This window comes from Lathyrus oleraceus, chromosome 2 (genome assembly GCF_024323335.1).
Source record: "Lathyrus oleraceus cultivar Zhongwan6 chromosome 2, CAAS_Psat_ZW6_1.0, whole genome shotgun sequence".
NCBI classification, from domain to species: Eukaryota; Viridiplantae; Streptophyta; class Magnoliopsida; order Fabales; family Fabaceae; genus Lathyrus; species Lathyrus oleraceus.
Window position 1 is genome coordinate 348,287,619 of NC_066580.1, and position 72,089 is coordinate 348,359,707.

Below are 72,089 nucleotides of genomic sequence, written 5' to 3' on the forward strand. Positions count from 1 at the left end.
AAAAATGTAGAAGTGTCTTTGTGGGAGTTTTTGCACAACGAACTATAGAGATAGGCTAGACATGCGGATCCCCAACTATAACTACCTATTCTATCTATATGTCTAAGTAAAGGTAAGTACATAATATGCATGCTAGAACCACTACCTTCGGGAAATAAAAAGGATCCTAGTAACAACATAATGTAACACCTAGTTTTGATGATTCGAGCATCTTCGGTAGAATGCTCATCTAAATAAAAACTATTATAATATGACTTAAGGCGTGAGAGTAGTATACCTTGACCTCTAGCATTATCATCTAACAAATCAGTGTTTAAAAGCTCCATGCAAATTGAATTTGCATAGTTGGTCTTACCATTAACAGCTTTGCCTTCAATTCGTAGTCCTAAAAGCATGTAGACGTCTTCTAACGTCACGGTACACTCACCGGTTGGAAACCAAAATGTGTGTGTCTCTGGCCTCCATCTTTCGCATAAGGCTAGAATGAACTTGTTATCTATAGACCAAGACATAATCTTGCTAATGTGACCAAAACCGGCGAGTTCAACATAAGGTTGAATCATCGGGTCCATTGGGACAAATTCGTGGACTCGAGTTCGAAACCTTGATACATCCTATAATAGAAATAATGTAACACTTATTTCAAAATAAAATAGGGTTGGTGGAGATGAAACATAAAAAATTAGTATAAGAAAAAACTTATGTATGTTGCGATGTTTGCAACTGTTCCTCTGTGTGCTTCGCCCATTGTGAGTAAAGACATATTGTTGGGGAATTGGTGTAGATGAAATTGGAAGATTTTGTTGAAGATGAAATTGTAAAAGAAGTAATGTAGATGAAGTAGTGAGAATGTTGGTGTGGAAGAATTGTTGAAGGAGTGGATGAATTTATAGGCAAATGGAGGAGAGCATAAAAAATTGTGTTTGCATGGTGTCTCCACCTCATTTGGCGACCATGTACAATAATAAAGAGGGGGCGCCATTCAAATTGGCGACACCATAGGGTACATGCATGCAAGGCTAGTTCTGAATGCTTGGTTTCGAGGACTGACTCCATGGGGGCGCCATTCAATTTGGCGACCATGTGCAAGCCTTAAGTGTAGGCGCCAAACCAATTGGCGCCACCTTCTGCATGTATGACACGTGGCACTGTTGTCTCCTGCATGCTGAACAACTCACTTATGGATGGCTTGCATGATTGACACATCATCTCTGACCATCTTAGGTGTCCGACACGTGTCTGTCTTGTCTCCTGCATGCTGATGACTAACTTCTTGATAGCTTGCCTGGTTGACACATCATGTCTGACCATCTTAGGTGTCCGACACGTGGTTGTCTTGTCTCCTGCATGCTGATGACTAACTTCTTGATAGCTTGCCTGTCTGACACATCAACTCACACTGTCTTGCCTGACTGACACATCATCTCAGACACGTGGCTCTCTAGTATCCTGCATGCTGAAGACTCACTTCTTGATAGGTTGCCTGTCTGACACATCAACTCACACTGTCTTGCATGACAGACACATCAACTCATGACTAGCTAGCATGCTTGACACATCAACTCACACTGTATTGCATGACAAACACCTCATCTCAGAATTGACTTGCATGCTTGACACATTATCTCAGAGTAGCTTCAATGTCCGACACATCATCTCAGAACTAGCTAGCATGTGAGAGACTGATACCATCTATTTAAGTGTCTTACTATCAACATCCAAGACACTTCACTCACATTCATCTGCACTTGCAAAATAGTTTTCATCTCCAAAATGTCATCTTCATCATTATACAGTGTCAACGTTCACTGCAACGGTGAAACTTTTGAGTCTGAGCTTCATGGTTTTTGTTTTAGAAACACTGATACCATTAGAGTCACGATGAAGAGAAATGCAACCTTTTTGCATTTGAAAAAAAGAATACAATCCTTTATAGGATCAGGTATTGTGTCAAAGATGACATATCAAAATCCTATATTTTTTTAGAATGGTCAATGCAAGTTTTTCCCCTTAAGATACGAGACGATGAAGATGTTCAAAACATGTTTCTTAGTCATGAACATTCAGGCATGGATTGTATCGAGTTGTACATTACTCTACAACCATGTATACCGTCTCAACAGTCTCAACTAACCGATCAGGATGCAGCTGGTGAAGATGCTGCAGATGATGCACAATGGTCAGATGAACTCAACCCAGAAGCAGAAGTAGAAGTCGACGTTGTTGATGAAGAAGAAGAGGAGACTGAGATACAGGTTGATCACATCCTGAACAACGACGATGAAGATGAGGCTCAACCACCACCAATACCTCCTAGTCATGCCTACAATCCTCCTCAACATATGACAAATATGGATCTTCACGACGATGAAACGTCCGACAGTGTCTTCTATAATCCGTATCCGAGACCAGTAGGCGAATTAAAGGTGGGAGACATGTTTCGTACCAAAGAAGAATGTGTCTTGGCAATCAAAACATTCCACATGAACAACTTTGCCGACTTTACAGTGAAACGTACTGATTCTAGAAGGTATGTTATCGAATGTCGTAACATGCTTTGTAAGTTTCGTTTGACTGCATCTTACAAGAAGAAAAATGACTCTTGGGAGATCGCTTCAATAGACCCACCACACAGTTGCGTTGCAACTAATGTTGAACAAGATCACCGTAAATTGAGCACAACTTTGATATGTCAAGACATTCTGCCATTGGTAAATAAAGACCCATCAGTGAAGGTGAGTATAATTATATCCCATATCCGAACAACATATAATTATACTCCATCTTACAAGAAAGCATGGATTGCGAGGACAAAGGCTGTTGAACAGGTTTTCGGCAACTGGGAGGATTCATTCAAGGAATTACCACGGTTTTTATGGGCACTAAAAACTTATGTCCCAGGAACTGTGGCAATTCTGGAGACAGTGCCAGCAATGATGCCAGACGGAACCTGTGCTACAGGTAATAGAATATTTCACCGTCTCTTTTGGGCATTTGACCCGTGCATCAAAGGTTTCGCTTTCTGCAAACCTCTCCTGCAAATTGATGGCACCTGGTTATACGGAAAATACAAGGGTACTTTGCTAATGGCAGTTGCACAAGACGGTAACAACAATGTATTTCCCATTGCCTTTGCTCTTGTTGAAGGTGAAACGGCTGGTGGATGGGGTTTCTTTCTTCGACATCTTAGAACGCATGTCACTCCACAAGCCAATCTATGTTTGATTTCAGATAGACATGCTGCCATTGAAAGTGCCTACAAAAACCATGACAACGGATGGCATGATCCTCCTTCTACACATGTCTACTGTATCAGACACATTGCACAAAACTTCATGCGTGCTATAAAAGATAAGAATCTTCGCAAGAAGGTGGTGAATGCTGGGTATGCTTTAACTCAACCGTCATTTCAATATTATCGTGATGAGATTCGACTGTCTAATGAAGACGCGGGGAGATGGATAAATAACATCCCAGTAGAGCAGTGGACAAGAGCATTTGACGGTGGTTGTCGATGGGGCCACATGACAACAAACATTGTGGAATGCATGAACGAGGTTTTCAAAGGGATTCGAAATCTGCCAATAACCGCCTTGGTAAGATCAACCTATTATAGGTTGGCTTCTATGTTCGCAACCAGAGGTGAAAGATGGAGTGCAGTGTTAATGTCCGGACAAGTATTCAGTGAGTGTTGCATGAAGGTCATGAAAGAGGAGAGCATCAACGCTACGACACACGCTGTAACAGTGTTTGACCGTCATAGACAAAATTTCAGCGTCCAGGAAACAATGGGCAACAACGAGGGGAGACCAAATTTAGCCTACGCTGTTAGACTACACAGAAGTTGGTGCGATTGTGGAAAATTTCAGGCCTTCCGCATACCTTGCTCCCATGTCATTGCAGCATGCGCTTATACTCGTCAAGACGCTTACACCCATTTATCTGATGTGTACAAGGCCAGCACCATCATGAATGTATATAGTCAGAGCTTTTCAGTACTACCAATGGAGGATTACTGGCCTCCATATGAAGGAGATATTGTTTGGCACAATGAACAGATGCGTAGAAAGAAGAAAGGAAGGCCAAACAGCACACGTATCAGAACAGAGATGGATTCCACAGATAAAATGACAAGATTATGTAGTATCTGTCGTCAACCAGGACACAACAAAAACAACTGTCCCAATCAAGGAGCATCATCTAGATCTTAAGATTTTTGTAACATTTTATTTAGATCTTAAGCTTTTTGTAACATTTTATCTAGATCTTAAGCTTTTGGTAACATTGTATTTCTGTAACAATCAATCATTATATATCATTAAGTTCTTGTTACAACGAGTTTCATAACCAACATCAGTACAAAACATCTGAAAACATAAATAATTCTAACTGATTACAACAATCAAATTAATGTCGTCTCGACCGAACATCATTTCCCTAGCATCCTTATCAGTCTTCATTCGCACCCAACCAAAGATACTGTCAAGTCTCTCAATACTTCTGATTTTTCCCCTTCTGGTATTTTCCCGTCTAACCATCGAACCAGCTCCCTCTTCAGTTGATCTAACGTGGTGATGTTCCAGAACAGCATCACCAATTGAGGTTTGTCTCTCGCATAAATCACCTTACCGTATCGACGACAAACACCAAACATGATAGCCAAATGATTATATGAGTTGTGGAACAATAGGTCACACAACGCATCTATTTATAAGACAAAAAAGGCATTTTATGAGGGACTCGCCAATTGAGTTGGCGACTCCTCTTAAAACCTACACATAGGCGCCAATTGGATTGGCTAGGGCATCTGCCCTAGCAAATCCAATTGGCGCCTCCATTCAAGTTTTAAGAAGAGTCGCCATATGAACAACTTTCATGTTCATCAAAAATCCATTTGAAACTTGGAAGCTCATCATTCATTTCAAAACATTATAGGTCATTTTGACAGAAACCCTAATTTTGGGTCAAAAAGTGGGGTATTTTGGGAATTTTTTCGAAAATGTGGGTTATCTTGGTAAAAAAACCCAATTTTAATATACCTTAGGAAGAGTCCAATTGTCTTGGAAGGTAGAAAGGAAAATACTAATATTAAGAAGTCTAGAGTGTCCATTCATCACAAGGATTTAAAATGCCATCCCCAGCTTATACCTAACACCTCCATATATTTCATTAATTCTAAAAGAGCTCCTGAACAAAATTAGATCAAAATGTGCGAACCAAATTTTGGATAGATCATTGAGAATTTCCTAGTAACATTTCAAAGTTCCAGCAGTGTCTTTTTAAAAGCTCGATATCAATTTTTTACGGATTTTTTTGAAAAATAAATTTAACATTTCAGATTTGTTTGATAAATCTAGTATCTTTGATAATTTATGGATTTTTTTTAAAATTCAATAGTTCATATTCAATAAGCAAAAAAAAAAACTATCGGATTTTTCAAAAAGTATTGTAATTTATCGAATTTTTCAAAAAATCAGATAGTGTTAAAATTTTTTTTTTGTAGAATATGAACGAACTATCGGCAGTTTTCAAAAATCTAGAAAACTACAACGGATTTTTTTTGAAAATTTTGGTATTTCTTCAAATATTTATTAAAAATCGATGATTCTTTTATCAAAATTTTCAGAAAATTTTGGTATTTTTTCAAAAAAAATCGATAAACGCAATAAAAATTCAGAAAATATTTAGTAAAGGTATAAAGGTAATAGCAGCCTCCATGGGGTACCAAATATAATTTTGGGGGTAACATGTTAAATCCTCATGCATCACGACGTGCATCTGTATTGTGATAGGATGATCAAATGTGAATTACTTGTACGCATTCTTATGCAAACGATAATGAAAAGAATGTCTAAATGTGATACGTGCTCAATATATTGATATGTATTAAATTTAAAAATTTCTTAATGCACCATATGGATTACTAGCACACATCGTGAAAATATAATAATACCCCTAGATTTTGGAGATGCATCTCTAGACGCACTCTTGACACAAATAATCAATGTTGATTTATAGTCATGCCCCAAGTTTGTTTCTATTTTTATTTCAGAAATGCATCTCATTAAACCATACGAAATTGTAGGTTGACAAAATAAAATTAGCATTGATAACATAAAATCAATATTACATAGGCGATGTTAACATTATATTTCAATATTCATGTGGTCGTTTCATCATCTTCATAATATCTTCGACCGATCTCAAAATCGTCGCATCCACCTCGATCAAAACTTTTTTTTCTAAATAGAAAAAAGTATTCCGCGCAGCTCTTACATCTGCACATGTCTTCATCTCATAGTTGTTGAACTCAATCTTCCTTTCCTTGTCAATCGACGGTGAACGATACTCAAGCTTCATAATTTTTCGATTGTCTCGTAAGGTAGGAGATCCTGTAATATGTATTTCAGATCTTCTAGATGGATGTACTCATTGAACTTAAATTCAATTAAGGGCTTCACGCCGTTGAAGTAGACATATGCGACATGTCAATTGATGTTCATTTTGGTGTAATGTGTTTTGGTATGAAACATGACACAAGAGACCATACTTATAGTAGTTGTAGACAAATATGGACCTCTAAAGTTCTATCTTGTACTAGGGGATGTTCCCAAAATACATCTCGAATACCATCCTATTATCTTAATTCGGAGATGTATTTCTGAAGCCTCTCAAAATATAATGAAATATTGTTTTAGACAAAAACTGAATATATATATATATATATATATATATATATATATATATATATATATATATATATATATATATATATATATATATATATATATATATATATATATATATATATATTTAAAATGTATATATTATACATCATTAATATTAATACAAGATTACATATAATACATTGATGACGAAAAACTAAAACAAAGCAATAGATTTATCGCCAGTTAAATCTATAATATGTTGATACCCCCTTTGACTCTTGTTCATTTGATTCTCTTTTAATGTCGCTTAATTTAGTGAATGCTTGCATCCTTTCCATAAAATAGTTCGGCCAAATCTCGACTTTTGTTGTTGAATGAGTTGCTCACTCCAGTGATGTAAGTCATATAGTGCATCTCATTTTCAAATAAACTTGAAGAAAGTGCCCCATATTTGAAATCCACCCAACACACATAATACAATCATTTGAATTTTGAGGTGGGACAGTGTGCAGTAGAAAAAACGTTCTCGAAAAGCCGTTTTTTGTAAGATCAATACACACTTTATCATATGCACTTGCTATGAGATGACTCGTTTCAGGGAAGCACATCCATTTATCCTCCGGCGTCGGTCCACTAATGAAGGAACAAGAGATTCATAAATTGCATCAAAATTTTCTTTTTTCCCGTTTAACCATGTGTATGATTCTTTATGGCTCCTTAAATCTTGGATAAGTTAATGGAAGACAAGTGTGTGATCCTCTTCTCCTTTGCCGAGCAAAGTAGAAATAACTCGAAAACTGCAATTACCTCACCTTAACATTAATGATCCATTCAATGTATTTGTGCATAAAAACTAGCATCTTGTCAATGAATGCAATTTTTCCTAGTGTTTTACGTTTCAAAGTTGCAAGTATGCTTTTCGTTTGCACCAAATTCAATGTCATGTCTGAAACACACTTCTTCTCTTCCGGCATAAGGCAACATGCAATTGAATGACCGACTAACTTTTCATATAAGTCATGGTTATGTAAACCACATATCACATTAAATCTCCATTTGTCATTTGCCAACAGATAACCACGCAACTTGAAGGGACACTAACATTTTTGTGAACCAATGTCACCTCGTTTGAAATTTCAGATAGGAGGTATATACTTCCTACTTCTTTCGCATAACATTGTCACTAATGCAACTCTTCAATCTGAACCATTATCGAATCTTTTGATTGCAACACAAAACCCTAATTTGGATACCTCCGTATGATTTCATTGAAACATGTGATCACGAAATTCAAACTCTTATTCATTTTTAAAATGATTGCCAACATCTACCTCTTTCACAACAACACGTTTGACATCTGGAGACACAATAGATTTGGGAAAAACATCAGGGTGCACCATATCTAATAAAAATAATAATATAAAATACTCAAAAACAACAAAAAAACAAAAAACAGACAATTGAAAATGAAAACAGACAGTCTCCGAAAACGCATTTCCGAATGAACTCATACAATCCGAATTAAACTTAAGTTTTTTCAACTTCAAAACAAGATTAATGTGATCAATGAAACTTGAAATAAACGTTTTTTTACCTTTAATTTCAACTTCTTTTACTCCTTTTGATGTGATGAAACAGTAGAATTAAAGTTTGAAGTGAAAATTTTGATTAAAAATAAAATGATTTTTAAAAAGAATTTTTATAAAAAATGACTAAGTGACTGTTTTATTAAAATCATGATTTATATTTTTAAAAATGCATCTCAAAAAATGACTGACATGCAAAGGTGTCAAATTTTTAAATTTCTACTTCAAAATCCAGATATATATTCTCAAAAACTCCACCGAGATGCTCAAGTAACCAATAAATTGAACTGATATGTCCAAAGATACATCTCTGTAATAAAAATTTACTTTTAAATGGGATGACACTCATTTGACGCGTCATTAAGTGATGCAAATGACGTGTTCAAAAATACATCTCTAAAATCATAAAATCATTTTCAAATATATGTTTTTCCATCTCATAGGATGGAATTAAAATTTCCATTAAATTTCATATATTTGTTAACATTAATGTTATATGAACATGCTTGAATGTTCTTATTATATGCTAATGCATTGTATTTCATGATTTTTCGACCATGCGCATTTGCGAAAATGCAGTTTTCAAGTTATTAAAATTCCATTGATTTGAAGCTAAAGTGTCTTCATCACACGGGTTGTATGCTGCATCTGACTTCTGCGGTCTGTCTGTATGTATCGAAAACTTATTAAGTTATACCAAAAACAAGTGTACTGAAAGTGACTGAAACAAATTCACAAAACCTTTAAATATAAAAATTGGCCAACTTTGTAAAACTAGTGGAGTATACATCTGTGATAATCCTTGAAACCGCGTAACAACCCCTATAAAATAAACTAACTAACTGTCACGGAAGAAAGACAAAATATGCCTAAATGAACAATATTTACCTAAATAAAAAATTACCAACATTTGAAATGGCACATTCTATTTTCACAAACTTAAAAGACTAACATGAAAGTAAACGTACATACATCCTATACTAACTTACTATTTTTTCTCAATCTTCGTCTTGGATCTCATGCTAGCGCGCCTTGCGACATCCCATGCCTTTTGAGGGGCTTGTACACCAAGCTGTGAAGCAAAAAATGACTCATAACCAGGTGAATCAAACGCAAAACCGGTATGCTTTGATATCGAGCGCGGGAGTTGAGATATGTTATCGCTTCTTTCTTCATCTGGAGTATGCTGGCTCCCTATCTCTACCAATTGTTTCCTTCCGGAGTCATCATTCTCGTGTCTATGCAGTTCTTGAATAATTTGATAATCATAAGGGAAGAACCATCTCTGAACCCTGCAACCAGATGAACAAAACTGAATAAACAGAGAAATATTGCAACATAGTTAGCAGTAAATTTTATTTATTGTTTGACCCTCCCGAGCTGTGTTGCTACCATATATGCAATTGATATAAGTTTTTCGTTTAATAGGCACACGTGTCACCTCAAAGGGCACAACATATCACCATTACCATAAAAGGTCGTAATTCAACAATATTATCATGTAATCATCCATAGAAATATTGACTTGTTCTTGAGAGTCAAAACTAGGACCCTTTTGCATCTGAAACAGGTTGGCTTCCAAAAGGTGACTCAACTTGGATATTTTAAATAGAAGGCTTCATGTAAATGTGAATTCAAAATGTCTATGCAAAAGTGATTTATCCTTGTGCATCATGATGAAGTGTTCCAGAACAAGATTGATGTAACCCAACAGCATAGTGATATCTCCATAAAAACAAGCACAGACAAATATGAGCCAAGAGTTCTTCAATTTTGAACCTTACCCATGGTAAAGAAAATCACAAAAAAGTGCCGCAACAGGGAGAAGAATTAGCATAATGTAGAAATACGCTGTACTCATCAAGACATATATGACAAAGTACACATTCTCCTGCAGGTAAATGTGATAGAACTCGAGTTAATTGTGCCAAAGGATGATAAGGAAATGCCAAAGTATATTCTCTTATAGACATAGAATTCACCTGTCGATCATAACGAGTTCTGATCCCTGAATATAAGAAAACAAAAATAAACCATCCTAATATACTTCCACCAACACTAATGTAGTGCCACCTTGTGATTGAATTACAAAATAGAATAAGTCGCAAGTTAACAGTTACTACAACACATGTGAAGGCCACAGTACTAACATCCCAGAGTCCAAATATCTTGCCTGCTGAATCTTTAGCACTTAGACTCGAAGAACTCACAAAATAGAACAATATTAGAGACTGGTAAACGGATAGAAAGGCCCTTATAGCAACAACTCTCCATTTGAAAAAGACATTTCTTATTCCCTCCATGTATAGTTCAGGATACTTCATGGATAGAGATGCACTGACATCCTTCAAAAGGTACAAGTAAAATAATCAGAGAGATGTAAATTGCAATCATCCGAGATAAAGCATCTAATATAGCTAGTGAGCACAAAAGGAAATGGGTGCAAGTAAATGTATGTGTTTCTACAGGAGGAAAACCCCCTCTATCCCCCTACAGATCCAGATGGTCGGAGAGAATGTGATACCTTATCAAATAGGCCAACAATGATCACAGGCAGCGCAGTGAAGATAACATTATACAATGACTGAAACCAATCATCGTAGAATCTTTGGCCAGAAAACCCAGTTTGAAAGTTAAACCAAAACTGAGTGAGAGTGAAAGTGAGATTCTTGTAAAAGAAGTACATCACCACCTGCGATAACTAAGTTTCAAGGATGCCACAACCAAAAAAAAGAAGATACACAAATAATTATATAGATCAAAGAGACAAGACACCTGGCATATTCGAAGATATGACCACCGGCCATGAATAAGAAGTAAATCTGCAAGATAATGAAACTGTGCAATTGCAAAATCACTAGCCATTACAGCTTGCATCCCCTCCATCCCACTTATGCCAACACCAACATGAGCAGCTTGAATCATGCTAACATCATTGGCTCCATCACCAATACCAAGTGTTATTTTCCGTGCACCGTTCTTGACCAAAGTTGTAACCTGTAAGCACGTGGAATTATAAGCCAAACAACCCCAAAATCAACAAGACAAGAAGTAACTCAACAATTAGATTTCTTGATAAACTTAAACTCTCTACACATCAACAAAAATAATAAGGTTAGCAGAAATAATATTTACATTGATGCATGAGTTTACCTGTGCTTTCTGTAAGGGAGAAACTCTGCAGCAAACAACAGCATGGCAATTCAAACTTAAATTCAGCAGCATGACTCTCAAACTTGGTTCCAGTGCATACATTAAACATTTTCCATCAATTACAAGTGCTAATTTTGGTCGAGATAGAGAGCTAAAATAGCTCTGTACTTCCTCAAAGCACTTCTTCAGCTCTTTCATAACTTCTTCTTTAATAAATCGTGCAATTTCTACTTGGACCCCCTAACGATATTAACAATAAAAAATATAAAGAACTATGATTACATCGGCAAAACATGAAAGTTAAAATATAAAGCTTACCCTGTCTTCAACTTCTCTAATTGCATCAGTTTCTGAACTGATAATGAACTGCTTCATCTCATTGTTTATTAAATTGCAAGCTGTAGGCAAGGGGTGGGCTCACAAATATAAAGTAAGTGACAGTTACATTTTAATCATGCACAAAACAATCATTTGTTAGTATGCAAAAAAACTGCCTCCACTCGAAGCAGACTCACCATAGGCAATATTGATTGCTGTTTCAATTTTGTCCCCCGTGAGCACCCAAATTTTTATGCCAGCTCTTTGAAGAATATCTATGCAGGCCGGTACTCCATCTTGAAGCTTGTCTTCTATGGCAGTGCTACCAATCAAAATGAGATCTTTTTCTATAAGTTCTGCAACCTATATTATCTCCATAGGCATCAGTATGAACAAACTATCTCATTTAGTGAGATATGTGAAAACAATCATGCATTCCTGCACCAAATTATGATTGGGTGCATAGGACAAAAATAATAAGATTATCACTAGCTAGTTTTTTGTATGCAGTTAACTAGTGCCCTTACAGAACTTGTTAGCATAACCTTTTATTTATTTTTGATGTACTGAAAACCATAGCCATCTTTGTTGCTGACACCTAGAAATAGCTTCATTGAAGCATCTAGCACCTTCATTGTGTTGTATATCGGAACTCCGGAGGTGTCTTGAGATTGTAGTCCTTATAAAGTTGGATAATCCTCACTCCTTGAGCTAACTTTTTGGGGTAGAGTTAAGCGTAGCACAAATTTTTATAATGTAACAAAGTCTATTCTAGATTTGATATTGGGCCAACCACATTTTCTCATGCTTCAGATGCCTAACTCTAGACATGATAGGCATGTTGAAAACCTAATCGCCTTCATTGCAGCCACCTTGGCCGACCTCTATTGCAGAGCCTCCGTATCCTTGATTGTGCCAGGCATAAGAGAGGGTGTTGAGATCCCACGGTGACAATAGGTAGGGCAATTACCCGCTTAGTGCATATGGGTATTATTAGTAATGAACAAAAAGGACCCTAGTACTGACCCACCCATACCGTGCATTCGTTTATAATATAATCATAATTATAATAATATATCTAAAATATTCAATGCAAGTTTAAGAATTTGTTGTTCTACAAATTTATTGTATTTAATAACCTTATTATGTTGTATTTTAACTTGGTAAATAGTTTTATATGTAATGCATTATAATTTGGTTCGAAAAATCTTTAAATAGTTTTTCTGATGGATTTATAAGCAATGTTATTTTTTATAGTTAATTAAATTTCACATAACGAGTACATGTATTAAATTTGATGCCCACGAGAGAATGTGTATGAGTAATCTAGTATCCTATCCAGATTCTATCCATTGTCATCGCAATCAATTTAGGTTCATACAATCTTGCCAAGAAACAAAACTTAAAATTGAGGTAAATATGCACATGAAAGCTGATAAATATAGTATAGATAGGGACTTATTAGTTTAATATCTAAGTGTGCTGAGCTGTATGTTCTGTTAGTTTGTTACAGCTGTCCAGCTGTATTTTCTGTTAGTATGTTACAGCTGTCCACAACACTATATATAGAGTGGTCACTGCATAACTAAATTCGAGAGACATTAACAGAATTATAACTGTAATCTCATAACTGCATTATGAGTTCCTATCATGGTATCTAGAGCTTCTTTTTACGATCCATGGATCCTCTGTTTCCGTCTTCGCAAGTGAAGCTTTCACACTTGATTTCAGTCAAGCTTGATGACAAGAACTTCAAGCAATGGAAGCAATAGATCGACGGAGTTGTGCGTGGTCATCGCCTGCAACGGTTTGTCACCGTGCCGGTGATTCCTCAAAGGTCACTGTTCGATCCTGATTCAGCACCTCACGGTACGAATTCTGCGTATCTTGATTGGGAACAACAAGACGCACTCATCTGCACGTGGCTTCTATCCACCATCTTCGATTCGCTTCTACCAAAGCTCGTGGATTGCAAGCATTCATGGCAAGTTTGGACGGAAGTTCATCGTTATTTCAACACGCTTCTCTCCACCAAAGCACGGCAGTTAAGATCGGAATTGCGTCGTCTCACAAAAGGATCACTTACAATTTCAGAACTCATGGTTCGAGTTCGTGAAATCAGTGAGTCACTGATTTCGATTGGAGATCCTGTTCCCCTTCGTAACCTAATTGAAATCGTCCTTGATGCACTTCCAGAAGAATACGACTCCATTGTTGCAGCTGTTAACAGCAAAGAAGAACTCGGTTCGCTTGATGAGTTGGAGTCGTCGCTTCTTGCGCATGAGTCGCGACCGGAGAAGCATCGTAAAGCTGTCACCACTGAGCCAGCAACTGTGAATCTCACGCAAGTAGCGCCACCGTCTACGACGGTTGCCATTTATCCTTCTGTCCCTGACGCGTTTCCTCAAGGTACGAGTCACGTGACGGCCAATGCTGAGAATCATGGTTACAACGCGCGTGGAGGACGATCTGGTCTTGGAGGTGGCCGGTATGGCCGTGGCAGTGGTCGTTTTGGTAGAACGCAATGTCAAATTTGTCACAAATCTGGACACGATGCTTCCATCTGCTATCACCGTTATTCCAACTCCGCTGGCGCTATGTATCCACCTCAGAGAGCTTCCTACCTTTTCTAATGCCTGCACGCCCTATGTATCAATCTTCTTTTGGCTATAGCGCTCCCAGAGCTACTCCTCCTAGGGTTTCTGCACCACAAGCTTTCTTTGCAAGTTCTGAAGCTACTTTCAACAATCAATGGTGGTATCCTGATTCAGGTGCTTCTCACCATGTCACTCCTGATGCCTCAAATTTGTCTGACTCCATTTCATTGCCTGGATCTGACCAGGTCTTTATGGGAAATGGCCAAGGTTTGTCTATTAACTCTGTTGGTTCCATGTGCTTCCCCTCACCAAACTATCCTAACTTGTCTCTCATCCTTCAAAATCTATTACTTGTGCCTAACATCACCAAAAACCTAATTAGTGTAAGCAAATTTGCTCAAGATAACAATGTTTTCTTTGAGTTTCACCCTAAATTCTGTGTTGTCAAATCATAGGCTTCTTCTGAAGTTCTTCTTCGTGGTTTAGTGGGAGAGGATGGCCTCTACAAGTTTCCAAATCCTGCCACTCAAGTATCCAAGTCTACTCCAAGTCTTATTACATGCCTAGCCCAATCTTCTGCTATGAATAATTGTAGTTATACTCCTTTAGCACACAGTGATAATACTTTAAGTTGTATGCTTATTTGTAATCCTTCATGTAACACTGCCTTATTAAATAATAATACAATGAGCAATTTTTCCAATTCTTCCCATATCATTGCTGCCACTCACAATACTGAGTTATCTTCTCAGCATGTCAACAACCCTTCCTCAATAGCTACCAATAAATATGTTCTGTGGCATACCAGATTAGGGCACCCACATCACCATGCTCTTACTGAAATTTTAAAACTATGTCACATACCTATCCCCCCAAAACCTCCTGCTGAACTGTGCACTGCCTGCTGCTTAGGCAAATCTCATAGGCTGCCAACTACCCTATCCACCACAGTGTACAACCAACCCTTTGAATTAGTGGTTTGTGACCTATGGAGACCAGCTCCCATGAAGTCTTCAGGTGGCTACACCTATTTTCTGACCTGTGTAGATGCCTTCTCTAGGTTTGTTTGGGTGTTTCCCCTTAGACTCAAACCTGACACCCTAACTCAATTCACCTAGTTTAAGAAAATGGTTGAACTTCAATTCAACTGTCAAATAAAATGTGTTCAAAGTGATGGGGGGAGGTGAGTTCAGGCCCTTTACTAAGTATCTCACTGAGTTGGGTATTATTCACAGGTTTACATGTCCACACACACACCATCAAAATGGTATAGTTGAACGCAAACATCGCCACATTGTTGAAACTGGCCTAACCTTACTTGCTCAGTCTACCCTCCCATTAAAATTCTGGGATCATGCCTTTGTCACAGCTGCTTACCTTATCAACAGACTCCTTAACCTCACACTTGAGAATCACTCCCCTTACTCCAAGCTACTTAACAAACCACCTGACTACTCCAATCCTAGATTGTTTGGGTGCTCCTGTTATCCTTTTCTTAGGCCCTATAACTCCCATAAATTGGACTATAGATCACAAGAGTGTATATTCCTTGGATATTCCACAGCTCACAAGGGATACAAGTGTCTTGCATCCAATGGTCACATTTACATCTCCAAAGATGTTTTGTTCCATGAATCCAAATTCCCTTATTCCACCATGTTCCCTACCACTTCTCAATCTATTCCAGCCTCCTCTTCCACTCCTACTGCATCTTCTTGGTCTGTGCCATTTCTTTCCTCTGTTCCTGTCCCTCTACAGACTGGTGGTCTCTCATCCTCCTCAACCAACTCTCATCAATCAATTCCATCCAATACTGATCATGTGGCCTCACCCAGCTCTTTGCCACCTTTTAGTATGTCTACCACTCCTAACACACCAATTCATCCTCCCAAGCTATTTTGTTCCATAACACACCCAATTCATCCTCTCAGTCCTCCCCTGCTCTTATTACTCCTGATCCAGCAGAAGCCAGCACCATCTCTCCATCTTCACCCCAAAGTTTGTCTCCTAGTTCTAGCTCTATTTCTCCCGATACAAATCAACCTTACATCAATCCCCTTAATGTTCATCCTATGCATACTAGGGCCAAAAGAGGCATTACACTACCTAGACTTAACCCTACCCTGAACCTTTACTCATATGGAACCAACTTCTGTTGGCCAAGCCTTGGCTGCTCCCCACTGGTTTCAGGCAATGAAAGAAGAGTATCAGGCACTAATGAGAAACCAGACCTGGACATTGGTGGCTTCATCTGATGCCAGAAAGCCCATACGCTGCAAGTGGATTTTCAGGACAAAAGAAAATCCTGATGGCTCTATAAACAAGTACAAGGCCAGGCTTGTGGCCAAAGGTTTTCATCAAAAGGCTGGATCTGATTTCACTGAAACATTTTCACCTGTTGTTAAGCCTGTTACAGTCCGGATTGTCTTAACTCTTGCAGTCACCAATAACTGGACCATTCAACAAATTGATGTTAACAATGCCTTTCTTAATGGCACTCTTGAGGAGGAAGTATTCATGCAGCAACCCCCTGGGTTTGAGTCTGCTGATAAGTCTCTAGTATGCAAGCTAAATAAGGCCATCTATGGGTTAAAACAGGCTCCCGGGGCCTGGTTTGACAAACTCAAGAGTGCTCTTCTTCAGCATGGGTTTCCGGCCAGCAGGTGTGATCCTAGCTTGTTTTTGCTTAATCATGGCAGCCTTCACATCATGATTCTTGTCTATGTGGATGATATCATCATCACAGGCAACTCTGCATCCTTTATAGACTCCTTGATCAAGCATCTTAATGCTAAATTCTCTCTCCAGTAGTTGGGCAAACTAGATTATTTTCTAGACATTGAAGTTACACACTTGCCTAATGGATCCTTACTTCTCTCTCAAACAAAGTATCTCACTGACTTATTGGCCAAAGTAAATATGTTAAAGGCAAATGGCATGCCCACTCCTATGATTTCCAGCAGTAAACTATCAAAAGTGGGCTCTACTGCAGTTAATGATCCTACTCAGTTCAGGTCTATTGTTGGTGCTCTGCAGTATGCAACATTAACTAGGCCTGAAATTTCTTTCTCTGTCAATAAGGTTTGCCAGTTTTTGTCAAATCCCTTGGAGGAACATTGGAAGGCTGTCAAGAGAATTTTAAGGTACTTAAGTGGCACACTTCATCATAGTCTCCTTATTCAGCCAGCATCCACCAAGCAGCCTCTGAAGTTACTAGGGTTCTGTGATGCTGACTGGGCATCAGACCCTAATGACAGAAGATCTACTTCAGGTGCATGTGTGTTTCTTGGTCCTAATGTGGTGTCATGGTGGTCAAAGAAGCAGCAACTTGTGGCCAGATCCAGTGCAGAAGCAGAGTATCGCAGTATGGCTCAGTTGGCTGCAGAATTGATTTGGGTTCAATCACTACTTCAGGAACTTCATTGTCCTTTCCAAGTGCCTAAAATCTTGTGTGACAATTTGAGCACAGTCACTCTTGCTCACAATCCAGTTCTACACAACAGAACCAAGCATATGGAGCTAGATATCTTTTTTGTGCGTGAGAAAGTTCTCAGCAAAAGCCTGGTTGTGGCTCATGTTCCAGCTCAGGATTAGTGGGCTGATGCCCTAACCAAACCCCTATCTGCAGCAAAGTTCATTCCCTTGCGTGCAAAGCTAAGAGTGTTCAACAAGAATGACTTGACAAGATCACAACTAGCTTCTAAGGGGGAATGATAGATATAGTATAGATAGGGACTTATTAGTTTAATATCTAAGTGTGCTGAGTTGTAATGCTGAGCTGTATTTTCTGTTAGTTTGTTACAGCTGCCCAGCTGTATTTTCTGTTAGTATGTTACAGCTGTCCACAACACTCTATATATAGAGTGGTCACTGCATGACTAAATACGAGAGACATTAACAGAATTATAACTGTAATCTCATAACAGAATTATGAGTTTCTATCAAAAGCTACCAAAGTTGAGGATCAAATGCACCTCATCTAACTTCTTTTCCCGATCAATTAGAGAGGATTTGGCGTGGATGAACTTCTCATTCCAGCTTTCATAAACTTCTTGATGTAATTCTTTGTACGCCAAGCATAATGTGCGTAGTCCAGCAGATCCAAATTGTTCCAAATGCTCCCTAGTCACTTTTTTAATATCATTAGAACCATCAGCTAATCTCTCAAAGATTACATTATCAGCACCCTGGGAAAAGCAAGATCTGGAAGATATTATTTTCTTAGTCAATGTCATGCATGTTCAACCTAGCAAGTCTCAAGAAATTATTACCTTACTGTACAATACAAGCCTCCCATCTGGATAACGACAAACAACAGATTGGCGCTTCCTTGTACTATCAAAGGAACAATGATTACAATTGCTACCTATAATCTTGAAACCATGTACCAAAAAAGGGGACAAATGGTTACCTGTTAAACTCAAGCACATTCAAAATCTCATATGACTGGTCTTGAATTTTGTCCATCTTCTCAGCATGAGATTCACGAATATATATCTTTGTAGGTGTGCGTCTGGAAAGGAGTAACACTGATTTAGTTTCTCTATCAATAAACTGGTAGCAGAACCAAGAATTGATGTGCATATTTAGGGTGGCTTATAAGGAATCAGATCGCTACTTGAGCTTTTAAAATGAAGGCTCAACTCCGACTAAGCTTTCAGAGGATCAGACAGATTCAAACATCATATCCTTTTAATGATTTAGAAAAAAATTCAATTTTACTATAAAGAAAAACTATGGACCAACTTAGAATTTGAGCCAAACTCATGTTCACAAAACCGTCTTATAAGGTGACGACTATCAAGCCTTACAAAGACCACATCTCTAGGTGATTTAGGACTAAACCCGCTCCCTCAACCCAACACACTTAAGACCACTGTAATGAAAGAAGATGATATGGCCCAACCTAATAACACTGCAGCGGAAGTATCCTACTTAGTTACAAAACTATAATAAGGCTTGTAAGATATCCTGAAATACTGAGTTCACTAGTACGATAACAACCCCAATATTTAGAAAAGAAAATATCACTTCCAAGCAAGCAGGCTTTTAAATTATTCTAAGTTATTTTAAGATAATATATTTACAAGACCTGTGGAGATTAGTGACCCTCCTAAGTTATTAAAAAATACAACAACAAAAAAATAACAGAGAAAAACAACAATGAAACAAAGTATTTTATAAATTGAGTTTTGTCTGACTCAACCCTACAAAATCAACTTATTGGTTGAGGGATGCCCGCCACTTATAACTACGGGTGCAAAACGGGCTGTGGCCCGTGCACCCGCTAAAAAATGGCGGGTTGGGTTAGAATTTTGTGCCCGCCTACCCATTCAGTCCACCCCGTCTTAAGCCCGCCAAAAAATCTACGGGTTGGCCCGCCAACCTAGTTATCAAGCACTCAAAATATATATTTTGGTTGGTTTAAGGTTAATACTTGAACTATAGTTTTGGAACTCTTGTTAATGGTTCTATTTTAGGTGAACTTTCTTAATGGTTTTAGACTTTTAATTGCCATTTTATGTTTTCTAATTGTTGGTTTGATGTTTTCTAATTGAAATGTAAAAAAAAAAAACCTTTTAATCTATTAAAAAAATGAAAAATAAAATCTAAAAAAAATAGGCGGGCAAGCCCGCCGCCGGACAACCCATAACCTTGGAGGGACGGACTAGATTTTTAAACCCAATTTCACTTGTCGGGCTTGCTCACCCCGCTCTTTTTTTGACGGCCTTAATGCGAGACGAGGCGGGTGGCCCGTTTTTCCACCCTTACTTATAACCGTTGTTCAAGTCATAACATTATTCAAAGTTAGAATCTCAATACACCCCTCACACCTAGAAGTGTGACTCGAGCGACTCAATATCTAGGACAGACTTATGATGTAATCTTAGAGTTTCAATGTAGATGTAAAATAAACTCTAATATCATCTTAAAATTTTAAATTACCCACCACTTGTAACCACTATTAAGGCCATATCACTATGCAATGTGAAACTCTCAACAGTTCCCTATCACAACATATTTGAAATTGAAACCCCTTCAAAAAGACAATGTGATTGTTAGACTTCCAGTAATGGGCAGTTATGAAAAGTTATTATGGCAGTTATATTATTTAGTTTTAGGAATAAATAGGGAAAGGATTGGAGAAACAAATTATGGTTAGTTATTGTGCGATTTGGTTGGGAGAGACAAAGACTCTTGAATTTCTTGGATTAGTTTATGTGTGAAGTGTGCACGATGTATTCTCTATAGAGCAGCCAAAATGGGCTACCAGACCTTAAACGGGCCGCCCCTGGCGGGCCTCGGGCTTTTTAGGACTGGGCCAAAAAAATCCGGTTGTAATATGGGCTCAAACATTACTACCCGAGTCCGGCCCTAGATGGGTTTCGGGCTACCTGGCCCTAAATAGTTTTTTTTTAAATAAAAACCCCATGATATGTATTATAAATAAAATTAAAAATTATATTATTTTAAACATAATATATTTTTTAAATATTATATTATCTTTTATAAATACTACAATATGTTTTTAAATACAACACATATCTAAATTGTATAAAATAATACTCAAATATTTACCATAAGAGAACTAATAGAATACGAGGAAAGACCGTTGATTATATTAATGTATAAGATTTAAAAGAGAAAGATTGAATATAATAGAAATAAAATTTAGTGAAGTGAGAAAAATCAATCTGTTATTTTGGATTAAGACAATATAAACATTAATATATTTTTTAAAATTTATAGCTATGCTGGCCTAACGGCCTACCCACAACCCATACGGTAATGGGTAACGGGTTTTTCAGGGCTGGGCTAAAAAATATGGACTCTAATCAGGCCGGCCCATATGGGCTAGTCCATTTTAAGAGCTCTCTATAGTGTTCGTAATTACAGGTCTCTTGCAAGCTTATTCTACCATAAATAAAAATCTGTTTCTACAATTAAATTGTATTTTAGGAACATTTTCTGCCAAATAAATGTCAATTATTACTATTAATTTGTATTTTGGTAACGGTATTACAATAATCAGAAGCCAATCACCTAAATATATATTGGTTGGCATTATGAAACTTAGGTCCAAATTAACTCTTTTATTATTTACTGTATATTTCATGGTTTGTTAATTTCTTTTATAAAAAAATTCAATCAATCCAAACCACTTTAGATGGGATAAATTTTAAATATAGAAACACACCAATTGGATGATGAATTAAGAAATATAAAAGATTGGATCAGGGAGGCTTTTCTAGAAATGGTAAACCAAATCCACAAACAAATGGAGTTTGAGATCTTATTTTTATTCAAGTTTCTGACATGAAGCTTAAGAATTTGATTGCATAATTTTTTAACTGCCGACATTTCTGCAGTTATACCTCAGGAAGGTGGACTCTAATCTGGATTAGAGAATCTCTATTACAAGCGGTACATACTGCTCATAAAAGTTTGATACAATTTGTGTGCAACATACAAACTGGGGTACAATGTTGTAACAATTTTGCAGAAAAGAATACACACAAAAGAAGTATGAACCTGTAAAAGAAGAACCCAAAGTTCTTTGCGGCGATAACCAAAGCAGACTCATCTGGTGATGCAGCTTGATATCTAATCTTATCAGGGAACTCCTCGCCCTCAGGAAGCACAGTATGGCAAATAGCAAGGCATCTGAAGAATTCCTATAAAATCAGTTTTGTTAAAAGAATAGATTATTGCTTTGCCATGTAAATAACAAATTTAAGCAATAAGCATAGTACAACATTGGACCTGCCAAATTCATGGTATAAGCACATTGAAAAAATAGCATCTTAAGAGCTTAAAATAGGCAAGCTTTAAAGGAAGAGAAATAAAATTTATACAACATGAATTAACTTCTGTTCCAGTAAATGATTGAGTTCTAGATCCAAGTCTAGGCTCTGTCTCCGCCGACTATTCCTTCACAAATGATTGAACTCTTTTATATCATTGATCAAATCACTGAAATATAAAACATATTTCCGCATTTTAGAATTAGCATTCATAGGGAGAATAATTACCCCTGATTTTCAATTCTGTTCTATAAAGACCTCATATGTACTGTTTTACCAACATATGAAATACAAAATATATTTCTATACATATCAACCAAGAACCTGTTATATTTGTAATAAAGGATAAAGGAGGTAGCCAGTTGATTTTACGTAATAAACAAAACACAATAAGAAAAATACATTGCTACAGACACACTCAACAACATTAAAAAGAAACAAAACTGTTATAATTCAAGTCAGGAAAACGGATATACCTTGCAGCTATCAGGATTTGGCTCATTCCTCCAAGCTCCTCCCATAAGCCTAGCATCATCAAAATTGAAACCCCTCTCTCGCACTGCATTGGGTGAGATATTTTCCTGCAAAGATAGAGCATTTCTTTTACAATCAACATCCCATTTGACTACTTCCTCTCGATTAACACACATATTACCTCTAGTTTTATGCCCCTGCGCTCTGCTATTCCCTTCTCAGTTTCAGTTACACCATTTCCATAGACCACTCCTCCAATTGAGCACTTGAAGAACTCCATTAAGTTCCGTGTAAGAGTCCCGGTTTTGTCTGAGAAGATGTATTCAACCTATTCAAATCAGCAAGTAAAACTGCATAATGCAAACTCAGAAACGTGACAAAAATATTACACACAAGCTTATGTAAAAAAAATTATAAGACACTGCTCAATGATTAGCTTCATTTATATTTAAAAAAATTAGCGAGGGGCATGGAGGAAGAGGACAACGGTGAAAACAAAATAGAATCAAGCACAACAAATCCCAACCACGGTGTGAAATAATGACGCTCAAAATTGTGATTAGTTGTGTTAATTGAATGGTTAACGAGTTGCAATACCTAGTTATATTCATTAACCATCCACTAAACGTGATTAATCACATATTTGAACTGTGTTAACAATCTAAACTGTTGTAAAAAATTTATGTCGAATTTGGTGTCTAAATATCACTTTTCTACCTAAAAGACCTTAAGACATGAATATAGGCTCATTAAATGGGCTTACACCACTTAATTAAAATAAAACCAACACTATTATAATTCAAATTAAATACAAATGAAGTTAAAAATTATTCAAACGTGTGTCTTGAAATTTGCTTGCTCATCCTCCCTAATAGCTCATTTTAGGTCCTCATGAGTGCTCCTTACCTTACAAGACAATTTTGCAAGGTTGAGTTACATCTAAGCGCCAACTCTAAAAAGGTATCAGAGATTATCCTAGACTTTCTAGTTGAAAAGCCCTCATTTTTACTCATGCTGAATAACTTTGGACTTCCTAAATTACAGCCTCCCCGCCTTTATTGTGGTGGGTGAGAGCGAGTATGTTTAGTCTCACACTGCCTAGAGATATGACAAAGTAATGCTTATAATTTATAAAGCTTGAGTATTGCTCAGCTTACAAGTCTATTATGCGTATTGAAGGGATTTGAAACCCATGCAACCATACATGTCCCGCAGTTCAAACAAGTTAGAAACCACAGCTGCTTTAGTGTCAAGAAAAGAGAATGTAGAACAACTTACCTGCCCAAGCTCTTCATTCAGATTTGAAGTTCTGGCCAATGCTGGGGTATCGGTTTCATAATGGTACATGTGCAAGTCATTGTTGATAAATCGAGTAGACTGAATAAATTTGATCATCTGATACAACAACAAAATCAAATTTACTTATTCGTCAAGACAGCAACATTTATAGGGCATATTAAATGGATGAGACACAAACCTCTATCGATACATAGAGTGAAATGGGGATAATTGTTGAGTACAAAGTGATGAAGGTAAACATAGTCAGAAGAAAAACCTGAAAACATGGTAAGTAGTACCAGCAGAAAGTAAATCAAGAGGAAAAGAGATAAAGGAGATGGGTATCCATCTTAATGTGAAACATATAGTACCAAAAATCTATTTCTTGGATTGAACTGTGACATGCCCTCCTCTTCTGATGATGATTCAAGATATAAATAGAAATACTTCTTGTTTACAAAGATAGCACTGCAATTTACATAAATTCAATCATATCATTCATAGATAATGAGAATAATATTATAGTAATAATAATATAAATAAATCTAATGTAGTGTCTAAATAAAACTAGCCCCGTCCCCATCCCAGTAGAGTTCTAAGAAACAAGCAGTCAAATAAGCCTCGAAAGCAATTAGAAGAAGTGTGGGGCAGGCGCACTAATTGTTTTTATTAACACACCTGCCTACAGCTCCTATAAAACACATCACAAACAGAGTTGCAAATAGAGCAAGTATGAGCTTGTCAAGCTTCCTCTCCAATGTACTTCTTTTGGACGGAACATTCATAGCATTCATCATCACCTGAAATACATTCCAAAAGTCAGTATAACAGTTTATCTACATTTTCAAAAGGAAAACATGCTACTACTTCATTAAGGGGTAAAAATAACTATAAAGAAATTATGGGGCAAATAAAACCCAACCACACAAGTAGTTTAATACAACTTAGTCAAGAGCCTAAATTAATCCACACTTGCATTAGGATACCTTAAACAAATAGCACAGAAAATCAACATCGCCAAATGATAAGAAGTATAGTGGAGCAAAACTTGTAAGGGGTGCTCACAATTTTGAGAAACCATCGCCATAAATTTGAAAATAATGTGCATATATCAAAACAACCATGAAGAAAGTGAGTTTTAAGTGGTTCTCTTCTTTCCAAAACCATCTTCACCCAAAAGAATAATCACAGACGTTTGATATTGTTGAGAGTCCCAGTTTGGATGGTAATATGGTGTGAAGTGTATTTATAAGCGGAAGGAATACCTCACCTTATAAATTGGTTTCGTGGGTTTGAGTCAGGACCAGTCCAAATTCTAAGATAGCATAGTCTATCCTAGATCCGTTTCCCGTTATTGGGCACCAGGGTCACGCTCTAGACGGTGTATTGAAATTGAGAGTCTCACATTGGATAGTGATATTGCCTAAAGAGTTTTTAAGTGAGATGCAGTCATCATCTTGAAAGTCTCTTTTGAGCGGTTTAGTCATCTCAACCCAAGTTCTAAGAAGTACTCCCCCGGGCCTTTAGTATAAGAAAAAAAAGTACATGTATTTGGTCCATATTTGGACCAAATACATGTATTTTTTTTGTTGCTTATACTAAAGGTTGGAGTAGTATCATGTGAGAATTAAGGTGATAAAAGAAATGCTAATGACAATGATGATTTATGACAACATCAAACAAGTGAACAACAGCAGTAATATTTCTTTAGCACTACATTTCAACAATCAATGCATTACTACAGAATTACATATTTATGCCTATATTTTGAATAAATGCAAGACCAGTGACTAGAAAATTGAAAGAGGTGTCAATGAATCATCATTAGGCATCATCTCTTAATAGAAACCTTTGTTTCATGTCCTGTGAAAACAACAACTCCAACAATATGTCCTGTATTCCTGAGGCTGCATCCCTGAAATAGCAGGAAATTTCAACCTGTCAATACCAGTTTGGTTACACTAGAACAAATCATCAGTAATATGTTTTAAGAAATATATAAAGTTTTAAAAGAATATAATAAAGAAGTGAATCTCAAAAGTCCTATCACAATTGCCACAGTTATGGCTTGTGAGTATTTAACGTATGGTATAAGAGCTCAAAACAAAAAATTAATAACATACTCGCAACAGAAGTTGATTTGGACTGAGAGGAAGTGTTTGATCTTGAATTATTAGATTTCCAGTGAAGGTATACAATGAATTGTTTGGTTGTTCGCACTGAATTTCACCTGCAAGTAGTTTAAAAAGAAACTGCACATCACAACTTACAACTAAATGAGCCATAAATGAAGTGCTGCAAAAACCATGGTAACAAAGAGAAAATGGTTACACAACTCCCCTCATACTGGATATCCAGTCAATACAAGTATTTTCTAAAAGATCCCTAAAACAGAGAGGAAAATTTATTTAAGTTATGTTTGGAAACAGAAAATTAAGTTCAAGGATATAACAGAAAATTAACAACCTAATTAACTATAAGTACCATAAAAAGAAACCTAAATAACCAATACAAAAGAATAAACTAGTTCCTATTTCTAAACTACTTCCCGTAATATACATGCAGAGTCCTTTTTGTTGGGTCATTAGTGCTTGCTAACAGTAACTGATCCTCTAACTCCTATTTCTAAACTTCGTCCTGTAATAGACTTGCGTGCTCCTTTTTGTTGAGTCATTAGTGTCTTGCCTAACTGTAACTGACCCTTACCAATCTGATTTCTGATATTAATTGTGCCTTAAACCTAAAGAAATCAAAAGGAAAGACATTCTTGAAAAGCCACACAAAGTTTTGTGGAGTATGGACAATCACAATATAGGAGTTCCTAAAAAGTTGGAGAAAAATTTACCAGCACAGTAAAAGTCAGTAATATATAAGTGGAAGGAAACAAACTTGACAGAGTTGGTGCTCAGCCAATGAACAAGAGAGATGTCAAGAGAAAGTATTTCTAGATTTCTGAAACATTGAAATAGTGACAGAAGTAGGTCCCTGATGACGGTAACCCTCGAAATTAGAATAACATGTTGACATTAAGTTTTTGAGAAAACCTGTGTCTATTGGCTGTAACTGGTCTGTTCTTCGTAATGTGATTATGATCAATCACAGAGCTAATCAACAGTTATTTCACATCCTAATCATGATCTAACAATCAGAAATAATCATATATTATAGTAAATGTGTGATAAAATTAAGCATTTTAACATAAATGTCAATATTCAAACAAAATAATAATACTAGTTACAATTAATACTAGATCCCACACAACAAAGAGGATGTCATTTGAAAAGATGCTGCTGTCTATATTCATACATATTAAAATTAAGCAGAACTAATTGAAGTTGTTGATTGTAATCATAATTATTATTTTCCTCAATTTGGGTTTTTCCCAATACTCTTATTTCTTGCTATAGACTTTCACAGTTGCCGTGAACAGTGTAGGCTGATTGATTTGGTCACACAATTATAGGATCTTGCCAAGGTTTCTCTTGTATATATATTTATGTTTACGACTCTTCGTTAACAATACAAGAAATATTAAGATTCAATTCAAGTTGGTACTGGGCATTTTTGGTTTTATCCTTTTTCACTTGTTTAGGGTGTCAACCTCTGTCAGCACTAGCGCATTGTCTATAGGTTTCCTGCTTAAGTCATTTCCCGAGTTTCCCTCGTGGAAAAGCAAGCTATGGTTACTGTAGAAAAAATATTTTAAAATATTTCAAAGTTGTAATTTACAATACTAGAATAAACCGAATTAAATAGAGATGATTTTAAACCTAATGAGCTTATTTAATTAGTCTCATACTAATAACGAAAAATAACTAAATGCTATTTACAGTTTAATGTTTACAACAGTTAGTACTACTTGTGAACTAGTGTGGTTAAAAAAAGCATTTGCTCCAAAAGTTGACCTTTTGTGAGATAGGTCCTATGGAAATAGTTTATGATAACAATAAATGGTGTATCTCTCTTCAAATGCAATATTTTATAAAAGAACGAATCATATAGAAGTTGATCATTATTGCATCAAAGTAAAAATACTGGATGAACCTGCCAATTTATCTCGGATCACAGATTTTTCTATGTAGAATTGGTGGTATATATAATTGTTTTTGCAACAATACTGTTTGACTTTATTTGAGTGGTTGGGTGTACTTGTTATTTGATAGGAATGAATCGGACCCCACAAGTGATGATGGGGATGTGTTAGTTAACAAAGATAATTTTGGGCCTAAACAGTGGAGGGTATATGTGAGAAAGAATAAGAAAGGCCCAGTTAATTAGTATTCTCCAAATAAATAGGAATCTTAGTTAGTTTGTTAGTATTTTCAAATAAATAGGAGTTAGTTATTATTCCCCATATAAATAGGAGTGTATGGGGCAGTAGCTAAGCATGCAATTATTTTCTGTTTTTCATATTAGGGTTTGGGCAGTGAGAGAATTGTTTTCTCTAACTGAGGAGCAGTAGCTCTGGAACTTCTTTGTTATTTTCATATTCATTAATAAAATAATTTCCGCCATTCTATTCTACCTTTCCTCTGTTCTATCAATTGGTCCGACCTGCTGTGTTCATGCAAACCAGAATGGCAGAGAGAATTACTGCAGTTGAGGAACGTTTGGGACGTGTCGAAACTAGTATTGAGGATTTGCGTACTTTCATTGCGGCGGAGATTCAACGGGCGATGGTGAACCGTGAATCACCTCAGTCAAGCGGTACAACGGTTACCTCACCGTTGGATGAGTTTCGTTTGTCCGCAAAGAAGGTGGAGTTGCCAGCATTTACCGGCGACGATCCGGTGGCGTGGATCACTCGTGCTGAGACATACTTTGAAGTCCAAAGAATCTCTCAGGATGTGGGACTGTTTGGTGTATCCACTAATCTAAACCAGGTCCGGACGATGAAATTGGAGGGATGTTTACAAGGTGCATCTATTCTGGTTCTTATTGACAGTGGAGCCACACATAATTTCATATCCCCTAAAGTGGTGGAAACCCTTGGATTGCCTATGGTGCCTTCTAATCCCTTGGGTGTTAAGTTAGGAGATGGTCACCGTGTCCTAACTAAGGGTAGATGCAATGGAATTCAGCTGAACGTGGGAGCGGTGCAGATTTGTTTTGATGCTTATGTACTGGAGTTAGAAGGTGTGGATTTGATTTTGGGAGTTGTGTGGCTGGAAACTTTGGGGAAGGTGACCATGGATTGGAAAGAAATGTCTATGGTGTTCAACCATAAGGGCAGTAAGGTGAAATTACTTGGTCAAGCTGTAGATGATACGATGGCTACATTCCAAAGCATCATCACTCCTTCTCGAATGATAGCAGGCTGTGAATGGCCTACCTTGATGGAGGTGTTAGGATCACCGCTGTCACGTGTCTCTGATCATCAGACTAAGGAGTTGGGAGGACTGTTGGATCGTTTTGTTATTGTGTTTAAAGAAATTCAGGGTCTTCCTCCGGCAAGAAACACTAGCCATTCAATTGAACTTTTACATGGTGCTGGTCCGGTAAGTGTGCGGCCTTATAGATATCCTCATTTACACAAGGATGAAATTGAAAAACAAATTCAGAGCCTAATGCAACAAGGGGTGGTGAGAAACAGCACTAGCGCTTTCTCTAGTCCCGTCATTTTGGTCAAGAAGAAGGATCAATCTTGGCGGATGTGTGTAGATTATCGGGCACTCAACAAGGTAACAATTCAAGACAAGTACCATATTCCTGTTGTAGATGAATTGTTAGATGAGTTACATGGTTGTAGTTATTTCTCTAAGCTCGATCTTAAATCTGGTTATCATCAAATCCGTATGAAGGAAGAGGATATTCATAAAACGGCTTTTCGGACTCATGAGGGTCACTATGAGTTTTTGGTAATGCCGTTTGGCCTCACCAATGCTCCCGCAACCTTTCAATCGGTGATGAATGCAATTTTCAAGCCCTTTCTAAGGAAGTTTGTCCTGGTTTTTTTTGATGATATCCTTGTATACAGTAGGAGTTGGGCTGATCATTTGCAACACTTGGAGGTGGTTCTTAATATTCTGAAGCAGCATCAGTTTGTGGCAAACCGGAAGAAATGTACCTTCGGTCAGCACCAAGTGGAATATTTGGGCCATGTCATTTCCAAAGCAGGGGTTGCTGTTGATCCTGCCAAGGTTAGCAGTGTGTTACAATGGCCGATTCCTAAGAATGTTAAAGGAGTGCGAGGGTTTTTGGGGTTAACTGGTTATTACAGAAAGTTTATAGCCAACTATGGAAAAATTGCTAAACCCTTGACAGAATTGACAAAGAAGGATGGTTTTAGCTGGAATGCGGCAGCGGCTGAAGCTTTTGAGAAATTAAAAGTAGCTGTTACAACTGCCCCAGTTTTAGCCCTGCCTAATTTCAAGGTTCCATTTGAAATTGAATGTGATGCCTCAGGAAAAGGAGTTGGTGCAGTGCTGTTGCAATCAAAACATCCCATTGCATATTTTAGCAAGGCTTTTGCATCATCGAGGTTATCCAAATCTGCCTATGATAAGGAGTTAATGGCTTTAGTGTTAGCTATTCAGCACTGGAGACATTATTTGTTAGGAAGGAGGTTTGTGGTTTATTCTTATCAAAAGAGCCTAAAACACTTGTTGCAACAACGATTACTACGACAAATCAGCAAGAATGGATGGCTAAGTTGTTGGGTTTTGACTTCGAGGTGGTGTATAAGGTGGGAGTGGAAAATAAGGTGGCTGATGCTTTATCTAGACAACACGAGGACGCAGAGTTGCAAACTATTAAATCCTACCCTATTTGGCAGCAGAGCAGCCAACTGCAACAAGAAGTATCAAATGATCCTTTGCTTAAAAATATTGTGGAGGCTATTCAAAAGGATCCTAATGCTAAACCTGATTTTGCTTTAAAAGGCGGCATATTATTCTATAAAAATAGGTTAGTAATACCTGCTAGCTCACCACTTATTGAGGAGTTACTCAAAGATTTTCATTCGTCTCCGAGTGGGGGTCACTCCGGCTACCTACGCACTTATAGGAGAATGGCAGGAACTTTATATTGGCAAGGGATGATGCGGAGGGTGCAAGATTTTGTGAAAGCTTGTGATACTTGTCAACGACAAAAATATGCGGCAACTACTCCTAATGGATTACTACAACCTCTTCCTATTCCGGTTTTGGTAAGGAGTGAGATATCTATGGATTTCATTACTTGTTTGCCAAAAAGTAATGGATTTGAAGCTATATTGGTTGTTGTGGACCGTGTCTCCAAATACAGCCATTTCATTCCTCTTAAACATCCATTTACTGCTCGCTCAATAGCTGCTATTTTTGTGAAGGAAGTGGTTAGATTACATGGAATTCCGGAGTCTATTCTTAGTGATCGTGACCCCTTGTTTGTCAGTATCTTTTGGAAAGAGTTGTTCAAGTTAGTTGGCACGGTGCTTAAAATGTCCTCGGCATACCACCCACAAACGAATGGCCAAACAGAAGTGATTAATCGTTGCTTAGAGGCCTATCTACGTTGTTTTATTGCAGATCAACCTAAGACATGGGCTCACTGGATTCCATGGGCAGAACTGTGGTACAATACCACATTTCATGTGTCTACAGGGTTCTCTCCTTTCGAGGTGGTGTATGGCAGAAAGCCTCCAGTGTTGGTGCATTTTTTAGAGGGCGAAACCAGAGTAGAAGTTGTAGCGCAGGAGTTAAGGGACAGAGATGAGGCGTTGCGTCAATTGAAAACTAATTTACTCAAAGCCCAGGAGCACATGAAATACCAAGCTGACAAGAGACGCAAGGATGTGCAATTTGAGGTTGGTGATTGGGTTTTCCTCAAATTACGTCCTCATCGACAAAACTCGGTTGTGCAAAGAATCCATCAAAAACTGGCCCCTAGATTTTTCGGACCTTATCAAATCATGAAGAAGATAGGACAAGTAGCTTATAAGTTAAAGTTACCACCAACATCTAAAATACATCCTACCTTTCACGTGTCGCAATTGAAGAAAGCGGAGGGAAACTATACTACTACGACTACTACTCAGCTACCTATCAGTTTAGAGTCAGATAAAGGGGACATTACTCCGGCCAAGGTTTTGTCATGGAGGGATAAGTTCGATGGTGGACAGCACAAGAGAGAATGGTTGATTCAATGGGAAGGGATGGATGTTGGAGATGCTACCTGGGAAGAGGAACTGTTATTGAAGAGTCACTTCCCTGATCTGCGCCTTGAGGACAAGGCTAATGTTGTAGGTGGGGGTGATGATAGGAATGAATCGGACCCCACAAGTGATGATGGGATGTGTTAGTTAACAAAGATAATTTTGGGCCTAAACAGTGGAGGGTATATGTGAGAAAGAATAAGAAAGGCCCAGTTAATTAGTATTCTCCAAATAAATAGGAGTCTTAGTTAGTTTGTTAGTATTTTCAAATAAATAGGAGTTAATTATTATTCCCCATATAAATAGGAGTGTATGGGGCAGTAGCTAAGCATGCAATTATTTTCTGTTTTTCATATTAGGGTTTGGGCAGTGAGAGAATTGTTTTCTCTAACTGAGGAGCAGTAGCTCTGGAACTTCTTTGTTATTTTCATATTCATTAATAAAATAATTTCCGCCATTCTATTCTACCTTTCCTCTGTTCTATCATTATCCTTAAACCTTCCACTGTGTATAAAACGATACTAATTTATTATGAACTCATTATAGCTTTATTTGAATTGAATTTTAACATTTGCTGTATTGTTTATAAAAAAAACTGGAGAAATATATATGCACAAGAGAAACAATAACAGCCCAGACTTTTTATGGTAACTATGAGTGTATCAGAAACTGGAGAAAAGAATAATAATGGAAATAAATAAATACTAATTATGATTACAATTAAGTAATTAACACTCCCCACTAGATGCAGCATATATGTTGTATCCATTTTGTTACATATGCATGCTATTGCTAACCTAGGACCCGGTAGTGCTAAGTCAATCGTCTTGTAATGACCTAGTCAACTTGTCTTGTAAGTTCGTAACTGATCTTTGGAATAACAAATCAATTGCACAACATAGAATCACGGCAAATTTTAAGGTTAATCATTGATGATGCCCAAAAAACATAGGTCAGTAAATAAAAATATGAACCTTTAAATTCAGATGCCTTCTCTGGAGTCAGGTAATCCCAAGTCTTTTCCAATGCTTTTCTAATCTTCAAATTGGTTTCCCCATCCAAATTAGCAGTCTATAATCCAAAACCTAAGATTAATAAACGGCAATGATTGCCCAAAGAATGTCAAAACAACAAATTTTCAGATTGAAATGAATGAATAAACAAACCTCAATGTAGCAAACACCATCTACATTTGTACTAGCTAGGAAAAGCAAATCTGCAGGAATGAATCCATCCTGCTTAACCTGCAAAAAGAACAAAGTTATAATGCATTGTAAATAGAAACACCCACGATGAGGTCAATAACGAAGCTTGAGAAAATGAATCGCGGTGGACTATTACACACATCTGCAACCAAAACTAACAACAATGTAAAATACTGACAAAGGATGATAATAAGGGATTTCTCCTACAAGATAATAAGAAATTTATCAGATGTAGGAGAAAAAGACATTATTTTGAACATGTAAAACGGAGAATGTAGCCAAAAATATAACCCCCTTCGTCCAAAATCTTCGTACCTATAAGCTTTGGACACATTAAAAAATAATAAATTTATATATAATTCAATATATATATTTCAATTGTAGTTAATACAATTAGCTCTGTTTTTTTTTAAAATTCACCCTTTTAAAGGTGAACAAGTGGGATGTTGCGGGTTTGAACCCGCATCCCTGCATTTGATGTCCTTGCACAGCTACCAACTGAATTGGTTTAACGGGACATACAATTAGCTCTGTAATTCACTATATAATAGCTATTCAATCACATGGTTTCTCCAAATGTCTCTCGTTCTCTCGTATTTTAATATGGTATCACAGCCTGTTTAGAGGCCCCGTGGAGAGACAATCTTTCACCGTGCTTACCCAGTCGACCTACTGCCTTCCAGTGGGAATTTTTTTCAGCAAACCAAGTTACAATTTCACTTGGACCTTGGGTCCTTGATTCTGGTGTGTCTAATCTTGTTACCGGCAATAAAGATTTTTTCTCTTCCCTCTCTATCTATAGTTTCTTACCTACTATAACTTCTTTCAATGGTTCTCAAACCCGATCCCAAGGGATTGGTACTGTTCATATTCCACCTTGTGTCTTTGTTGCTTTTGTTCTCTATGTATCTGGTCAGGCATTTAACTTGTTCTAACTTGTTCTGTTTATTGTATTGTCACTTTCACTAATGGTAACATTACCCTACAGGACCGGAGTTTGGGACGACGATTGCGTCGGATGAGTCTCAAGGCCTTTACTACCCCTTTGTGTCATCTAAGACATGCTCAGCCACAAACTCTTCACTCACTATCCATGCTCAATTGGGTCATCCAGGTCTTTCCAAACTACAGAAGTTGGTGTCAATTGGGTCATCCAGGTCTTTTCAAACTACAGAATTTTGAGTCATGTCAATTTGGGAAACACACTCGTAGTCACTTTCTCAATTGAGTGAATAAACGCCGACGCCGGCCCTACGGCCTATGCCACCTCTTGTCCACAACGCTGGAACTGTTATTTGTTGAGCCAGTGAGGGTTTGTTCCAATGTGTTTGGCGATCCATGGGGAGGGGGGACCTAGATCAGGGAACCTAGAGATGCTGATGCCATGTAGCAGGGTAAAGTTTTCTTTTTCTTTTACTCATCAGCTATATAGCACTGACACCTCTGAAAAAATGTGTATGTGTCTGTGCCGGTATTGGACACATGTACGACACTTGAGATTACGTTTAATTTATTGATTTTTTCAAATTATTACCGGTGTCCCGGTATCAGTGTTGGGGTCGTATTCGGAGTGTCCGTGCTTCGTAGCTCATCAGTCTAAGACCGGTTTAAATAGAGAGAGTACAAGAATTTTCTTCCTTTAATCAAGGAAAATTTTAGGAATCAGAAACAAAACATATCATAAAATAAAAACAAAAAATATGCACTATTAAAGAAGAGAGAATTGTGGTTTCTCCGACTTAATGCATGTTTTTGGTTTTGTAGGGATGCAAAGTGAAAACCATGTTTAATTGTATCTTGGTTTTCTAAAACAACCAAAGTTTTGAGACAAAAGTAAAAGGCTAAACAGACCAAAGATTAGGGATGGGGGAGTATAATCAACAAGTGATTTGGAAGCATACAACCTGTTATCATTTTACTATTATAGATACCCTTTTAAGCACAAGCTCAAAATGCAAATATGTCAAAATAAAATCTTAACATATATACTCCACTCACCTTAACAATGTCTCCTACTTGCAATTTTTTCCACGGTATAGACACCCACTCTTTATCTTGCAGCACATCTATCACGTTGTTGTTTATGGTCATGTCATTTTGAAAACGCTTCTGTTGTACACAGTTTAAAAAAACTAAATAAATCCCCTGAATAATTTATAATGAGTAACCTGTATGACTCAACAAAACTGTACATACTTATATACAAGAGAGAATCTATCTAAAAATGAAAAATAAGAAAAGGAAGCTACTAAAACTAGGGAACAATATCAAAGGTAATGGACATAAATAATAAGCTTGATTATGATTATAAAAAAGGTATAGAGAGCCGCATAAATAATAAGCTTGATTATAAAAAAGGAATAGCTACGCATTACAACTTCCATGATCATAAAAAAGGTCGACTGTACTTAATTAAGGATGCCATCGGAAAAATTCAAGATATTAAGTCATAACCAAGTAAGAGGAGCCTTGACACAACAGATGGAGTTGGTAGGTGACTCAAAGATCACAAGTTCAAATTATGGAATCAACCTCATGCAAATGTAAGGTAAAGCTTCCTACAGCAGACTCTCTCAATGAGTCCATCCCTTGAGTGGACCTTACCATGGAAGGAGCTTTGTAGCACTAGGTTACCCTTTTTTATGAAGTCATGACCATGTTCCTTTTTGGTATAAACTAATAAATACATCAAGACATAAGAAAATACAAGGAATTTGAAAGTAAAGGGATACTGCATAATGAAAAGGGAAAAAAATTATTAATAACGGTGGCACTAATGGTCCGTTTACAACTATTTCGTACGAGATTTGAAATCCATCCCTTGAGATTAAAAAATCAAGCTCTTGCCACTGAGTTGAAACCTCATGGACAAGGGAAAATAAACAACAAAGAAAAACAGAAAACATGAGAAAAACTGTCCAATCAATCTGAATATGTTATGGAAACCCGTTAATCCTTAAAAAATTTACAAGTAAACGGCATAATAAAATGTTTGTTACTACCTTACAATATATAAAGAAGAAACCGAAATCCCCTTAACCTCAAAACTTATGGGAAACATATATAAAGAAGAAAATAATAACAATGCACAAGGAAAGGAAATAGCCTTCTCACCCAGTCCTCAAAAGCTTCCTTAATAAGAGAGAGGAGAAGCACCATAGATAGAGGAAGCACATTGGTGATGGGAGACACAGGGCTACAGCAGCAGACAATATATAATTACCAATTACCCTTGTTCATTTTATAATACAGCAATTAGACTAATTTCTATTTGGGGAAAACTACAAATGCGCAGAGAAAATAATATGAATCACAATAAGCAGATCAAGTACATATTACTGATAATCACCTTCACATTAATTAAAGCAAGACAGAGAAGTAAAACAAAACGACAATGTAAAATGGGACAAAGCAATAAGTCGTATAAGAGACAGTATCAGAAACTTGATGTGAAATTTACAATCAAAATCAATACAATTCTAAGGATCTGTTTTATGTACAAAAGAATATGGGACTAAACAGCAGCACAAGAGTAATTATTCCATGTTTGAGTTAAGAAGTGGTGGAAAAACAGGACAAAAAAGTCGATGAGGAACAACACAAAACCTAATATCATGTTAGTCAGCAAACCATGGAACAACTTGTGTTATAAGCAAACTAATTAAAAGACAAAAATATGCATTCCTGCTTAATAATTGTGTTCTCACTCTCTCTCTCCTCACTCTATATAAAGAATAAAATGTCACCAAAACAAAATATATTTTATGATGTAATAATGTAAGACACAAACTGCGATGTTTGCTGCTATTACACTACTTTGTGATGTATTTATGTTTGTGTGTGTATATTGCATAATAATTATATTATATATTGTAAAGAGTATTGTAGTAAACTTCACATTATTTCGTTTGAGTTGTCCATTATCCCCAAATAATATACATAATAAGGAGTTACTCTTTATCCTGTAATTCAAGGATTTGCCCCGTGTTGCTCTTACTCTCTTCTGTTTTAATGTGTATCAAATGCACCCTGGAAGTTGCTAAAATTTCAACATGACATCTAAAAAAGCTTCATATAAAGCAATTCAACAAGTGTAACTTTAGTTGAATTATCAGTTTATCAACCAGCGCCGCATTTCTGGACAATGTCTTAACATAATGGTTCTTTCTAATAAGAACTAATGAAGTGGAAATAGATACTTCCAATATAGTTTATAGTCTATATTTGGAAGATAACAAGTCAAGTCAACTACACGAAATAAATTACTCTTGTTCCCCTTCAGTCAGTATAACCTTTTCTCACAATTTAGCTTGCAAGTAGCAAAACAACCATTTAACTGTGAGTTTAACTAACATAAACGTACCTGATTGGTGTGGTAGAAAAAATCGAGATTGTAAGAAAATATAGATTAGCAACCCGCCTGAACTGCAGGATAAACATAAATTTCTATATTCAGTTGAACTCATTGACGGTAATCAATTGTTTTGAGCCGATATCGCTCATTCACATATTTTATAATGACAAGCCAAGCTTATAACTTTTTCCAATAACTAAACTGAATGCATCAGAGTCCCAATAATCAAAACCATATAAGTAACTTACCTGTTCAAACAATCCTTTGGGCAAAAAAGTGAAAAAGTTGTACTTTGTAGTCGATATTGAATTCCCCTAGCATTATAATGTACATCATCAATTAACAACAACTCGAAAGTATAATATTAATACTCAATATAATATCATCACTCATGAGGCAGATATCCCGATCTATGTAACACCGACACCTCTGAAAAAGGTGTGTTCGACTTAGTGTCGACATCTGAAATCGACACCAACATTTGTTTGTGATTTACCTTTAATTTATTCAGTTTTTCAATGAGATGAGTGTTTCCGGTGACAATGTCCGAAACCGGTGTGAGTGCACGATAGATCCCGACAACATAATATTATTCCAATGAGATAAGTTCAGCAAATGGCACTCTATCGCAATGAAATTGTGCATGGTGGATAAGAAATCGAACCTTGAATCGAAGGTGAAGATTGGCTTGACGATCGTTACAAAAGATGTTGCGGTTACCAGGAGCTTGAGGTTTGACTCGGCCGAGTCCAACCGCTCGAGAGGAAGGCACGCGCTGGTTCATCGCGAAAACTCGATATCGGAGAAAGAGAAGAAAATGACGGTTACGGTTTATACATATTTCGTCATCCAATCTTATGTGGCAAAAATGAAACGCTGAAATTCACAATGTTAAACTTGTTTTTGCTGCTTATTATTCTTCTCGTTTCGGAAGTTGGTGTTTTTTGTTTACGTATTTGGAATATTATTTTTGTTATTGCCGTATATACCCTTGATGATGACGCTTTTTAGTTACTTCAATTTATTTTATGAGTACTATATTACATTTACCATTTTGGATTTGGAAAGAATTGTGTTGTGGGACCGAGTACATGTGGAAATGGACGCGGGAGGAAAGAACGTGGGAAATGGGAATTATTGCGAAATACGTAGTACCTTAAACTTAAAGAAAACACATAGTTACCAAACTTACGTTAATAACGTTTTAAACTTGACACGTGTCTCATAATTTAAAACATTTTTTACACTGTGTTTGGTAGGGGAGGAGATGGTTTTTTTTTAAGGGTGAAGAAAAAATGGTATGATATCCGTTTTAAAATTTTGGTTTTATCTTTATTTTTTATCTTAATTTAATTTATTATTTCACTTTATCTATTAATTAAAAAAATATTATATTATAGTTTTTTAATTGAAAAAGCTTATATTAGCCTAATTATTTTATTCTATAAAAAAAATATATAAAAAAATAGTAACTACTTGGTAGATATGATCGTTTTTTTTATATTATAGATATTCAACTGACTTCTTATATAATTAAAATCATATTTTCTCAATCTCTAAATTTCCTTCTTGAATTCTTTCTCTTCCTTGACGTTGTCACTCTCTTCTTAGATGTTGTTATTCCTATTTTGGATGTCATTATCAACCGTGTAGAGAATACGAACATGTCAGTGGAGCATTCATTTTGGAATTTTTTTCTCTGTAACCATTGCATTATTTCAGATCAAATGGGTTCAGAACATAACTCATTCAGCGTCTTCTCACGATAAGTTAATCACAACTCAAAATCATCATCAATCAGTAGGTTTATTCATGGGTCTTCTTCCTAAATCATCATTCATGCATATTAATTAACTTTTTTTAATGTTTTGAAGGATACCCTTTTGAAAGATGATTTAGAGGGTGTGACCCACATAGTGTTTTTTGACATAGATATCGATGAAAAATTATCAAGTATTATAATAATACTTTCATTCTTCTGAAAAAATTATTATGCAGTTCGTTTGAGGTTTAGATCTACGATCCCCTTTTTTATTTTTTTTCCCAAATTTATTTGTAGTTAATATGAGTGATAGAAGATCGAATTTCCTAGCTGAGATTAACACTAGATTTGTTAGTATTGGATAAATTTTATATTTTTACTACAATAACTCTTGGTCTATCTCTTCTAAAATCCTCTCAAATTTTATATCTTTTGATATTTTTTTTCCATTTTACATATTTCGTCTTAGCACGGTTGGTAACATCAGATCTGAACTAAAGGTAATTAAAATGACGGCGGTGAAGTAATATTGTTAAAGTTGTTTCACTCTGGATATGAACTTGAAAATGTTCGAAAGTGAGATTTTTTGGATTGTTTATTTGGATTATAGGTTGAATATTACTTACATGTACATCTATGAATGCACTTTCAGTTACATGTTACATATTTATTGCATTGTTACCAGCAACATAAATTGGATATTGTTGTGTTTTAAAATACTTCAGCATATGTTCTTGGGTAGCGAAGCATCTAACAATTTCTGAAATGAATTCCTGCAGTTAAATAAATAAATATCTATAATTCAGTGACTTTTTGACTACACCATTTCCAAACTATAGGGAATCCTTCTACAATTTAGCTACTAATTGAATATTTGTTATGTCTTTTTTTTTTTAAAATATCCCTTTTGGAGTTGAACTTTACGAATTAATTTAGGAAAATATATGTGTTTGATCTATACTTTGTTCATTCATGTAAGCATTTGATTTCTTTTACACATTATTAATATTTTAGAGGGGGTTAATTTTAACCTCTTCAATTTAAATAAAATATTATTTTTTTAATATATATGTTGACTCAACTTGTCAAGCTGTCATGCCATTTAGTCAAATTAACGTTTTCGTTTCTTCTGAATTTTTAACAGTAAAGACATTTTTGTGTAACTAAACAATTTTTAGGGGATCCATAGCTAACATTTTGTTTTGTTAACGGATCAAAGCGAAACATTAAATTAAGTTAAAGAATTTTAGAATTAATTATGCCTAAAATGTATTACTATTAGTAATTATATTTAAAAGTCTTAACTTAAATGATCATTATATTTAATGTACTCTCTCTAGTTATATAAGTCATTTTACTAATAAAAAAATGTGTCTTAAATTATAAGTTAGTTTACAATTCTAATACAATATTAATTACACTTTTTCTAATATAATATCTATCATTTATTATTATGTTAGGAACTTTGAATTTTATGGCATTTTATCACAGGAATAACATGGTCAAACATTCAGGGTATTCAGGCATATTTAAATTCCCATACGAAAGCAAATTATATATCAACATTTAATCATGATGCATTATATATGTAGATATGGGCAATTGAAAGTATAAACAATAGAGATACGCAAACCTGTTTGCCAATTCAAGGTTGAAGGGATTGACCACTTGTAGTATCGGAATAAGTTAGGCAGCGGGAATTGGACGGCGATGGCTTCGGTGCAGATGGGCTGCCTTCAGGGTTTCTTTACTCTGAATTCTCCGGGTAGGCAGGGTTCCTATGCCAAAGTTTCTATCCGTCCTTCTCTGTTCTCTCTCTTTCTTTTTCCTCAAGGTTTTGTTGCAAGGAAACCTCAGAGTGTTTTGCTTCTCTTCCTTCTTTCTCCAGTAAATCTCCCAGTGTAAACTCCAAGTCCAACTCCCCCTACTGAAACTTCAGTATTTATAGACTAATTTCGTGGGTAATGGGCTTGGACTGAGGGAGACCCAAGTCCAAAATAATTTGTTATATTTTATTTATTTATTTATTTTAATTATTTAATTATTTAATTAATTAATTAATTAATTAATTAATTAATTAATTAATTAATTAAAAAAAATTCTCTTTTTTTATTTTTTATTTTTTTTTTTTCGTTTTTTTTTTTCGTTTTTTTTTCGTTTTTTTTTATTTTTTTTTTTATTATTATTATTATTTATTTTTTTATTTTTTAGGAAAAATGATGGGTAATTTTTGGGGTATGACAGCTGCCCCTGTTCAATATTCTTGAACCGAGAGAGTTAGGATGGCGTGTATGCCATTCGTGGTCTGGAGGTGGAAGATTATTGAACACTAGAATGCCCCAAAAATTTGCACTTGAGAATCGACAGTTGGTCTTGATGGAGATGGGCTTAAAGATGCCATCCGGGAGGTTTGATGACGAAAGCTTCAGATCGCGCCGTATATTAGGCCAATTTGAAGACATGGGTGCCACACTGGGTCGTACGTTAGACCGTATAATGAGTCATCCATTAGGCTGCCGACTTCGCTGGGGAGTCGGAGTGTGTCATATGCTGTTGGGGATAAAGGATCAGAATGGACCATACGCTAGATCGTATCTGAGTTGCAGAATGAGCCGTACGTTAGGCTGAATCTGATGACGAAAGGGGTAGTCGTACGTTAGACTACACTTCAGAAATGTACCGTATGTTAAGTAGCATCTGTGGGGATGGACATCCGAACGGGTCGTACGTTAGACCGTCGCAGAATGAGTCGTCTGTTAGGCCGCATCTGATGATGAAAGCGGTAGTCGTACGCCAGACTACACTTCAGAAATGTACCGTACGTTAGGTAGCATCTGAGGGTTGTAAGATCCAAACGGGTCGTACGTTAGACCGCGTTGGGGTTGTTGAAGTTCAGAATGGATCGTACGTTAGATCGTATCCGAGTTGTAGAATGAGCCGTCCGTTAGGCTGCATCTGAAAAAGAAAGTAGTCGTACGCTAGACTACACCCCTGAATGTACCGTACGCTAGGCAGCATCTGAGGATTTGAAGGTCCAAATGGGTCGTACGTTAGACCGCATTGGAGTTGCTGAAGAAGTCATATGTTGGGCTGAATCAGAATGAACCGTACGTTAGGCTGTATCTGATAACCTGTATATGTTGTACTTGCAATAAATGTCTGGGATGGGCTTAAAGATGCCATCATTAGGAGGATATCGAAGTGTTGTCAGAATGAATGTTCCCATGAACTGTATTTGAAATATGTATCTGAATCTTGAATGTGATTGATAAAGGTGTCTGTCTGAATGAACCTTTTATTTTGACTATATCAGGAGGATAAATAACCTGCAAAGAAAAGTTAGCTTCATGCTATGTCATGATGCATGAGATGTTTCGTGTTATGCTAAAATAAATGCGAATGTTGTATGCATGCGTATGCTGTGAAATGATGTAATGAATGAGTTATGCGTATGAGAAGTTCTGCTTGGGGACTCTACTGGGGAAAATAAATCCCCATCTACTGATTGGAGATATTTGTAACGATGACCCTTTCTCGGCAGGGGGTTCTTGATTCCGTCTGATGGTAGAAATATTCCACAGATCTTGGCTGAGGATGGATGAGATGATCAATCTGTCTGATGATGCCGACCTCTGTTGGGGAGTAACTGGCTGTGCCGGGGAATACTGCTAATTTCTTCTGAGGAATAACAGACTTGCTGGGGGAATAGAATTGGTAGCGGATTCATTGGAAGCATGGTTAGACCTTCTCCTCGATCCTGAAGTCGGGTAGTAATTGCTATTGCTATTCTACGCATATATTTTGGTAAACATTTATCATATTCAAATGCACATATTAATTCAAATTAAATCAATGGACATTTACGCAACCAAAACAGAAAAGTAAAAACAAAAGCATCTTTTTTTTGAAAGAGGGTTGTATTGATTTTGAAAGGAGGCCTATAAACAGGCAATTTGTGTACAAGGAGACAGAAATCCTAGTAAGAGGAAATTGTCGAAAACAAAGAGAAAGCTATGTGGAAGAAGTCCTATTGATTTTAAGTCTACTACTGTCATTATGTCTTCAAGCATCTCATCCCCTGCTGTCGGATGGAAGTGATTGGCTTGTTCAGTCCCTTGAACTTGGATGAAGTTGACTAAGAACGGGACGTAGTCATACGCTTTAATCCCTAATTTTTGCCTGGACCGCCTTTTCAGGTTTTCAGTCCACCAGGATACCCTTTTTTGCCCAAGCCGCCTTTTCAGGTTTTCGACTTGCCGGGTGTACATTTTTTTTATATATCCCTAATTTTTGCCCGAACCCTTTTGGTTCGCCGGGATGCCCTTACTTTTGCCTAGATACGTCGATCTAGCGGGTCTCTTTTATGCGTAGTATTTTTTAACTATGTCCGCGTTCACGGGATGTGGGAAGTCTTCACCATCCATTGTAGCGAGTATCATGGCTCCACCTGAGAATACCTTCTTAACTACAAATGGCCCTTCGTATGTGGGAGTCCATTTGCCTCTGGGGTCAGTTTGTGGTAGGATGATGCGTTTGATTACCAAGTCGCCAATTTGATACACTTGTCTCTTGACCTTTTTGTTGAATGCCCTGGTCATGCGCTTCTGATATATCTGCCCATGACAAACAGCCGCAAGTCTCTTCTCATCAATCAGATTTATCTGATCGAGTCGAGTCTGAATCCATTCATCTTCATCTAAGCCCGCCTCTTTCATGATTCTTAGAGAGGGAATCTGAACTTCCACTAGTAAGATGGCTTCCATTCCATAGACTAAAGAGAACGGAGTTGCCCCTGTCGTAGTGCGCACTGAAGTGCGATAACCGTAAAGAGTAAAGGGTAACATCTCATGCCAGTCTTTGTATGTTACTGTCATTTCTTGCATGACCTTCTTGATATTGTTAGCAGTCCCTACGGCGCCGTTCATCTTTGGCCGGTACGGAGAAGAGTTATGGTGTTTTATTTTGAACTGCGTGCAGAGTTCAGTAATCATCTTGTTGTTCAAATTAGTACCATTGTCAGTGATAACTCTTTCAGGAGACAGCAGGTTTCTCAAATAGGTATTTGATAGAATCCATCTTAGAAGTCAATAAGGTGGTATGATTCAACATATACTGTCTTAGTCGGCGAGCAGCCCAGGCCAAAGCACAGCAAGCTTTCTCGGGCTGTGAGTATCTTGTTTCACAGTCGGTACCTTTTGCTAAGGCAGTATATGGCATGCTCTTTTCGACCAGACTCGTCATGTTGCCCCAACACACCTCATTGAATTTTCTAACACGGTCAAATACGTAATTAAAGGTCTTCCTTCAACTGGTGGCATCGGAACTGGAGGTTCTTGGCGATATTTCCTGATTTTGTCATAAGCTTCTTGGCATTCATCATTCCATACCATCTCTTGATTTTGTCTCAGTAATTTGAAGATGGGTTTGCAGGTAGCAGTCAAGTGTGGAATGAATCGGGCAATGTAATTCGTAGGGTCATCGATTGGTCATTGAAGGCAACAGTTATGAGGATACCTTAGCATTCGAAGGGACTATCATCATTTAACCGTAGGCAACATCGGAGGGTCATCGAGGGACAAAGTTGTATATTCGAAGGCAACATCCGAGGGACTATAATTTATTTTATGATGATTTAACCGAAGGGTCTTTGCTAAGGGTATCCCCACGTTCGCGGGACATGACCGTAATATCGTAATCGTAAGGCAACAAAGAGAGGTCCAAGATCACTTATTCAAAGGCAAAGTTTTACAATTAATTATATAATTAGGATGAAACTCCACATTAAAATTATTAAAAATAATATATTAAAAAATTAATACATTAGAAATTAATACATTAAAAATTAATTTAGGGTGAAACTCCACAAGGGTATCCCACAAATAAAGTGGAATACCTAGCCAATAACCTTTTCCTGGGATATGTGAACCTTTACGAAACTCAAAAAAAAGAAACATGTCAGAACACCAAATCAGGGTGCAATCGAAGATTACACCGGAGAAATATCACAACAATAAATAGGATAGGATAAATAATGCATGGCTATGATAAAAACATAAAAAAAACAGACTAGAAGAATCAGGTACTGTCTCGTTCGCCTCTGCCTCGCCTAGCGAAGGCCACGGATTTTGAATTTGAAAACAGCCCCATGTTAGGAACTTTGAATTTTATGGCATTTTATCACAGGAATAACATGGTCAAACATTCAGGGTATTCAGGCATATTTAAATTCCCATACGAAAGCAAATTATATATCAACATTTAATCATGATGCATTATATATGTAGATATGGGCAATTGAAAGTATAAACAATAGAGATACGCAAACCTGTTTGCCAATTCAAGGTTGAAGGGATTGACCACTTGTAGTATCGGAATAAGTTAGGCAGCGGGAATTGGACGGCGATGGCTTCGGTGCAGATGGGCTGCCTTCAGGGTTTCTTTACTCTGAATTCTCCGGGTAGGCAGGGTTCCTATGCCAAAGTTTCTATCCGTCCTTCTCTGTTCTCTCTCTTTCTTTTTCCTCAAGGTTTTGTTGCAAGGAAACCTCAGAGTGTTTTGCTTCTCTTCCTTCTTTCTCCAGTAAATCTCCCAGTGTAAACTCCAAGTCCAACTCCCCCTACTGAAACTTCAGTATTTATAGACTAATTTCGTGGGTAATGGGCTTGGACTGAGGGAGACCCAAGTCCAAAATAATTTGTTATATTTTATTTATTTATTTATTTTAATTATTTAATTATTTAATTAATTAATTAATTAATTAATTAATTAATTAATTAATTAATTAAAAAAAATTCTCTTTTTTTATTTTTTATTTTTTTTTTTTTCGTTTTTTTTTTTTTTTTCGTTTTTTTTCGTTTTTTTTATTTTTTTTTTTTTTATTATTATTATTTATTTTTTTATTTTTTAGGAAAAATGATGGGTAATTTTTGGGGTATGACAGCTGCCCCTGTTCAATATTCTTGAACCGAGAGAGTTAGGATGGCGTGTATGCCATTCGTGGTCTGGAGGTGGAAGATTATTGAACACTAGAATGCCCCAAAAATTTGCACTTGAGAATCGACAGTTGGTCTTGATGGAGATGGGCTTAAAGATGCCATCCGGGAGGTTTGATGACGAAAGCTTCAGATCGCGCCGTATATTAGGCCAATTTGAAGACATGGGTGCCACACTGGGTCGTACGTTAGACCGTATAATGAGTCATCCATTAGGCTGCCGACTTCGCTGGGGAGTCGGAGTGTGTCATATGCTGTTGGGGATAAAGGATCAGAATGGACCATACGCTAGATCGTATCTGAGTTGCAGAATGAGCCGTACGTTAGGCTGAATCTGATGACGAAAGGGGTAGTCGTACGTTAGACTACACTTCAGAAATGTACCGTATGTTAAGTAGCATCTGTGGGGATGGACATCCGAACGGGTCGTACGTTAGACCGTCGCAGAATGAGTCGTCTGTTAGGCCGCATCTGATGATGAAAGCGGTAGTCGTACGCCAGACTACACTTCAGAAATGTACCGTACGTTAGGTAGCATCTGAGGGTTGTAAGATCCAAACGGGTCGTACGTTAGACCGCGTTGGGGTTGTTGAAGTTCAGAATGGATCGTACGTTAGATCGTATCCGAGTTGTAGAATGAGCCGTCCGTTAGGCTGCATCTGAAAAAGAAAGTAGTCGTACGCTAGACTACACCCCTGAATGTACCGTACGCTAGGCAGCATCTGAGGATTTGAAGGTCCAAATGGGTCGTACGTTAGACCGCATTGGAGTTGCTGAAGAAGTCATATGTTGGGCTGAATCAGAATGAACCGTACGTTAGGCTGTATCTGATAACCTGTATATGTTGTACTTGCAATAAATGTCTGGGATGGGCTTAAAGATGCCATCATTAGGAGGATATCGAAGTGTTGTCAGAATGAATGTTCCCATGAACTGTATTTGAAATATGTATCTGAATCTTGAATGTGATTGATAAAGGTGTCTGTCTGAATGAACCTTTTATTTTGACTATATCAGGAGGATAAATAACCTGCAAAGAAAAGTTAGCTTCATGCTATGTCATGATGCATGAGATGTTTCGTGTTATGCTAAAATAAATGCGAATGTTGTATGCATGCGTATGCTGTGAAATGATGTAATGAATGAGTTATGCGTATGAGAAGTTCTGCTTGGGGACTCTACTGGGGAAAATAAATCCCCATCTACTGATTGGAGATATTTGTAACGATGACCCTTTCTCGGCAGGGGGTTCTTGATTCCGTCTGATGGTAGAAATATTCCACAGATCTTGGCTGAGGATGGATGAGATGATCAATCTGTCTGATGATGCCGACCTCTGTTGGGGAGTAACTGGCTGTGCCGGGGAATACTGCTAATTTCTTCTGAGGAATAACAGACTTGCTGGGGGAATAGAATTGGTAGCGGATTCATTGGAAGCATGGTTAGACCTTCTCCTCGATCCTGAAGTCGGGTAGTAATTGCTATTGCTATTCTACGCATATATTTTGGTAAACATTTATCATATTCAAATGCACATATTAATTCAAATTAAATCAATGGACATTTACGCAACCAAAACAGAAAAGTAAAAACAAAAGCATCTTTTTTTTGAAAGAGGGTTGTATTGATTTTGAAAGGAGGCCTATAAACAGGCAATTTGTGTACAAGGAGACAGAAATCCTAGTAAGAGGAAATTGTCGAAAACAAAGAGAAAGCTATGTGGAAGAAGTCCTATTGATTTTAAGTCTACTACTGTCATTATGTCTTCAAGCATCTCATCCCCTGCTGTCGGATGGAAGTGATTGGCTTGTTCAGTCCCTTGAACTTGGATGAAGTTGACTAAGAACGGGACGTAGTCATACGCTTTAATCCCTAATTTTTGCCTGGACCGCCTTTTCAGGTTTTCAGTCCACCAGGATACCCTTTTTTGCCCAAGCCGCCTTTTCAGGTTTTCGACTTGCCGGGTGTACATTTTTTTTATATATCCCTAATTTTTGCCCGAACCCTTTTGGTTCGCCGGGATGCCCTTACTTTTGCCTAGATACGTCGATCTAGCGGGTCTCTTTTATGCGTAGTATTTTTTAACTATGTCCGCGTTCACGGGATGTGGGAAGTCTTCACCATCCATTGTAGCGAGTATCATGGCTCCACCTGAGAATACCTTCTTAACTACAAATGGCCCTTCGTATGTGGGAGTCCATTTGCCTCTGGGGTCAGTTTGTGGTAGGATGATGCGTTTGATTACCAAGTCGCCAATTTGATACACTTGTCTCTTGACCTTTTTGTTGAATGCCCTGGTCATGCGCTTCTGATATATCTGCCCATGACAAACAGCCGCAAGTCTCTTCTCATCAATCAGATTTATCTGATCGAGTCGAGTCTGAATCCATTCATCTTCATCTAAGCCCGCCTCTTTCATGATTCTTAGAGAGGGAATCTGAACTTCCACTAGTAAGATGGCTTCCATTCCATAGACTAAAGAGAACGGAGTTGCCCCTGTCGTAGTGCGCACTGAAGTGCGATAACCGTAAAGAGTAAAGGGTAACATCTCATGCCAGTCTTTGTATGTTACTGTCATTTCTTGCATGACCTTCTTGATATTGTTAGCAGTCCCTACGGCGCCGTTCATCTTTGGCCGGTACGGAGAAGAGTTATGGTGTTTTATTTTGAACTGCGTGCAGAGTTCAGTAATCATCTTGTTGTTCAAATTAGTACCATTGTCAGTGATAACTCTTTCAGGAGACAGCAGGTTTCTCAAATAGGTATTTGATAGAATCCATCTTAGAAGTCAATAAGGTGGTATGATTCAACATATACTGTCTTAGTCGGCGAGCAGCCCAGGCCAAAGCACAGCAAGCTTTCTCGGGCTGTGAGTATCTTGTTTCACAGTCGGTACCTTTTGCTAAGGCAGTATATGGCATGCTCTTTTCGACCAGACTCGTCATGTTGCCCCAACACACCTCATTGAATTTTCTAACACGGTCAAATACGTAATTAAAGGTCTTCCTTCAACTGGTGGCATCGGAACTGGAGGTTCTTGGCGATATTTCCTGATTTTGTCATAAGCTTCTTGGCATTCATCATTCCATACCATCTCTTGATTTTGTCTCAGTAATTTGAAGATGGGTTTGCAGGTAGCAGTCAAGTGTGGAATGAATCGGGCAATGTAATTCGTAGGGTCATCGATTGGTCATTGAAGGCAACAGTTATGAGGATACCTTAGCATTCGAAGGGACTATCATCATTTAACCGTAGGCAACATCGGAGGGTCATCGAGGGACAAAGTTGTATATTCGAAGGCAACATCCGAGGGACTATAATTTATTTTATGATGATTTAACCGAAGGGTCTTTGCTAAGGGTATCCCCACGTTCGCGGGACATGACCGTAATATCGTAATCGTAAGGCAACAAAGAGAGGTCCAAGATCACTTATTCAAAGGCAAAGTTTTACAATTAATTATATAATTAGGATGAAACTCCACATTAAAATTATTAAAAATAATATATTAAAAAATTAATACATTAGAAATTAATACATTAAAAATTAATTTAGGGTGAAACTCCACAAGGGTATCCCACAAATAAAGTGGAATACCTAGCCAATAACCTTTTCCTGGGATATGTGAACCTTTACGAAACTCAAAAAAAAGAAACATGTCAGAACACCAAATCAGGGTGCAATCGAAGATTACACCGGAGAAATATCACAACAATAAATAGGATAGGATAAATAATGCATGACTATGATAAAAACATAAAAAAAACAGACTAGAAGAATCAGGTACTGTCTCGTTCGCCTCTGCCTCGCCTAGCGAAGGCCACGGATTTTGAATTTGAAAACAGCCCCATGTTAGGAACTTTGAATTTTATGGCATTTTATCACAGGAATAACATGGTCAAACATTCAGGGTATTCAGGCATATTTAAATTCCCATACGAAAGCAAATTATATATCAACATTTAATCATGATGCATTATATATGTAGATATGGGCAATTGAAAGTATAAACAATAGAGATACGCAAACCTGTTTGCCAATTCAAGGTTGAAGGGATTGACCACTTGTAGTATCGGAATAAGTTAGGCAGCGGGAATTGGACGGCGATGGCTTCGGTGCAGATGGGCTGCCTTCAGGGTTTCTTTACTCTGAATTCTCCGGGTAGGCAGGGTTCCTATGCCAAAGTTTCTATCCGTCCTTCTCTGTTCTCTCTCTTTCTTTTTCCTCAAGGTTTTGTTCCAAGGAAACCTCAGAGTGTTTTGCTTCTCTTCCTTCTTTCTCCAGTAAATCTCCCAGTGTAAACTCCAAGTCCAACTCCCCCTACTGAAACTTCAGTATTTATAGACTAATTTCGTGGGTAATGGGCTTGGACTGAGGGAGACCCAAGTCCAAAATAATTTGTTATATTTTATTTATTTATTTATTTTAATTATTTAATTAATTAATTAAAAAAAAAATTCTCTTTTTTTTTTTCTTTTTTTTTTTTTTTTTTTTCGTTTTTTTTTTTTTTTTTTTTTTTTTTTCGTTTTTTTTTTTTTTAGGAAAAATGATGGGTAATTTTTGGGGTATGACAAACATGCTTAATATATTGTTTTAGTTTCATATAAGAAAAATACAGGCATAGACGTAGTTTTTCTATATCATTATACCTAGTTTCAGGATCATTAAGCATTCAACTAAGGTAATACACAGGTCTTTCGACACTTTTTCCATCCTCTTGGACTAACATACTTCCTATAGTCGATTCTGAAGCTGCAATATACAACCTCATTGGCCTATTCCTAACAGGAGGGGCCAGTACTGGAGGCTTAGTCAAATACTCCTTAATTTTGTCAAAAGCCTCTTGGTGCTCTTCTTGCCACTTAAAATCCTCATTCTTCAGTCGCAGGAGTGGTGAAAAAGCTTTAGTTTTACCACTTAAATTGGATATAAATCTTCTAAGAAAATTTATTTTGCCTAACAAAGATTGCAGTTCCTTTTTGGTCGACGGAGGCTTGACGTCCATAATGGCTTTTGTTTTGCTTTGGTTTACTTCAATACCTTTTCTATGCACCACAAAGCCAAGGAAATCACTCGCCTGCACACAAAAAGCACACTTTAATGGATTCATTTTCAATCCATATTTTATCATCCTTAAAAAGGCCTTTCGGAGATGTTCGACATGAGTAAGTTGACCATTTGATTTTATCACAATATCATCAATGTATACTTGCATGAAATCTTCAATAAAATCATGGAACATTGAGTTCATTACCCTCTGATATGTCGCTCCCGCATTTTTCAGGCCGAATGGCATGACAACCCACTCATATGTACCTAAGGCTCCTAGGCATCGAAACGCCGTCTTCGGCACATCTTCCTATGCAATAAAAATTTGGTTATATCCAGAATAACCATCTAACATACTTAAATATTCAAAACCAGCGGCAGAATCGACCAGCATTTATGCTATGGGCATGGCATACTCGTCTTTGGGGGTAGCAGCATTTAGATCTCTAAAGTCAATGCATACTCGTAAAGACCCATTTTTCTTAATTACTGGCACAATATTGGCCAACCATTCAACATACCTTGCAGTTTGTATAAACTTGCTTTTGAGGAGCCTTTCTATCTCTGCTTTTATCTTTGCCATGATATCTGGTGCAAAACGCCTAGGCGTCTCCTTTACTGGCTTTCTTCCAACTTTTATTGGCAGTTTTAGCTATACCAAATCCCTACTTTTAAACCAGGCATTTCGTTATAATCCCAAGCAAAACAATCCTTAAATTCTTTAAGTAAAGATATCACCTCAGATTTTAACTCTTTGTCGATGTTAGCGCTGATGTATGTTGGCCTTTTGTCGCCATTTTCACCAAGGTCGACTTCTTCTAAGGGGTCTTGCGGTCACATTTTTTCGGGTGCTTTTGGATCTTTTTCAAACCCTGAAGGTTCATCGTCATAAATGCAGTCCAAAGTTGCATGTTGACGTTTCCTTTAGCCACAACTGACTTATCAGGAGGCTCTGGCTTAAAAGCCAAAATATCTTCTTTCTTCAAAACATAGGCTTCAACAACCATGTTTTCTTCAGCCTCTAAGGCCGACTTTATTTTGTTCTCGGTAATGTATTCCGAAATCCTCTTTAGAGCTTCTAGCTCAGTCGTCATCAGTGACATCCCCCCAGTTTGTCGGTCGAATATCTGCATAGGGTGGATCCTCTAAACGTTCCACATCCCAAATGAAGCCATGAGTTTCGTGCAAAGTTAGAGAAACAAAAGCGTCACTCAGATTAGCATACACATCCTCAGCTGGTAAACAAGGAGAAATGTTAGCCAACTTTCTCTCGAATTCCTTCTTGCCGACATTGTTCACGTCAGCCAGGAAGTAGCCTTGATCAGCTTCAATGTTTTCGACCACTCCATCTTTTTTCCAAATCACCAATCTCTGATGTACTGAAGATGGTACAGCTCCGACACCATGGAGCCATTCTCTGCCGACTAGCAAATTGTAACTTGGTTTGGCATCTATTACCATGAATAGTGTCGGCCTAGTTATTGAACCAACAATGATGTTCACCATGATCACACCCATGGTGCTTTTTGTTTTGCCCCCGTAGTCAGATAAGACCACGTTGCTGGATCTAACATCAGTATCATACTTACCAATTTTCTTCAAAATATGGTGTGGCATGATGTTAATAGTAGCGCCACAATCTACCAACACTTTGTTGATAGTCACACCTTCCACTTTGGCCCTAATCAACAGAGGTTTCAAGTGACTCTTCATAGTCATTGTGGGCCTCTCAAAAATTGCTTCTTGGCTCTCACCAGAACCATCATTCAGCACAAAGTAACATCTTGGCTTATGTAACGCCATTTCTTCAGCGTCGACATCGTCTACCGAACCCTTCACCTCAGTAACACAATTGTATTCTTCTGGTAGAATTGACACCATGTTGACTAAGATGTCCAAACTTGCTTCTGATTCTGAATTGAAGTCATCAGTAACCTCATCAGAACATTTTTCACTCGGTCGACGGACATACTCCCTGATCCGTTCTTTAGTGTTAGTACCTTAAGATTGGCATTAATTTTGTAAAACAAATAATGTAATCACCTCTGTTGTTTTAATATGTTGGGTTGAAGAAATTCAACATCTGGACCAACATGTCATGTAAGATGTCACGACATCGGGAATGTGACATCTCACATGTGTATCAAACTGAATCAGTTAATTCTGGTTTGGTTTGTGATTAATTAGGAGATCTGGTGAATATCCTATCTCCTATGTGAAGATCTTGAAGATTCAATCAGAATATTTGGTGAAGATATTTGATAAATATACAGTTTCCAAATATGGAGATCTTTTAGGAAATAAAAGATTGATTGAAGATCTTGATTGGAGCAGAAGATTTCTGCCAGCTCTGTAACAGCAAAGAAGAAGATTTACTGCGATTTTTGAAGGCCCAAATCCAGTTGGGTGGTTAGGTTATAAATAGGAGATTGTAACCTAGGTTTTGTAAGCCTCAAACAATGTAAAATTAGGGGGGTGTGTGCGGTAAACCTCCCAACCTGTGGGAAGGTTACCAGGTGTTTCTCGGTGCTTGAAAGCATGAGATTATTTGTAACTCAAAGCCTGTAGGCAAGAGTGATTATGTTCTTGAACGAAGCTGTGAAGCATGTTCAAGATGTTTAAACATTACATGGTAATTATAATGATAGGAATGGAAACTGGAGGTTTCTATCTAGGAGTTCCTAGGTATATATTGCATTGGGTAGGGATTAAGTAAAGAGTTGTAAACGGGGGAGTTTAAATCTGAATTAATACTACTAATAGTGGATCTTCTTCCTGGCTTGGTATGCCCCCATAGTTGGTAAAGTTGTACCGAACTGGGTTAACAATTACTGGTGTTTTTACCTTCTGCACACTGTATTTTATCTGTTATAATCCAGTCTGTTTCTAGTCTGTTCATGAAGGGAATAACAGACTTGACACATAGCCTGCAGTCTGATTGCAAAACAGAATGTTATGACATTCATTATTGACTGTTGTTACTGATAGACTGGTTGGTATGTCACAGTTCACCCTGCTGTAATATTGGAACAGGTGATGTTCAAATTAATGTTAAGACATCATACTGATAACTGGGTAGGATCAATGAACATAAGTGTTATGGTTGATATCTACTGTGACATTGCACTAGATGGATAGAACTGGATGTTCTTCTGTCCATGGTGGTATATTATCAGATGTCTTGACATCTGTGACTGAGTATTGGAGTGTAATTGTTATAACTGTCTTGCTGTTTTTAGTAACAGTGTTGGATCAGATGTCATGACTTCATGTGGAACATATGTACTCTAACTATACCAGAATTTCATTTAGCTACAATATCGACCCTCACGATAACTTTCTTTCCAGAATTAGCCCCATTAGCCATGCCTTTTCCAACCATTTCCCTAGCAGCCTCTCTTTCAGCCTGCTTACGACGCTGAAAACGTCTCCATTGAGTTCTGGACATGGGGTTCTTCCCCAAATAATTTTCAGAAACATGAGTCCTTTTCTCAGACTTGAACTCACGCCTGTAGTTGATTGCTAAACCTCCTCTGGCAGCACCAACACCTTGTGGGGTTTCTTGTTTTCCCTGAGGCTTGATCCAGGTGCCTCTAGGAGCACTTGTCAATGGTACGAAGCTCCTAAGCCTCGCTTGAGCATTTTCCACAGCCTTCTTTGGGATTCTTTCATTCTGGCGTGCTCTGTTCAGCCCACTTCTTTTGCTTTTGCCCAATTGTAGCTTCTGGAAATTTTCAGCAGCAACTTTGTCGGTGACATCACCATATCTAGGGCATAAGCAGACTTGTAAACCCTTATTCTTGCAGCGATACAGGAAATCTACTAAATCTTCATAAGCCCTTGGATATACTTCAGCTATGTTGACATCTGGGCTTTCACCAGTTTCCTCTAGCATGTCGGTCTCATCATATTCAGTGATCTCGACCATGTTGATCTCGACTGGCTCAACGAATAGAGCTTCCTCCTGGTGGAGAGGGTCAACGTCGATCTTCATTTTGCGGCCAGTAAATTTCAGCCTGCCTTCTTGAATTGCTTTTTGAACCAGGTCCCTGAAAAGATAACAATTAAAGGTATTATGACCAAGATAATTATGATACTTACAAAATCCTCTTTTCTGTCTTTGTTCTAATGGTGGTATTTTAGTACCAGATGGCACCACCATTTGACCATCTTTGACTAACAAATCAAAAATTTCCTCACACTTTGTCACATCAAATGTATAAGTTTTTGGAGGGAATTTTGGATTGTTTTCGACATGATTTTTCCCTTGTGCAGGAAGTAATAACCGACACTCATAAGCAGATCCTGGCTTTAACTCAGCCACGTCAATTTCTAATTCGGTCGATGAGGCATAATCAGCCTCATAGATTGGATTTGTCGCATCATAATCGACGAAAGCTATTTTTTCCTTCTTAGCCTTACTCTGTCTAACCTTTTCTAACCTTAGTCGTTCAAGATGTCGAACTCTATTAGCCAATTGTGACATACTCTTCACAAAGGTTGGGTCTATTTTCTTCCTAATAGAATAATCTAACCCCCAGCAGCCATTTGAACAAGTTCATGTTCTGGTACTTGCGTAAAGCACCTAGCCTTTAATGATCTAAATTTATTCAGATAATCGTCAATACTCTCAGCAAACCTTCTCTTAATGCTAGACAATTCTGCCAAACTGATTTTGGAGTGTCCTTCGTAAAACTACTCATGGAACTTCTTTTCTAACTTGGCCCACAAATCAATCGAACTTGGGGCCAAAGAAGTGAACCATGTGAAGGCAGCCTTAGTCAAAGAGGAAGGAAAGTTTTTTACTCTCAAACACTCATTATGAGCCAAATCTCCTGACTCTGTTAAATATCTGGCAATATGTTCTATTGTCGACTCACCAGATTCTCCCCCAAACTTAGTGTATTTAGTGTATTCAACCAATGGGGAAGCATATAGTGGCCTTTGCAATGTGGCACTCATACCATTCCTAGCCATAATTCTTTCGACGATAGTTGTCAAATTATTTTCTACTGCTAAGTCTTCTTGTCGATGTTGATCGATAATTTGATCAGCATCCTGATGTCGGTTAACTAACACCATCTGGCTACGTCCTGCTACTCCTTACTCAACGCCTTGATTTTGTTAGGGTTTAAGGATTTGTCCCTCATGGACTGTCTCATCTTCTGCTGCCTCTATCTCTACTTGAACAGGAATGGTTTTCCTGACCACTTGTGCCATCTATTGAGCTGGTTCCCCCAGGAAGTTACACAAGCGTGTCAATTGATTAGCCACCTGCCTATTTGTTTCAGCAGATTCCTGTATCACAGGATTAAAAACTGTACCCATTTGATTAGTTAACATATTAACCAACTCATGATTACTATCATCTATTTGCTGCCTCAACACCACTATTGAAGTGTTCGACAGCGGCATGGTTCTATTCTGAGTATTATTCATATTCTGAGCATTGCCCCCTTGCGCTAATCTTTGTAATGAGGGATTCGCATTTTGAGCGTTGTCTGAAAATAATGTTGCACTTGATGTTGACTGATATCCTGGCATTAAGGAATACGACATTCCATAAAGAGGATCTGTGGTGCCAAAGCGAGACACATAAGGTCTGAACGTCGTTATCGTTGATCCTGAACCTCCCGGTGGAGGTAAAGGAATTGATGCTCTAACCGCACATGTAGTCGACATCGTTGAGGTTGCACTTGTCATCGGAGGCAAAGTTGCGACCTGTGAAATTACTGTTTCCATAGTGGATAAAGTCCCTTGTGGCACTTCATTCATATTGGAGTTTGACATTTTCACAGTTTCTTGTGGCCTACTGTATAGTTTGCCACTTCTAAGTTTCATGCAATTGCGTAACTACACTAGCTCTGGTCCCACTGGGCGTGCCATTTTGTTTACTGTGGAAATTGGTAAACAACCGTTGGTCCTCCCTAAGCCTTAAAACTAAGGGTTACTTGCAGGATCGACCAGTTGATCCTAAGACATGTGCTAATGTAACAGGGTGACTCGTTCAATTCGACGGAATATTAACTTTGTGAGAAACGGCTTCTGACAAAGTATTGAACAAGCACAGGTTTTTTCCACACGAAATGATGATGACGCTATAGACTATGGGTGACTCGTGACCGACATCACTATAACCTTCAAAAGACATACACAACGAACACGCTTTTGGTGAATTCTATTATCGTAATAGAATTAGTGTCGACAACGAAAAATGATAACTCAAACGTAAATGAAATTAAAATAAAGTGTTCAACAGGAACAATTGAAAAATAAGGAAGTTGCATTGAAGTAAATGTGGTGATTCACGTACATAGCACTCTTAAAAACCCTTGCTTCCTCGCGCTGGGAATGTGAAGTTTTTTACAAGTGATTTTGGTACAAAGTGAACACCCCGAGTCCTCTGTGGGATCCCCTATTTATAATGAACTAAAGAAATTGTCTACAAGCAAAACTACTAAAAAATAACAGACGCTGTGCCACACGATCTAAAAATTGCTCCATATTTTGGCGCTTATTCTCCTTGTAACTGCTAGTCATTTTGAATTTCAAACTTATCCCGCTCAGGTATTTATGCCAACACCATCTCCTATGTGTTTGGTACAACCAAGAATTTCTTAAGTCCCAATCTTCAGTTCAGTCGACAGAACGGATTTCGACCAAACATGATTCTTCTGTCGGTTTCATCTTCTAGTAACTTGTGGTTTTCCCAGCTCTTGCTTATCTTGGGCTCGGCTTTCTTTCAGACCTCCCCTTGGTGGGTATAATCCTTAAATCCATAAGGAACTCTCATTGATTACGCCTTCAACATGCCCTATCAATTTCTCGTGGTAACACTACCGTGGTAATATCTCATTTTATGGCGCCCGGTTTTTTTTATGTTATTAAAAGACTTTCTATCACGGTCCATAATAACAAATGTGGTGATAGATTAAGGGTTACAATCTATTTTTTTAATAAAAAATTGTGTGGGTCCCTTAATATGCATTGTTAAATAAAAATTGAAAAATTATTAACTATGGTTGTTTGTATCAATCGTGATTATATGTGTCATATTTCACTATGGTTGGTATTTGCAACCGTTGTGAAATTTTTTCCTACAATATTAAAACATAACAAGTTCTTTATTTCCTTCATAACTCATGCCCTAGCGAACCAGACGACAACGATAACGAAATCTTCATCTTCTCCATTTTTATTCATTTCTTGGAATATTCAATCTTCACCATCTTCATTCATTTCTTGGAATGAAAATTATTTCTTGATCTCTTCATCCTCTTCGAAGTACGGAATGTTACCTTTACATGTTCCTTGTTCATTGTTTATTGTTCATTCATTGGTCTCCCTCTTGCGTTGTGATGAGTTTTTCTTTTATGTGGTGTGTATTTTAATTTTGTTGCAACTGGATTACTTTGTGTTTTGGTTTTTGTTGGAATAAAGTTATATGATGTTGTCTTGTGTCTTGTTCTCGCGTTGTGATGTTTTTGTTATTTTTCGTTTTGTTGTTATAACTATATTGCAAATGAAGAAAGACATGTGGTTATGAATATGGTTTAGGTTTTTGTTTTCCATATGAAACTGTTGGATTGTTGATTGATGTCATGAATTGTAGAGGATGGTTATGAATATGCTTTAGGTTTTGATTTTATATTTTTGTGATGGATATATTAGTACTCATATAATCATATTAGTATATTGAGTGTGTAGCATTAGTGTGTCATTCACATTAGTCTTTTGATATAAATTTTAAAATTTGTTATGGATCATAATTGGATGAAAGTTGATAGATTAGGTCTGGTGTATGAGAAATGAGTTCTTGAATTCGTTGAATTCGCAGAACATAATCTTTCCCGTAATAATGGTCTCTTTTATTGTCCTTGTGCTAATTACGAAAATATTAAAAAATGGTCAAAGGAAGAAATATTACATCACTTATGTTGTGATGGAATATGTCAAAATTATACAACATGGACGTGGCACGGAGAAATGGATAAAAACAAAATGCAATGTAAAAAATGCATGAAGTTGATGAAGATATGAATGATCAACTAGAAGATGATTTGTGATATTGGAGAATCATTTTTTATGAAAGATTCTATTTATGATACTTTATGTAGTGATAATGATGTGCCTTTATATAAAGATTTCACAAATTTTATATGATTGTCTCTGTTGTTAAAATTGTTTAATCTAAAGGCAAAAAGTAGGTGGTCAGATAAAACTTATACATAATTGCTTGATTTATTGAAGCAAATGCTACTATAAGATAACAATTTGTCGGATCTTTTTTATGAATCCCATAAGATATTATGTCCAATGGGTTTGAAGTATATCAAAATACATGCATGCCCCCAATGATTGCATATTATACCGGAAATAGTATGAAAGTTCAGATCAATGTCTAGAATATGGTGAGTTGTGCTACAAGTTAAAAGACAACAATGGTGATGACAATGACAATGTTAGCAAGAAGTGACCTCCTGCTAAAGTGTTATGGTACTTGCCAATAATTCAAAGGTTCAAGAGACTTTTTGCTAAAGCAAATAAAGAAAAGAATATTAGATGGTATGCAGATGAAATAAAATGTGATGGAAACATTCGCCACGTAGTTGATTCTTTGCAATGGATCCGTTGTTTCCAGATTTTGGGCTTGAGCCAATGATCGCGACTTTGTGAGTCGAATTGGGGTATTAACTGCAAGTGCACAGTTCTATCGCGTAATTTTAAAAGATATCGATCCCATAGGGACTTATGAATCGATATACCGTTTTCTAAGGTTACTTCGTAAAGCTAAGGCGGATGATACTTTGATTGTTTGGGGGAAAAGTAAAACTAAAATTAGATCTAAGTTAAATATCAATTAAGCGGATATCGGTATGTAGTTCGTCGTAATTAGGGAATCAAATCTTCGTTGGTTTCTTGGTTTTAAAATAAATCTTTTCAGTAGACACTATTGATTAAAAATCTTATCTCAAACTCTCGCTCTGTTGAATAGACTGTGACTTTATATTAACGTAGCTGTCACTTATTAGTTAAGTCCAAAATCACTTTTTGAAAACAATAGAATCTATAGAAACTCTTTTTATTAAAATAATAACCGTTTAAACACCCTCGTCTCAAACTCTCGCTCTGTTGACTTAGATTATATAATTAAACTTAAATGCTTAACTCTCGTCCTCACATTTAACCTTTAAAAATACTTTTTGAAAAAGATTAGAATTTAATTAACTCTAAAAATTGCTTTCGCCCTGATTTAGAATTAATGTCAAATTTACACTGTCCAGTTAAAAACTCAAACTTTCGTTCTATTGATTTTAACTTCTTTATGTCTTTTACTCTCGTACAAAAACTTTGGGATTAACCCTGTAAATTGAGGCCATAAAAAGAGTGACTTTATTTTTAAATGAAATTAAACCAACTTAGTTTCGATTCCTTCATTCCGCTTACTTTACTTACCGATATCTAATTTAATTAGCCGGACATGCTAAACAGGTCTAAACAATCATCATGCTTAAATAAAACCATATCAGGCAAACAATATAAATAAACAGCAATGCAGAGCATATATAAAAGCGAAGGAATAAAATTCTAGGATCTAACGTAAGGTTAGATCTAGTAAAAGATACACAATAGTTTCCGGTGTAGAAACTATTGTGTGAAAAATTAATCTAGTGCTTAAAAGATTGACTGGAAAAGAAAATAAAAATTGCAAATAAAGTAGAAAGTTGTAGAAAAGTAATGCTGTAAAATATGCTTGCACGGCGGAAAGAGACGGGGAGCTTCAGGGTTGGCTAAAAGCAAATATTTATATTAGTCTACTTTGTAACGGTTTCCAAAAGTCCTTTCCGTAAAAATGGTCTTCACGTTCCAAGGGTCAAGCGTAAGAATAGGTTTCAACGTGCCTCTGTTGCGCTTCTGGAGTCTAAAATATAGGAGAGGGGTGTTACGGGCGTCACACCATGTGTTACGCTCGTAACATAAGGTAGTAAGGCGTGACGCTCGTCACAGCTTGTGTGGCGATCGTCACAACTTCAGCGCTCATGGCTTGTAATTGTGGGCTGGGCTTTTGCTTTCCTCATTTTTGCACCCCTTTTTCTTCTTTTTTCACTTTTGCTTCAAATAAATTACCTGAGATAAATAGAAGGAAAAATACCAAGTAATCTCGAATAAAATGAAATAAATCCAAACAAATAATAATATAATTTAATTAAATCGAGTCCAAAAATGTGATATAGTTTCATGTTATCAAACTCCCCCATACTTAGACCTTTGCTTGTACTCAAGCAAGATACAGTATAGAAATCGTTTAAAAATTTAGCCAGATGAAATTTCAAAACACACATCAATTCGTACTAGGTTACAAGTAAACCTTGTTTAGAAGTAACCTGGGTTTAATCTTGACATCAACAACTACCGTTACAACCTCAGATAACCTCACCTTATGCAAACTAGTTCGAGTCATGCTATTATAACTAGCCTAGTTCCTTTACTCTTATTTCACCCGATTTCATTCTAGCGAAATCACATTAAGCCCTTTATCGTTTCGCGCACATAGTGGAGTGATCGGTTGGTGATTCTGATCCCCTTTTTAGCTTGAAGCTCTAGTACATAAGTTGGATAACTTCGTTATTTAGTCCATTGCAAATTGCGGGAGATCGGACAATAGTCCGCCCTACCAAGTTCAGCACCAGATACCTGCTGAACCAACTCATAATGGATCTTTCGTATCATGCTTTTGTATGATCTGCAATCTTTAGATTAAATGATCTGGTAAGGATCACCTCACTTAATTAGTGCATTTCCTGATATATATATTTTTTAGTAATTTGGGAATCATTCACTTATATTCATCGGCCCTCCACGTAGTTTGCTATTAGGATGGTGCTGACTTCTTGTATAAACTACTCGGGATTACTATAAAACTAAAAGTTCAAGGGATTGATATAATAGGTACTTTTCTGATCTAACATGTTGAGGTTTGTTTAGAGCGTTGGTATGGTAATAATTTTGTCTTGATTTCACTCAAGTTTGATAAAATAAGCAACCTTTATATTTATTGATTGTGTTAAATTTTTGTTATGACTCAAGAAAATTGAGGGGAATAGATAATAAGAATTTTTCACACTAGGGACTTAACTTAAAATAAATATATATTATAATAATTTTTTTTTTAATAAGAAAAGGAAATAACAATGAAAGGGAAAAATAACATACTTGAAGAGGGAAGGTTGAAAGAACAAGGTTTTTCCCCCCCACACTTAAATGAAACATTGTCCCCAATGTTTCAAAGAAAACAAAAGAAATAGAAAAAAGAAAAAGAAACTAAAATCAATGCTGCCTGCCGCCTCTTGTTCTTGGACCTGGTGATCGTTGACGTACTTCTAAGTCGTCAAACCTGCTGAGCAACTCAGTGAACCACTGGTCGGTTATGGCATTTCTCGCTTCCTGTTGTTGTTGCATCTGGCGCATCATTTGCATCACTTCGAGATTCTGCGCTTGCATACCATCAATAGCATCCATGATGTCTTCATTGGTTGTTGGCCTTCTTCGTCGACGTCGTCGTGAGGATGGTCCAGCTGCGTTATCGGAAGGTTTGCGTGTGAAGGCTCGGTAGCTTCGGGAGCATTAAGGTCGTAGATGAAGCGGTTGGGGTTGGTGACATCTGTGAGGGCAATGTTGGGCAGAACAACGCTTGGGACTTCTTGGTTGTTTACCATAAGATAGTACCCTCCGCCTACCCTGTTTTTGATTAGGCGGCTGGAGCGATAGTAACTGGTATCCATAGATAGGGGTGGCAAAGATTCTAAATTTTGGAGTCGGTCCCCTAGATTTAAACCAAGTGCTATGGAGGTTATTAATCCTCCAATCCCGAAAGGTTGGCGGCCTCTAGCACATAGGGTGCAGATATGATGGAATAAGAAAGAAGCAGCGTTTACCTTTGTATCCATTGCAAAGACGCAGTGGAGGAAGAATAATTCCTTGGCGTTGACTTTGCTGTTGTTCGGTCTTCCAAAAACTGTGTTTTGCAGGATGCGGATAAAGTACCGGATGGTTGGGTTATGTATATGGGAAGCAAGTAGCACATCCCAGTTGTTGGTTTCCACACCGGATATTTTCCTAAAGAGGTCGAAGGCGTTTATTTGCCACTGGGAGTTCGGAGGGATTCTTGGGCGGACTCAGTCTCCTACAGGGAACTGCAGCATGGCACTCAGCTGATCCTGGGATAGTGAGTATTCGGTGTTGAACATGCGGAAGGTTGCGGTACCGGTTAAGTACTCGTCTTCACCGGTGGAAGTGTTGTACGAATAAGAACTTAAAAATTCTAAGGTGAGAGATGGGTAGGTAGGTTGATTATGAGTGCATAGAAAGGTTAAATCAGCAAGGTGGAGCATCCATTGGATACCTTGAGGTAATCCTAATTCTTGTAAACAATTTAAATCAGGATACCTGGTAGATACGACACCTCGCTGTTGGAAACGCTCGAACTGCTCCCTTTGATAATTATCATCTTCGGATCGGAAGATGATATTTCTGAATTCTTGGTTTCCCGCCATACTTATAAGTGGGTTGAAAGAAGTAGAAGGTAAGAAAATGAAATGTATTTTATAGAATGGTTTGTGGTGTATGAAGAAAGGTATGGTGGGTATTTATAGGAAAAAAATTTGGAAGTTGGAAAGGGAGTGGGTGAAAAATAAATAAATGTGGGTAAATGTGAGTAAATGGGTGAATGAATGGGGAAGGTAAAAAGTGGGGTGGTGTAACGGTCGTGTCTCCAACGGTTACTAACGTTCACCTAGTCTGAAGGTGTCACGCTCGTGACAGGGGTGTTACGGGCGTCACAGGCACTTGGTGTGACGACCGTGATGGCTAGTGTGACGCTCGTCACACAGTCAGCTTGCAACGGTCACTGCTTGCGTGGGTGCTTCATAATTTGTTTTTAGTATTATATTTTTTTATTTTTTTTTATTTTTTTTGGTTTTGCTTCTGTTTATTTTATTTTGCTATTGTAATGCTTTTAAATTGTCTTGCATGCTATTCTACTATCATAGTATATGTATTTCTTTAACAGGCATAGCATATAGTGGATATCATTACTTGTAATTATAGAAATTGCATAGATCAAAATAAACTAATAATGCAATAGCTTCATGAAATAATCATAATGTAACATTGGAAAACAAAAGCAAACATGCGAAAGAAAAAACAAATACCAATATTAAAAATAATGTGAAACAAAATTAATAAATAGCCTAAACTAAAACTAAGTAACTAAGAAAAACATCTTCTAGCCACTTGCAGGATCTCTGGCCGGAGGAGCAAAGGAGTTAACACGGTTTAGCAACTCGTGGAATTGATTTGTCATACTGCTCATGTATCCCAGAAATTCTTGTCCCATGTTAGCTAACTCTTCTCTGAGAGCGTCTTGTTCTGACATCAAGGCTTGAATGATGGTGTTATAATTATCTCCGGGCATATGATGTCTAGGATCAGGTATTGCCGACTCTTCGGTCGGGATAGGTTGAGGAGGAGGGTCAATATCATAATAACCAGATGGTGTGTGAGGGTCAGACTCAGCATACGGAATCTGGTCGTCACAAATCTCATAGTCCTGGATGGATTCAGTAGATCTAGCAGGAGAGGGTATTCCGTTCAGGTTGTAGAGCCAGTTATTGCGGTTATGAACACTAGTCCTCGGACTAGGCAAGGTGAATAGGCAAAGAACTTGGTTGTTAATTATAAGCTCAAACTCTTTAGGCCCGAGGTTTGCTATAAACATAATGTTGAAGAGGAAAGGTATACTCATAGTCGCAATGCCACAGAAAGGGCTTAGGTCAAGCATAGGTTGACGTAATCCGATAGCATTACCAATCATGGTTATCAATCCACCTATTTGAATTGGTGCTCGTTCATCTTGGATAAGGCGGTCAAAGTTTGCCAACATAAAAGTGGCACCATTCACAGGACGGTTCTGGGAAGCACAAAACATGATGAAGAGTTCATCACGTGATACTGTAGTAATATTTGACTTCTTCCCAAAAAGGGTGTGGGCCAGGATCTTATGGAAATAACGAAAGGCCGGGTTATGTATGTTTCCAGAAAGAAACTCATGTTCCTCGGGGTCGCCATTTCCAGTCAAATTTCCCCAAAAATGTTCAAGTTCTCTGTATTCAAAAAGGTCTTCTTGGCTCACTGTGAATGTATCAAAAGAGGTAGGGAAACCTAAAAGGTTGGTAAAATCTTGAATGTTAAATTGATACTCCATGTTGAACATTCTGAACTGAATGAAACCTCTACTTATTCCTTTTCCATGGCTGGGTAGATAGATCAGGGAGCTAAGGAATTCTAGCGTTAGTCTCCGGTAAGTGACGAATTGTCTTTGGATAGGAGTGGTTTCCCACCCTATTTGACTCAGCAAATACAAGATACTCTCTCTTAGTCCAAGGGCAGTCATTGCCCAATCATCAGCATACAAACTAGGTAGCATCTCTCTCTCTGCTAGTTCCTCAAACTTTTGTTTCTGAGCTTTCCCTCTGAATTTGATACCCATACGATCAATTTATCCCATCAGGTTAGTGTTAGCTAGAGAAAAAGAAAAACAAGAGTTTTAGTCAGGATTTGGCCAAATGCCGAAAGAAGAAAAGAAGAAAAATAACTTATAAGTTAAAATAAATTAAGAATGAATACTAAATAAAATTTAAAAGAATAATTAAAGAAGAAATAAAAATATTTGTGGGTTGTCTCCCATGAAGCGCTTTGTTTAATGTCGCAAGCTCGACATAAAAACCATCAAATATAATCTATAACTTCTGGAGGCATTTCGTCTAAGTGAAGGACTTGTGAATCTTCATTGTTCTCTGCATAATGATAATGTTTTAGACGCTGCCCGTTTACGATAAATGGTTCTATAGATTTGCCTTTAATTTCCACAGCTCCACTTGGAAAGACATTGGTGATTTGGAAAGGGCCTGACCATCTAGAACGCAGTTTTCCTGGGAATAACTTAAGTCTAGAGTTGAACAAAAGGACTATATCGCCTTGTTTGAAGATTTTTCTGGATATACGTTTATCATGCCATTTTTTCGTTCTTTCTTTGTAGATTCTGGCATTTTCGTAGGCGTCTTGTCGAAGTTCCTCTAATTCGTTTATGTCAAGAATTCGCTTTTCACCAGCGGCCTTATAGTTTAAATTTAGATTTTTAATAGCCCAGTAGGCCTTATGTTCTAATTCTACCGGGAGATGGCAAGATTTTCCATAAATAAGCTTAAATGGGGTTGTCCCTATGGGAGTTTTGTAAGCGGTTCGATATGCCCATAAAGCTTCTGGTAGTTTCGATGACCAGTCTTTCCTTGAGGTGGCTACTGTTTTTTCCAATATTTGTTTGATTTCTCTGTTAGACACCTCCACTTGTCCACTTGTTTGAGGATGGTAAGGTGTCGTTACTCTATGTCTTACACCATACTTAAACAGTAGTTTTTCGAGTATCTTAGATATGAAATGCGATCCACCATCACTGACTACTATTCTTGGGACACCAAATCTCGGAAATATTATATTCTTAAAGAGTCTAGTTACTACTCGTGTGTCGTTTGTTGGAGAAGCTATAGCTTCAATCCATTTTGATACGTAGTCAACCGCTACGAGTATGTACTTGTTACCGAAAGAAGGTGGAAAAGGTCCCATGAAATCTATTCCCCACACGTCGAAAATCTCTACTTCCAAAATGCCCTTTTGTGGCATCTCGTCTCGTCTAGATATGTTTCCTGTGCGTTGACATCTATCACATTTCTTGATAGCCGCATGCACATCCTTCCATATGTTTGGCCAATAAAGACCGGCTTGTAGGATTTTGGAGCAGGTCTTGGATGTACTTGCATGTCCACCATAAGGAGCGGAGTGACAATGTTGGATTATATTTTCTATCTCTTCTTCAGGTATACACCGACGGAAAATACCATCGGGGCCTCTTTTGAAAATTAAAGGGTCATCCCAGTAATAATGTTTTATGTCATGGAAGAATCGTTTCTTTTGTTGGTAAGATAAATTAGGTGGAACTATTCCGGTAGCTAAATAATTGACGAAGTCAGCGTACCATGGTGTAACACATATAGCCAAGGTGGTCTCCACCTGTTTATCACCTTTATTTTCTTCCAAGGTAGCTATAAGTTTATCGTATGAGAAATCATCGTTGATCGATGTTCTTTCCGGTTCCAGGTTTTCGAGTCTAGAGAGGTGATCTGCTACTACGTTTTCAGTTCCTTTTTTATCTTTGATTTCCAGATCGAATTCTTGTAGCAACAAGATCCACCTTAGGAGTCTAGGTTTAGCATCCTTTTTTGTTAAGAGGTACTTAATGGCGGCGTGGTCGGTGTAAACGATTATTTTAGCTCCGACCAAGTAAGAACAAAATTTATCTAGTGCAAATACTATTGCTAAAAGTTCTTTCTCGGTCGTGGCGTAATTCATTTGTGCTTCATCTAGAGTTCTACTTGCGTAATATATGACGTGAAGCTTTTTATCCTTTTGTTGTCCTAAAACAGCGCCTACGGCGTAATCACTTGCGTCACACATTATTTCGAATGGTTCATTCCAATCCGGGGTCTGCATTATGGGTGCGGAGATCAATGCTTGTTTAAGCGTTTGAAATGCTTCTAAACATTTATTGTCAAAGATGAATTCAGCATCTTTCATTAATAATCCGGTCAAAGGTTTAGTTATTTTAGAGAAATCTTTAATGAATCCTCGGTAAAAACCGGCGTGTCCTAAGAAGCTTCGTACTTCTCTCACAGTTTTCGGAGGTTGAAGGTTTTCGATTACTTCTATTTTGGCTTTGTCTACTTCAATTCCTCTATTTGATATGATGTGTCCTAAAACAATTCCTTCTTGTACCATAAAGTGACATTTTTCCCAATTAAGTACTAGGTTTACTTTTACACATCGCTCTAGAACTCTTTCTAGGTTTTCAAGACATTCTTCAAAGCTTTGTCCGCATACGGAAAAATCGTCCATAAATACTTCCATGATATTTTCGAGAAAATCGGCGAATATTTCCATCATGCACCTTTGAAAGGTTGCGGGAGCATTGCACAAGCCAAACGACATTCGTCGATAAGCGAAGGTACCAAAAGGACATGTGAATGTTGTCTTTTCTTGGTCATCAGGGTGAATTGGTATTTGAAAGAAGCCTGAATAACCGTCTAGATAGCAGAAATGAGAATGTTTTGCTAATCGTTCTAACATCTGGTCTATGAATGGTAAAGGGAAATGATCTTTTCGAGTTGCTTTGTTTAGTTTCCTATAGTCAATGCACATTCTCCATCCCGATTCGATTCGTTTGGTTATAGTTTCTCCTTTTTCATTTTCAATAACTGCTATACCTCCTTTCTTTGGTACTACGTGTACAGGACTAACCCATTTGCTATCAGATATAGGATATATGATACCTGCTTCTAATAACTTTGTTACTTCCTTCTTCACTACCTCACTCAGGATCGGGTTTAGTCTCCTCTGATGTTCCCTAGAGGTTTTACAGTCTTCTTCTAGCATGATGCGATGCATACAAATAGAAGGACTTATCCCTTTAAGATCGGTGATGTTGTATCCTAGTGCGGTTGGATATTTTCTTAAGATATGTAGGAGTTTTTCGGTTTCGAGTTTTCCTAGGTCTGCATTAACTATTACTGGTCGTTCAAGTTCTAAGTCCAGGAATTCATATCTCAGATTTTTGGGAAGTGTTTTCAGGTCGAGGGTTGGTTACTTAAGGCATTGCGTAGGGTCCGGTGTTATTGCTAAACATTGGTTAAGTTTGTCTTCTACACGATAGTCAGACAATTTGTCATTTTCTAACTCTGTTTCTTTTATGCATTCATCGATGATATCCATGAAGTAACATGTGTCTTCTATTGCAGGTGCTTTCAAAAATTGGGAGAGAATGAACTCAATTTTCTCTTCTCCTACTTCGAAAGTGAGTCGTCCTCGTTTTACGTCTATGATAGCACCGGCGGTTGCTAAGAATGGTCTTCCCAATATAATGGGTGTAACTTCATCTTCTCTAATGTCCATAATTATAAAATCGGTTGGAATGTAGAATTGTCCTATGCGCACGGGAACGTTTTCAAGAATTCCTACAGGATATCTAACAGAACGATCTGCTAGTTGCACAGACATTTTAGTTGGTCTTAATTCTCCCATTTCCAGTTTCTTGCATATGGATAAAGGCATAACACTGATACCGGCTCCTAAATCGCATAGAGCCTTATCTATGACAAATTTTCCTATGTGACAGGGTATAGAGAAACTACCAGGATCCTTAAGTTTTGGAGGCATATTCTGGATTATGGCGCTACATTCAGCAGTGAGTGTAACAGTTTCGCTATCTTCAAGTTTCCTTTTATTAGAAAGAATTTCTTTTAAGAACTTAGCATATGAGGGCATCTGCGTAATAGCTTCTGTACACGGAATTGTGACATTTAATTGTTTCAGTAAGTCAACAAATTTTTTAAATTGGCCCGCATCTTTGGTTTTAATAAGCCTTTGAGGGTAAGGGATATGTGGTTTATAAGGTGGTGGAGGTACATAAGGTTCTTTCTTTTCTACGGTTTCCTTATTACCCTCTTCCTTTTCCTTAGGTTTACTTTCTTCCTCAGTTGGCTTTTTAGAGTTTTGGTTTTCCATCCTTGGATCAGACGGTCCTTCTACTTCCGTTCCACTTCTTAATATGATTGCATGAGCTTGGCTTTTCGGGTTAGGTTGGGGCTGTCCAGGAAATGTACCAGTTGGGGCAGCAGTAGGCGCTTGTTGTTGAGCTACTTGTGAGATTTGTGTTTCCAGCATTTTGTTATGGGTAGCCAGGGAATCTACTTTACTTGTTAGTTGTTTAATTTGTTCGCTAGTGTGTTGTTGAAAAGTATATCTTCGGCAAATATTTTTATATCGTATCCACAGAGATTGGTTGATATTACCGCCGTTCTATAATCCAAATGTTATAAGTTTAGAAAGTAACACGGTTGTTTTGTTTGTAAAATTATCTTGTGAGTAAATGTTAATAAAAACTGTAAAATGGTTTTAGTCAAGTATAAAAGCTTGGCAAGATTGGAGTTCACTATTTCAAATGCTTATGATTCCTTATGATAAATAAATAGATTCAAGATTATTGATGATGTTCAAGTATCCTCTCAAAGTCATTTATGTCTAAATGATACTGTGATAATCACTATATTGATCCTTAGACGATCTCTCCACCTAACTATCAATATAGCAATCTTTAATGTTTAATACCAAAGAAGAGTAATGAATAAATCTATCTCTACAACTTATTCACTACTTGAAAATCTGTTTTATGTCAAGATTCAAATAACCTCTCTCGACAACTACTCAAATCTGGTTTTCAACTTAGGGCAAAAACAGTATTCAATACATCAATATTCTTTATCATATATATAAATCAAATGAAATTCATAAGCATATGAGCATAGCTACTACCTCCAATCTTGACAAAAGGGGAGTTTAGCTCCTCATCATCATTGTTCAAAAAAGCAGAAAGTTAAAGGAGAAAAACTCTGTTTTTCTCTCTTACAAAATCTCTCAATATCAATCTCAATAAATAAAAATTGTGTTCTCTCCATGCCCTAGAATAATGTATTTGTTTCTAACAAAAAAGGTTGACATTTCCCTAATTGGTCATTATCATCCAAAGCAGGAAAGCAATTCCCAGGCAGACATCAAAATGGCAATATACTTTTTCTGCAAGACAGCACTTTTGACCCTCAGTCAGCTTGCTGGATTCGCAGCCTTCGCGGCGCGAACTGTTGCTTCTCCAACTTCCTTGTTTGGCAAGCTTCCTCCAAGATGTGGTGTTGCAATCCAAAGCCTTCTTATCTAAAAAATTCTACAAAACTAACAAAATTGTGAAATAACTATTTAAAACAAAATAAATTAAACCTAATTGCATTTATACAAAATAGTGAGAATAAAAGTGTGTAATTACATCAAAACTTGGTAAAAGGGACCAATAAAATGATATAAAAAATAGTACTAATTGGTCCCTAACAACTCTCCCCAACTTGGCATTTTGTTTGTCCCTAAACAAAAGTTTCCACCCTTACAACCAAAGCAATGACACAGAAGATTTAAACAAAAGTTATCCAGGACATTCAAATGGTTCAAAAGCGTTTGGCATTTTCTCAATTCACCTATCTCAATTCTAGACAAAACATGAATAAGGGAAATGGTAAAGTGCAAAAATCATTCCAAGGAATTCAAAGCCATATATGTCAAAATTGAATCAACTTACACACACATCATAATAATTATGAATAACATGAAGGGTTACTTTCACTCATCCAAGCAATTAAATCAACAACAACTCAAATCATGCGGTTATCACAACAAGTACCAAATCATGTGAAAAATGAGAATCAAGAGGTCTTTCAAGGTTGTAATGTGGCTTAGGTTACAAGAAAGGATATGATTAAGAGAATTCAACAAAGTTGCCTATCCTAAGGGAGCATTCTCAAACATTTAACTCTACACAATTTCCCTTTCTTTGATCCCTATCTTTTTCTTTTTCTTTTTTTTTTCTTTTCAAAACCACACAACCATGAGCATTTTCTTTGCTTTTTTTTTTCTATTCTTTTTTCTTTGCTCTATGGTTTCAAGGGTGATTTCTTTTTCTTGTTTCTTTTCATATTTTTACCCTTTCATAAAAACTCACTTTTCCA

General features: G+C 37.2%; 1 protein-coding gene across 1 annotated transcript; it reads right to left on the reverse strand.

The window, feature by feature from the left end:
- Positions 1–9,002: 9,002 nt before the first annotated feature.
- On the reverse strand, positions 9,003–38,503 carry LOC127119453 (phospholipid-transporting ATPase 3). The gene is made up of 27 exons (XM_051049683.1): positions 38,234–38,503; positions 37,818–37,883; positions 37,579–37,640; positions 36,330–36,411; positions 35,214–35,324; positions 33,177–33,254; positions 32,985–33,081; positions 26,003–26,109; positions 25,729–25,794; positions 24,558–24,679; positions 24,251–24,347; positions 24,079–24,156; positions 23,880–23,996; positions 22,783–22,929; positions 22,604–22,708; positions 21,856–21,998; positions 18,734–18,835; positions 18,594–18,657; positions 18,297–18,509; positions 11,923–12,088; positions 11,726–11,805; positions 11,408–11,647; positions 11,030–11,251; positions 10,779–10,946; positions 10,237–10,599; positions 10,039–10,145; positions 9,003–9,546 (listed from the first exon to the last, which is right to left on the reverse strand). The coding sequence occupies exons 1-27, from the start codon at positions 38,351–38,353 to the stop codon at positions 9,243–9,245; spliced, it is 3,627 nt and encodes a 1,208-aa protein (XP_050905640.1). The 5' UTR covers positions 38,354–38,503; the 3' UTR covers positions 9,003–9,242.
- Positions 38,504–72,089: the final 33,586 nt, after the last annotated feature.

Coding starts and splice junctions, on each gene's coding strand:
- LOC127119453 (XM_051049683.1), bottom strand. CDS start 38,353: ATGAACCAGCGCGTGCCTTCCTCTCGAGCGGTTGGACTCGGCCGAGTC. Junction 36,412..37,578: donor TTTTCTACCACACCAATCAG/GTACGTTTATGT, acceptor CTGCTGCTGTAG/CCCTGTGTCTCCCATCACCA. Junction 24,348..24,557: donor TTTATAGGAGCTGTAGGCAG/GTGTGTTAATAA, acceptor TGTAAATTGCAG/TGCTATCTTTGTAAACAAGA.